Source organism: Pleuronectes platessa, chromosome 12 (genome assembly GCF_947347685.1).
Source record: "Pleuronectes platessa chromosome 12, fPlePla1.1, whole genome shotgun sequence".
Taxonomy (NCBI): domain Eukaryota; kingdom Metazoa; phylum Chordata; class Actinopteri; order Pleuronectiformes; family Pleuronectidae; genus Pleuronectes; species Pleuronectes platessa.
In genome coordinates this window covers 18,083,261-18,138,409 of record NC_070637.1, presented here as the reverse complement: position 1 = coordinate 18,138,409, position 55,149 = coordinate 18,083,261, and the positions used below count along the sequence as shown (strand labels likewise).

Genomic DNA, 55,149 nt, shown 5'->3' with positions numbered 1-55,149 from the left:
TGCATCTCTTTTTTCTTCTTTCTTACATCTATGATTTATCAACTGCAAGCTCAAATAATCACGACAAACACACATCTTACTCTACATCTAGGAACAACAGGCGAGCAAGTGAAGACACAATCACACCCAGTCAGCATCCAAACAAGCTGGATGAGCTACAGGAACCCAAAGCTTAGTTTCCAACCAGTGAGTCTTGTGTGAATGTCGAGATCCTGAGGAAACACATCATGCAGTGAGATGGCCGTATTTCAGTCTTAAACAGCGTTTCAGATTAAATTTACATTGGCTGAAAATCTTGTTATATTTCCGGCACCAAATCTAATATATTATCCATCTTCACTCTCTGACAGAGGGAAACTGCCTCAGTGTTTTGACTTGCAGTTTTTCTGGTTATAGCGGATGGTGACAATATTATATTACAACTCCATGCTGGTAACTCAAAGTTTTGCTTTGCCACTTGATGCTAAATGAAGCAGCTGAGCAGCCGCAGACTGAAAGCCAACGAAAACCAAAGTTAACTATTCAGGTTCTCCTGAAGCAGAAGCTGACAGATTTCACTTGCACCACTAACTAAACTAAATAAATGAAGAAATGAAGATATAAAAGGGATGTCGGGGAACCAAGTGTAATCTAATTTATTTACATAACAGCATCCAGCTGCTCTTACACTCCAGTTGTATTGTTGATGCACAGCTGTGGGTTTATACCAAATATGATAGAAATTGTTGTGGATTGTGTAAAGAACAGGCTCAGCAGTATGAAGAGTTGAACTTGTATAAAGGGGAAAGATAATGTCAAATAATATTTAACAATAATTCCATAAATACCTTTTGTGAGCATGTAAATAAATGGCATTCACTTATTTAAACGTGTGAATTTGGAAATTCAACTTAGTGGATGTGTAATAAAGTTTTCAAACAAAACCATAGATAATGTCTTTTAAATTGAAACATAGAATAAATACATATAATGTGGGTAAACAGTCGTCACAAGAAAGACATATAGAAGTACTAATAATTGTTCAAAAGTGCATTTATTAAATTCTTTCTTTTTGGCACTTCAGCTATCACTGGTCACACAGTTAACATAAAACAAAAGTGAGCACCGCCAGAGTTGTGTCAAATTTACTGCCCAGCAGAAATTCAAAATGTTATTTCGGATTAATAGAGCAGTTCTGAGAAATGTTTTAACTGTTGTGATTTTTTTTAAATCAGTAAAAAATACAATAAAATAGAATAAGTAATAATACAATATTTAGGTAATGAATAAATATGATTTTCAAGGATGTGAGGGGAAAGTTCAATTTTGGATAAAAATGTGTATAAAAAAGACATTTTAAGGATATGAAGTTTCGAGGGAGATTTGAGGATTTTTTTTTCCAATTTAAGAAAAAGGATGTGAAAATCTGAGATGCTCACGAAATGTTTCATTAGGACAATATTAAACAATTAAATGGATAAAATATTTCACATAAAGGTGACATACAGTATAAAGCGATATAAAAAAACATGCAAACAGAGAGCACCAAAATGAGACTAAGCAGCTTTGGCAAAAACTGAGATTTTATGAAAAGGAAGGAGGAGAAAAACAGCTCAAGGCATCGTCAGTATAATGAATCATTTCAAACATGCAATAAGCTTTTAATGCTTAAAAAGTTAAAAAAAAATACATTATAAACTTACAGAGAAAGAGTTTCAAGGAGTGGACACAAAATGGCATCTTATTTCAAGTTAAAGTTAAACTGCTGAAGAATAGCACTTAGTCGATATCTTCTGTTTTCTGTTGTTCTCCTCGTCTGTGTCGCCAAGTCCCATTATACTGCCGCTGATGCAACGTCTCAGGCATCTGTCTCACGTTGACTCATTTTAAGTCACAATTTGATCTGGCTGCTCATTTTGGCAAAAGTACCGGGTAAGATCTCCATCCTTACTTAAAGCCCTTTTCACAAAATAAATGCGTCTCTCTGAGTAGTCTTTACACGAATGTTGAGAGTTCAGCCAGCTCCGCAATGAGCGCTAGGGCTTTTTCTCGAGGTAATTTGAGGGAACCCATCCTTTCCTTGGCTGGCTCTTGTCCAGAATCTTGCAGTACCACCATCCATTGGGGTTCCTATCCAGGACCTCCAGACTCGTCCCCTCGGGAAATCCCATGGTCTCCTCGTCCCCATGGTAATCTGCTATGGAGACATAAACCTCTCTGAGGTTATTGTGGATGATGTGAGGCTTGGGCCTCACCGTGGATACAGGGAGGGCATTCTTCGGAGCGCTGAGGCCGAGGGATTCGGAGCTACCGTTAGCAGATCTGTTCCTGATGGGTAATGCTATGTTGTTTGACCCCAGGCTGCGCGGGACCGTGCCAAAGGAGGCGTTGCGTCGCACCGTGGGGCTGGCACGAGGGTGGTCCGTGGAGTTGAGGGATTCGTTTCTCCTGAGGGAGCCAGAAGGGCTGGGTCCATCCCTGATCGGGGCCGATATGAAGACAGACTGAGGTCTCACAACCTGCTGCTGTTTGGTGTTGTTCTGCTTTCGCGAACCAAACAGGCCGGTGGGTCTGAAGAGGCCACCCGGCGGCTTGGAGGGGATGGGAGGGGTGACCTTCTTCAGGTTTTGGTTGATGTTGTTCAACGCCTGCACCCTCTGTTCGTTCTTCTCCAGGCTGTTGGACTTGCTGAGGCTTCCAGGTTTAGACGGGGTGCCATCAGATTCAGACCCCACAGTGTCATCTTGTTGCCTGACGGGCTCCAGGAAGTAAGTTGGAGCCCAGCCCTCTGCATCTCCCCAGCGGATATACCACCAGCCACTCTCCTGCTTCTCCACCACTTCCACCTCGACTCCAGCGGGGAAGCTGACCTCAGTCTCCTGGACTTTCTCGTAGGGGTCTGTGGTGCGGTACAGGCTGCAGCCTTCCAGGTCAGAGTCTCCGCGGCTGCCTTTAGAGTAGATGGAGGAAAGATCGGATGTGCTCTGAGAAGAGAAGGAGTCCTCAGAGGAGATGACCGAAGCCGTCTCAGAGTCCTCCCCCTTAGTTTTGGTGCCGTTCTTCAGCTGCCCTGTTGGCCGCAGCTGTCTTCTCAAGGTGCTGATGTCCATCTTCTCAGCACTGGAGGCCTTGGATAGTTGTGGTTTCGGCCTCACCACTGGCTTCAGTTTGGTGGAGGACTTGGTGGGAGAGGATGGTTTGCTGTCCTCTTGGTCTTTCTTAGGTCTGGACAGATCTGGGGTGGACTCAGTGGAGGCAGATTTTGGACTGGGTGCCTCCTCAGCCTTGGTCGAAAATGGACTCCCATTCAAGTCGATCTTGAGCCTGTTCCCTGCACGTCTCCATCCACCTGAAGTCGGGTTTGCCGTCTTGCCGGTTTCTGAAAAGACACTTGTCTTGGAGGAATTGGAGTCTTTGCTGCACTGGCGCTCCGGGGTTTCTCTGAAAGGTCGGAAGCCTTCGTTCTCGTAGATGCACTCCTCCTCTCCGTCTGCCTCGGCCTCGTGGCCGTCTTCAAATGACTCCCCCATCCTGAAGGAGGCGCTGTGCAGCGATGAGGCAGGAGAGGGCTTGGAGGAGAGATGGGATCCCTTCTCAGAGGAAGTGTCCTCATTCTTTGCATCCACCAAGGAACCCACTCCTCTCAAAAACTCAAAGTCAGACTCCAGGTCCAGATCACCGATGGCGGGGACATCGTACTCTGGCTCCTCATACGCGGGCCTTCCAGGAGACGAGGGCGACTCTGGAGCTTCAGACCCGGGGCTGCTGGGAGGTGCGGTCTCTGCTGAGTCTTGTTTCTTGACAGGCGGAGCTGGGGGTGGAACCTTAGGGCGGCACAGGGTGCTCGTTCTGCGATTCAGATTGGGCTTTTTGCGTTTATCAATGTAGGAGCAGGGAGCCCAGCCCTCCTTCTCTCCTATCTGGACGTACCACCAGCCACCAGAGTTCTTCTCAATGACCTAAAAGGCAAGTTCAAGAAGGAGTTCAGTCTTTTTATAAAGAGGTTTTCAAACATTGTAATGATTGTTTTAGATTTTATCTTGAAGAAGGCAGAGTTGCTACTCAGCTTTGATGAATACTACATGGTTGCAGCAACAGATGTATGGCTGGTACCTGAGTTTAAGATTTTGTGGTTACTAAAGTTTACATTTAAAGAAGAGTGCTTACATCTGCTTTCTGTCCTCCATTGAATGTGATACCATCAGATATACAGGACTGAAAATCTGCAATGGTGTAATACTCTGCTTCAACTGTAGGAGGCTCTGGTGGGGAGGGCAACTGGAATCCCTGGGAAGAAATGAGAAGGACAAAGTTATAATTACTGTTAAATAGTAAATTATTGGTTTTGAGTGCTCAAACTTAGCTGATTTAAATTCCAATAAATTACTGCTCACTTTCAAATATAACGAGATTCATAATTATACTAGATAGGCACCAAGGTGGGTTAGAGAATACAACCACCAAGGCCACAATATTATGGATTTTTTTTTTTTATTGGATGTATTCCAAATATTACACACTTATAAAATACCTGTTTCTTTTTCATCAAGATCCATCAATTATTCTCTGAGAAATCAACAAAACTGTTAACAAAAAGTGAAAATAAATTCCTTCATTTGACCCTGACCACCAACATTTATGGATTAATCCTTGGGTCATGCAACACTCCTCCACAAAAAATATCATGGAAATCAGTTGATTAGTTTTTGCATCATCCTGTTAACTCACAAACAGAAAACATAACCTCCTTAGTCCAGGAAATAAATGGTAAGAAATCAAACTGCCTCACCAGGGTTGCATCTCTTCGAGGAGGAGGTTTTTGCCGGAGAACTGGGGAACCTGTGAAACCAACACAGAAAGGAATAAGAATAGACATTTATTAGCTGATTTAATTTCCTCAGTTTAAAATTTGATTTGGGATGTACAGTTAGAGATTGACAAAGTTATGACAGAAACTGATATATTGACAGTGACATGACTGACCAATTTCCACCCGCTGAGGGGCGATGCGAGCTATCGCTGGTGAAGCAGGCTCTGCTTTACTTGTTCCTTCCTGTGGGGAACTAACTGGGCTGGAGTCGGCGCAGGGCATTGGCAAGCTGATCTCCTTCCTGGCCACCTGGGGGCTCTCTGGGACACCTTCAGTCTGTGCGTCCTTGTCTCCGGAGGGTTTCTTGTTAAGCAGGTTACTGATCTCCATGATGTTTCCAATTATCTCCACCGGGCCCGTGACGGTCTTCTTGCGGGGAGAGAAATCATCCTTCGCCTTCTTCAGATAAGAAGCCGGAGCCCAGCCCTCTTTGTCCTTGTACCTGAGGAAGAAGATAAACAAGACAACTGATCAAAAATACAGTTTCTGTAATGAAATGAGTAAGAAAACCTTATCTGGAGCAAAGTGATCGGAGTCTTACCTGATAAACCACCAGCCTTCCAGGTTCTTCTGAATCACCTCCACAATCACTCCTTTCTCAAAAGCGATTTCATCCTTGCCTTCGCTGGAATAGGGCTGCACTGTTAAGTACTTCTCTTCTGCCAAAGCCAGAGCAGAGAATGACAACACATCTTAGAACATGAAGGCTGTAAAGTCTCTTCAAACAAGACAATCACTGGAAGGAAAAAGAAAAGGAGAAGGAAATGTATCTTCTATAAATCTTTACTGCGTTTATATGACCTCACTGCAGAATAGAGAGATAAAGGTTAACAGAGCAGAGGTGTATCTTTTCTCTAATACAAACTGGAACTGTTCTGCTGTCTGGCAGTTCGCTCGGCTTCCAGATGTGCGAGTAGATGTGCTCAGCGTGTTAAACTGCTCTTTGGCTCCGGAGATTTGTCTGTAATTTTATTTTGTGAAACTGAGAGAACGTATTAACGCAGCAAATAATAACAGTTATTTAGAAACTAAATATTTGGCCATCTTACCAGTTTGCATTTTGACACAGTGATGCTGTGGTTAGCATTGTCGCATCGGTGGTGATCTGTCTTTCTTAAAATTAATACTCGCAAGACCACATGTGTCCTGTCCATACTGGCCACAAAGAGATCCCCTCCTTAAGCACTGGAGGACAAAACCAATTCCCCATGTCCGACTTCAATGCAAAAATACAACTCAACTTTCAGCCGAAGCTTGTACAAAGTTTCAGTGATGCGAGCTGAACAAATCAAACGGGCGTCTTCTAACATTATAGTATTTTTAGTATGAAATTCCCTCCACCACAGCTCAGGAAACAGTCTGTGGAAACACAAAGAGGAAATTTGGACCGGGAGAGGGAGGTAGAGGGAGAGAGGGAGAGAAGGAGAGAGGGAGAGAGAGGGAGAGAGAGGGAGAGGGAGAGAGGAGCCTAAGTTTTGAGGACACCCGTTTGACTCGTCTGCCTCAGACTCCTTTAAACAGAAGAATGAAACATGGACTGTGGATTTTGCCCCTCAACACTAACAATGAAAACAGGATCTATTTTGTGGCCACAACAACCAAGAGGAGCAAGTAAAAACAATAACGCGTTAATTTGGCATGTGAGGGTTGTTTCGACAGACACAATGTTATTCTTTACAGGCTGGGACCATCTTCAGAGGGAGGAGAAGTCTGATCAAACCAAGCAAAGATAGTTTCCATCAACTTCTTTTTGTTTTTGACAGTCAGCGAGGAGCATAAAACTGATGCCTGAGGAAATACACTGAACAAGTGGAATTCTGGTAGACAACTCGACAAATCCTAACAAACATGAACTGCAACCAGCAGCTTGCAATATCTATGTGCATTGTATTTTGTGTTGAGCTCAAAAGTCCAAAAAGCAGGAAAAATGCTAAGAGTTAGGTTGAGAACCTGGATGGAGCAGAGTGAGCAGCATGAGCCTCCCAGACTAGAGAGGGAGCGTGAGGGGAGTGAACTCTGGGAACACACATGACGCCTTTGGTCGTCACTCATCAGTGTCATTTGCAAATGTCTCAGGTGTTTATTAGTCAGAATATAAAAAACCAGGTTCACCACAGTCTAATCCGTCATCACGCAAATGTCATATTTATAATCAGCTCTGATCGTCCTGGTTTGCATCGCTCACCTTTCTTCAGGTTTTCTGTATGGTCTTAAAAAGTAATTTTATCAAAATTTAGGCCTTAAATATGTTAAAATATTACATACTCGGTCTAAATCAGTCTTAATACATCCGTCACAGTTTGAAATGAGTTTCTTAAGACAGACGTTTTGGCAGCATGCAGAGTTTGTAATAGCTCAAGTTGTGAAACTAAAAACATCTTTCAGAACTCAGTATTCTCTGCTGTGTCTCTGCCTGTAGTTAGAAAGATAATGTCATGTTCGAGGGTCATTCTCTTCTCGGCTTCTAACTCTGGGAATGATATCTGCCTTCATTTCTGTCGCACTTGACACGTGTCTTTAATTTCATTCTTTATGGTCTGAAAAAGCGTTACATTTAACACATCTCCTCGATGCACTACTGATTAGTCCCATTATATCAAACACTCTGTCATCATTGAATTACTTGTATTCACAGAAGGCTCTTCACCGAGGCGAACTCCAGCACAGGGTGCGAGCGAGTGTCCTCAAAACGTCCTTGGCCTTGTGACAGCCAGCAGCTAACTCAGCACATAATGGAGAGCAGAGGCTCCATGCTGATTTATTCAATCCCATGAGGCCAAGAGGCTGAGCAAAGACCCCATTTCCTGTCATTATGGCAATTCCTGTCTAAACACAGACGGCACAAGTAAAAGAGGAGTGTTCAAAAAGTCGAGGACGTAGAAGGACAAACATGAAAAGGCGCTGCACTGTGCGCTGCCCTCTGAGCCGCCGCACCGGAATCAACATTCTGGTGACACATTATTCCATTTTCCTTTTCTCCACCCACTTCCCAGCTTGTGAGCGGCAGCTGAATGGGTGTGGGGTAGTGATTCACCTTACTTGCAGGAACTACACTAGGTTTCACGGGTAGAAAGAATATTTCTGTGCTCTTTATTTTCCTTCTGCCTGCTTCTTCCGGCCTCTTTGTGTCGTGGCTGGGCGAATGTTTTCCAACCTCCTTCAGTCAACATCCAGCGGTGCGACAAAAGGGAAACTCTGAATCAGATGTCATGTTAACCACAACACGCATTGCCTGCATCGGTGTTATAAATGATTTCTGTGGAGTCAGCAAAACTCTCTCTCTCCCTCTTTTTTTTTTTTTTTTTTTTTTTTTAAACGCAAAGCAGAATTTCAGTCCTGGGGTGGAAACAACTCCCGCTCCACTCCAGAGAGCAGCATCCACTGCCAAGCGCAAAGCTTGGGCTGAACTCAATAGCCTATCCTCACTCCTCTGTCAGCCGGCCAAATGCATCTCAGTGAAAATAACATTGGCCTTAGTGGGAAGAACATGTGCAGGTCCGTGATAGAGAACGTGATTCTCCCGCTAACTGCGTGATTAATACCACTCTCTGTTTATCTCGATAATGTTTGTTATCCACACGACAGCAGGACAAATGTTAACGCATACACTCATTAGCAAAGTAAATACACACTTCACTTGCTCATAAAAAAGTAAAACACGGCTCTGAAATGCAGCATAAGGCATTCCAGAGTCTGTTACGCAACTACTTTCAGACGAGCGGGTAGTATACTCCGGAGAAGATTGGTGTTGGCACACGATGTTTAATTATAATGAAAACACTTATTCTGTTATTCTGTGGGATAATTTGAGTTAAGCATCGATGATTGTTGCACATAAAGTTGACTTCACCTTTGCTTTCCAAGCTCATTTCATATTAACATCAGTGGGTTAGTCGTGGAAGGTGGTGGCTGATGATGAATGCATTTAATGGAAGACAACACAGGGACGCAAGGCTGAGCAAATAAGTGCACGTGGAGCGGGACGAGGGGAGCGATGACAAAAGGGGGGGGGGGGAGAGGGAGGGAGGTGCAGATGCAGCGTCTGTCTCAGTTCACCTCGGCTCTGCTGCCTGCTGATGACCCCCCCCAGCGTCCATCTCCGGTCCAGCCTCTTCAGATGAGCCTTGTGTCGCTTAGTAACTGACAGACACACACACACACACACACACACATGGCGACCAGACAGACAAACAAACAATGAGGGGGGAGACGTGAGCAGCGAGCACAAATGTTACACAAAAAACACACAGCACACAAATGACATGGGCTCTGACCATTATTAGCTGCATGGAGAGACATGAAAAAACAAGACCACAAAGCAAAACATGGCGGACAGTTAGAGTGCATGGATGAATGGATGGGGAGGGGTTGTTACAGAGGAAGTGATAAACCAAGAGACATCTTCTCTGTGGCTTGTAATTAGGATGCTGTTAGCGTGGTTCTCTCATCCTGTCGTGTTGGAGCATCTGGCACACACATTGCTGCAGGAATGCCAGCCAATTAATGGAGCAGCTGAGGTGCTGATGGTTGGTTGGAGTCGTGCACCTTGAGAAGGTCTGCATGTGGCTGCTCACATATTTAGATGCTTAAGGGATATTAGGGATCTGTTCCTTAACACATCTGAAGCCATCTGAGCTCTCACCCAAATCTCGTGTTTTGGTGTTGTGAAAGAAAACTCACATGAATTACGACTCTAGTTATTCAGCAACTTTCCTGGTGTCTGTGACAATGCGGTGGCGCAGGCTGCAGAAGACCACAGGACTGACAAAGAGATCTTTTACGAGATTCATGCCATTCCCATGACCGGCCAGTCACATAAACACTAATTACACTGAGAGATTGTCCTCCGAAAACCCCCTGGCAGCAAACTGCAGCTACCTCTGACTGAGCAGAGAGGAGTGCTGGGTGCAGACGTTTGCATTTACTATAGATATGTGTGTCCCTATTTGTGTTTGTGGGTACCCATTCAAATGTTTTGTTAAACATGTACTTTGTTGATCCAAACTGGGAGCAGAAGTCATTTTAACACACTGCACATATTGCAAAAAAACATTTTGGTCTCTCTCCCTCCATAGAACACATACAACACCGAGGGGATCCATGTTCCCATTGTTATAGCGCACAACAATTGTGCTGCAAAAAGATGTTATGGCCCGGGTGCCGGAAAATCTTGATGTTTGTTTGGAAGTGTGATACACAACTTAATTATTCCCGGGCCTCCAGTTTTGTTGGATTTTCTCTAACAAAATGCTTCATATAAATAAAACAGCGTAGCAGCAGTGGCTGCTTCACCCGTCAAAATCGGAATATCTGACACTAATTGAGCTTTATTGCCCCAAGATTAAAATGCTTTCTACAGCAACTTAGAGAATCAGACGGCTTGAGTTGCTCTTAAATGGTTTGATAACAATATCTGACAGGGCTGTCGAGGTGATTGTGAGATTTGGATGCAGATTTCAGCTTCACATGTCGACATTTTAATCTGGCAAAGCAAACTCTACATGGGTGCGTTTCTTATCAGGGTTTTGGATCCGTCTCTGACTCCAGTGAGTTAACAAAACGTTTACACGACAGTCTGCTGTTCTCAGGGTTTCTGAAGGTTCTTACGTAATCCAACAACCTGAATTTTAGGATTAGAAATTATGATTAAATGACGTTTTCTTTTGGTAAACATTTGCTGCATTGAAATTGCAAAACCAACCTGGAACCAACAACCACTATAACACCCAGCTAATGTGTTGCAATGTGGTGCTTGGACTAACACGACGTCTCCTCTCCTTTTGTTAACATTACTTTCATCTAATAGAGAAGTTCTAACTTTAAAGTTCAATGAGATCTAAATCGAGAACAAATTTTAACCGTCACAAAAGTCCGGCCCCGGCTTCTGCAACTCCACAAGTGAAATAGAACATAAATTGAAATAATAATGTTATTGAAAGGTCATAAAAAGACTCAAGTTGAAACTTGTTGAAACCTGCAGAAACCGTAGAACTGAAATATTTCCACAATTAACGCTGAAAAGCAAAGTATACAACATAAATCGTTAACTCTTACTATAACATAAAGAGCACAACTCCTGAAGTTTTCTCATGATGTATTCCTTAATGCCGATGGGAACACACGTCTCTTTCATGAGCTCACTCCACGGAGGTCATTTCACGTCATATTGCTCTGGATCTGTACTGCACAGTGCATTACTGTACAGCTCATCACACTGGCTGTGGTCTGGTGGCTCCTCCTTGCTGTTTGACCAGCCCTGAATCTCCACTCTGTTCGGCCATGCTGATGATGGCAGGCAGACAGAGAGAGGTGTTCACGCCGGCCTGGCGTCAGACGTTAGCGTAGGCCGGCCGCGGTGGAGCAGGAGGGGGGTGGGGGGGGGCGAGTATGCTCCATTTTGATACAGATCAGAGACGAGAGGATTGAGGCCAAAGGTGGCGTCTGTGTGTGGACATTTCATAGTTTGTTTGCTTGTGTTTCTGTGTGTGGTTGTGTTTGAGAGTGTGGGCGGGGCTGGTGGTCGCAGGGACTCAGCAGTGACTTACCTTCTCCAGCTTTAGAGGCGCCGAGCTCCAAGTCGTCCCGTGTGCCACTGTGGGAGTTGAGATAGGTGGCAGGGACCCAACCCTGCTCCTCTGCGGTGCTGACAAACCACCAACCTGTGGGAACATGGAGGGGATGAACACTACCGGCAATAATATGTAGATAAAATAAAATACATTAAGGTGCTTCCTTTAGAGGATGTTAAACAAACTCCTCAAACAATGAGAGTTGTTATAGAATAAATAAGAAACAACACAAAAACAAGGCCATATATGTAAAATGTAAACAAAATATTAAAATGGTATTGCACAAATATGATAATTATATTTGCACAGATGCATTGCCAAAATCCTGCAGGTATGGCTTAAAGTGTGTATGTGAAGAGTATTAGTTATACTATCAAAACTACTACTACCACTATCACTACTTATACTAAACAACTTTATTGATATAGCACATTTTAAAACACAATTTAAGAGCTGAATTTAATTTTGTGATAAGTTTCCTGCAACAAAAAAAAAGCACAAAATAAAACGACATCAAAACCACATCTGATCTGCATCTTTGTTTTAATCATTAAGCCTTGATTTGATAAAATATCTCAAACCACAGGGGACGAGATAAACATCCGGAACTTGACTGTGTTGTCAAGAGAATCTATGACCACAGTGAGATCTAAGGACTTGGGAGGGAAACGCTTCCTGGCTGCAGCTCCACTCATGCGAGGGTCTTCATCAACCTGGGTTTTATCAGGGTCAGTGATGAGTTCAGTGGGCAGGACACTGCTAAACTCCGGTTACGAGCCAGAGCAGTGATTTTGCAGCCGATTTGAGTGCGTTCCTGTGGGGATGACAACATTTCTTTCACATCTGCTTTATGGTAAATGCCTCTGCTGGAGTGTAGCACTGACTCAGCAATGTTTTACTTGAAATTCTGATCCTACGGCCTCATGACAAATGGAACGACCATGACATTTTAAATGTGCAGGAAAAAAAGTCCCCCCCCAAGTTTGTGAGGCCGTGTCAGCTCTCGACAGGAGACCTAAATGACAAAGCTGGCACAGACCCGGTCCTATGGTGCACGTGTGGCCACATTTAGGCTATTTGTTGTGGTAACGGAGATTCAATATGGCTGACAGCTGTCTGAGTGGCCCATAAAAAGGAGTGTTCCATCACAGCTGGTCCTAACCTCAAGTGTACATTTTCCTACAGAAATACTGCGTTATGAGGTAGTTTATTTGAACACAATTAATAAAAAGAAGCATGAAATGTCAGTATGAAATGTTAGACGGGAACAGAAAAAAAACTTGTGTTTCTTAAGTAATGATGTGGTAAAAGCATGAGGTAAAATTATAGGATGATAATATGGAAAATACAACAAAAAGAGTGTAGGTACATATATTTGGCAAGTGTGATTCATCTGCATGTAGTATATAAATAATATTTATGGATGTATGTGTTGAAAATGCCTTGATATATGTAGGAGTTAATGAATAACAGCATGGTGATAGGCTGGAAAATTCATGGATAAGAAAATAGTAAAAGATCTTTGCATGCATAGACTTTAAACATATGTTTTAATTTATAAAGTACTGTATATCCGAATGAAAATAAATATATATCAGACTATATATGTTTACATACTGTATATTTTTCCGGAAAGAAAGGTTTTTATTCGACCCCAGGAGGAGGAGCTGATGCCTGACATTAACTAATGAGGAATTATTGCAATTAAAAGGCCTACGCAGAATATAAGAAGTAGACAAAGGACTGTTTAATCAGTCTTAATGACTTTTTTCATTCTGTTAAGCTGAATTTGTTTCATGTGTCGAGATTGTTTTGTTAAGTCAGAGACCAGTTGATGTCACCCCTGCTGGATAGTGACATCTTATCTCCCAGCTCAATGGAGTGGAGATCCTTGTTGTGCCAAAACTGAACAATGCTTTAACCTGCAGTCATATATAAAGACGTCTTGATTTCACTATTATTTATTGACGTGTGCGAGCACGCCCATAGGATTTGGTATCAGAAAGCTTTTCTCAGCCTGTTTCACGCTGTAATTAAGGTTACAAAAAAAAAATTGTAATGTTGGCAGCCCCCAAAAAACGTTACTGAATCAAATTGATACCCGGTCTTTCCATGAAATTTTACTGGAATCTCGGAGAACCAGAGACATGATGAGAGCCAAAATGTTCGACTCAGAGAAAGAGAAACCATTTCCAGGACTTTTTACTTACAACTGCTATATCTGTGATTCATGTAAGGGGAAGCTTTATGTAATTGATAAAGTTGCTAAGCCAAAATAAAGTCATGAGCAGAACAGCGGGGTTATTTTTCACAGTGAGGGTGGGTGCAGGCTGTTAGTGTCTGGCTCTGAGCATCTTGTTGGCTCAGACTCGGAGATGAAACACACCATGTAATGTGCTCAGTCTTTGCACCGACGCCACGGCTCGAACAAAAGCCTGTGTAAATCAGACAGAGCCCCAAAACACAAAAAACAACCAAAGGATTTAAAAATGTAGCCTTGTGCTTGTTAATTTCACAGACATCCTGATTCTAAACAAACTAATTCTACAAAAACTTGCAATACTTCATGTGGACTTTGAATCTGATGTGTTATGACACATGACCATCAATCAACCTCAACGGTACCTGCATTTAAATTGAACATTACAGAGAGAGGTCAGCTGGGCAGGAGTTAAAAGACCTGTGTTAACTCACTGACGGGGGGAAAAAAAACACCTTACATGTGCAAATTGACATTTTCACACATGCTAGCTGAGTGGGGAGAAATGTCATTTTCGCCTCGGTAAACTGACACTTGCAGAAGTGTAAGCAAATATAAGAATAAGGTGTAGGAATGTGATTTAATTGAGTGCACTTGGCTGTGAGTCCAAATATATACATACGCAGCAAAGACGTGCTGTCCCTCCAGCAGGCCTGAGTAAATATATGCTGTTATTAGTGGCAGGGCCTGACCCGCCTGTATTCTTCAACCATCATCCCATATGGCAGGTGCTTAGGCTGAGTTCACTGAACCTCAGACAAAGCAATAAAAAACATAACGCACACATTGGTAAGTGTTGATTTCCTGGTCACTGCAGGTTTCTAGCAGAAAGGTTGTAATTACCTTGTGTGAAGAAAAATAACACGTCTGAATGAGAAGCTGCTTCGTGTATTTCATCTCGTGCATTAACTCAGTGTGATTAAATGTCGCCCAAAACCAGCTCCTTAGTCCATATGAGAAAACGAGTGTCAAAAAATACAAAAATCACAAAACCTCTGGAGGTTAAGTTAATAAAATGTGTGAAACCGTATAAATACAAGCTTTCACATCAGCTACAGCATTTCCCTGAGCGACATGGCGGCTTGTCCTTTTCAGGAGCCAGATACATCTACCCAATCACAATCGAATCAGTTGGTGAGAGGGTCACATCTTGAAGCAGTAGAAGAAAAACAACTTCCTCCTCAATACAGTCTGATATAAAGTGTATATTTTTTGATTTATTTCATATATTTGTTTAATACCATTGTTCACAATTATGTTCATCTTGCAAACGATAAGATGTAGATGACTTTAAATGTATGCACTGAGCTAGGACTGTTTACAAACACCTTGAACTTCATCAAATGAAAAACTATGATCTTGGTACCAGATGTTTTAGCTTTTCTTCGAACTATCCGGCAGACATCCTGAAATACTGTACGTCCTGAAACGGCTGTGATACAGTTTAAGGTCCTGAACCAATGAAAATCAAGAAGTTCACCAGGTAAAAGCACAAGATCATGTCGCTTGATGTCAATTTAAACCTTCTTTTCAAGACGGATGAATATTTTATCATTATAACTTGTTCGCTATACTGAATCTTGCTTAATGTGAAGTCAGGTATGTTGAAATTTGATATTTTTTGCTGTTCATTTGAGTTGCTGTTGAAGTGGACTTGAGATTTCCACCTATTACTGTCAGATATGGTAATTTATTCTGTATTATATTTCTCAACTAAATTTTTATAGGGTTATCAATGTGAGTCTCCTCACACCATGCCTAACGTTTCTATGAAATCCTGTTGATAAGTCTGCATTGTCTTCTGAAATTTAGGAAAACTTCATCTTACCACTGTGTGACCCTGAGGGCTTCACCCCTGTGGTGTTGGGTTTTAAAATCTCTAGTAAGACATAATTAAATCCAACAGTGATGCTCCTGCGGCGTGAGTGAATCAACTTGTGGATTCAGCCGCATAATGGAAATAAGATTAGTGGAGGAACATGTTCTCTCCTCCTTCGTTTCCGGAAGGCAGGGATTATCTGTGCAGATGTGGGAGGAACAAAGGTGAAGGGAAATGGACCTCATGTCTGGAAATATTCGTACCAGTACACGTGTGTCTGCGCATTTGATTCATTTGCTTCCACCGGCTTGTCTTGGTTCCCACAGCGGCGATCATAGACATACATTACAAAGCTGCACCTGTACATTACCAGCACCTATGTGTCATCTGTCATTGTTGTTTTTTTTTATCTTGGAAAGCTGCTGTTGACTTTCAACCACAAAGAGGCAAAAGTCAACTAAACATTCAGAAAGAAAAATAATCATAGCTAGTTACATCTGGATTTGAGCAAAGTCAAGCTTTGTGTCTCCTTAGCAGTGGTTGCATAAGGCAAGAACCAAACCCCCGACCCTCTAAGGTGGACATCTCAACCTCAAAAGCCTTGGAAAGCAAGAAGCAAAACACTCTGTCTTTAAAACACTGTTGTAATGTGCTACATAATCATGAAAAACTGGATGTTTTAGCTGAGAAGAGATCGAGTGAATGTATGTCTCTGTGGCCCACCTCGGTCAAATCAGGTCAAATATCTGTTTTCTTTCAATTCCGTAATTTGAATTGGGAAGACAATGACGTCAGCTTAATTCAGATGACAGAAAATGTACAGATCCAGATTTAAGCAAGAGTTTGACATGGAAAAGGCACTTATTCACTCTCTGTCCATTACATTTAAGGCCGCGGCCAACAGCCAGTTAACTTAGCTTAAAACTAAGACTGGAAACAGGAGGAAGCAGCGGGTCTGCTCCGTCAAACGGTCATAAAATATGCCAAAAAAACCTCAAGACCACTTTTTGAGCAATGCATTTAAAAAACCAAGAACTTGCTTGGTTAATGAAGAAAAATCAATGTGGGTAATGCAACCTGAGCGTTTTGCAGCCGCGTGGAAATGCGAGATGGAAACAAAGCTACTGTGATAGATATTTCTGCACAGGGAAGATGAGAAATGTAAACAGATTCCCACTCAAGACTTTTATGGAGCTCCACTCAAAACGTACATTTGCAGATACAGTGGATTCACATATGATGAGTGCAAGCAGCATTCTGAGCTGTTTGTCTCTCATACAGTTTCTACCATCTGGAAACTCTATCAGCTTTAAGAGCCGCTCTTCACTCTACTGTAATCAACAGCAGATTCTCAGCTGCAACAAGAAACTGGATTTATGCCTTTCGGGTCACTCAGATAGTGACTGTATAACCTATGAAATAAAACTGCAATCTGCACTTACAGTCAACCAGGTCTGAATCCCAGGCAAAGGCAATGTTGACAGTGTAACATTCATTTTGTCGTTCATTTATCATCAGGACAAAACCAATTCAAAAGCAACCTTGTTTTGGGGCTGTGGAGTCACGATGTAACACTCACACAAGATTTCTACATATCCAGCGTAAATATGAGAACCACCGATTCAGCAGCACGAGGAGGCTTTTCTTTTTTTTTCACGGCCTGAATTGACGAGGAATGCGGTGGCTCAGCAGTCCTTCAGACATTTGACACCACTGTTGAGCAGAGCTGGAGAGAACCCCATTCATTTCCAGCTCCTGTATTTATTAACTGTAGATTGGGAATCAAAGCACAAAGGGGGAAAAGTATCCAGCCCAGTACACACACTTCCAGTTTTCCCACAAAAAAAAAAAGAAAAAGTGGAGGTTTCAATTTACCTGGGTGGCTCTGGTACGTGGGGGGAGGAGGCGTAAAAATGACACAAAACGACTTTCAAGAGCGAATGTTGACCTAAGGATCGACCTTGACTCCCTCCCAGCCCCTGAAAGGATCCCCTCATGGGCTGAACGCAGCTACAGCCCACAGCCTGTGCGCTCTCTATAGGCTCCACTGATTTGGAGACACAGCAGTCCTTGAGTGTCTGAAAGCCCACACCTTAAAACGCTGCTTTGACTCAATGGTCAATTCTTGAGCGAGAGAGGGGAGGGGGGGGGGGGGGGGGGGCACCTTTTTGGCTACACAGGCTGATCTCTGTTCAATATTATTACAACTGTTTGTGCTGGTTAATACTGATCCTGATCACAGTCTTCATTTGCTCTGCCTGTATCAGCAAGATGGAGGAAAACTAAAGACGTTTTAGAGGTCGGAGAAGTGGCACCATCCGAGGTTTCCATCTCTAAAAACACAGGATAAGGTTGATTTCTTGAGATGGTCATTAGTACTTCCTATCTTAAGCTGAAAAACTGAGGAGGACGGGGCTGTGAACGGATAATGTGTCCTCCATCTGTTCTGAGACATTTAACACTTGGCAACTTTTCTGTATCATGGCGTTAGTGGTTCATCGACAAGAATTTTAGGGTTTTTCCTCTTTTACGTAATGAAACGTGTTCTTGCTGAAACTGCACTAATCAGAACTGTAGCTTTGAGAACTAGCTCAACCCTGACCTTGTCTTCAAACCTATTTATTGCATATCAGTGAAAAACATTTGATGGAACTGCTGATGCTAAAATATGCAAAGAAACTGCAGTTTTCTCATAAACTAATCAAGTATTATGGCCACACACCTTTCAGTCAGGGTGCTTTTATTTAGGTACAGATGAACGTCAGCTGTCATGATAACACACTAGTGCCTGTTTGGAATGGGCTGTTTGCTTGGTCTGTGGTAAAACTGGTTCCAGCTTTTTTTCTGAAACTTTAAAAGTGACTTGCAGTGATTGAGCAGCAGAGAGTTAAGACCTGCAGCTGGACTCAGTCTGAAGGAGCCCACACCACAGCTGCTGCACAAAGAGATGTTCACCTGTTCATTAAAAGTTTAGTGAAGCACGACTCGGTGTGCAGAACCCCAAACAGGAGAATTAGTTGGAGAATCCATGGCTAAAACAAAAAGAGACCAATATCGCAATCCTAAGAGCTATGCGTCTAACATAGATTAAAACTACTGAAATAAGCATAAGACATAAACTGTCTAAACTCGAGTAGTTATCTTGATGTTTTCCATTTCAGAAACATATCCTAGTATAATTTTCGAGATGGATAGAGTATCAGTAGGTCTGTGCTCTTGAGCTCCTCTCTCTGAACAGAGAGCTCCTGCTGAGCCCGGAGATCATCTTGATTCCAGCTTGAAGATGGAGAGCAGAGACATTATTGTATTGGTGCAGTTTATTTCCACGTTAAGGTAAAGCAGACATCCTGCACATCCATCATGCCATGCTGAGGGCCAGACCTGCTTATTCTGCCAGGATTTTACTCCAGCAGCGTGCACGGGCTCTCGGCCAGGAAGTCGAAACATCACATGCAGGATGCCCTTGTTAATTTCCAGCTTGTCTTTGGCTCAGATTTGTCAAACTTAAATAATTTGTGTTAATGCGACAAAAAGGGTAGCTTCATACAGATTAGATTACCGTTTTGGAAGGTGACCATTAGGGCTCTTCCCTGTTTAAATAAGCTGTTTGGAACGTTACAGATTCTGGACACCGGTGGAGCCAGGGGGTCTTGGGGAAACCTGGAGGGACTGAAGGATGTGAGCTGGCCTCACCAAAACAAGTCAGAACCCGTTCAGTTGGCAAATTGTAAGGCACAGAGCCTGATCTAGCCTTGGAATTGAGACAAGTTAGACCCTGACTGGTCCATAGAGAGATATTCTACACAGGACTGGGCACATGTCTAACACTGCCCTTGAGGTGCAGACAAAGCGGCTACAGGAAGGCTGCTAAATATTTTTTTCCTTTCATATACACGACTCTGTGAGGGGGGCAAAGTTTAAACCACTGAATACAAAGCATTTGAACTGACCATCACTGCTGCTAGCTTAGCTTTGGCTAACATATCAGTGATATAGTGTAAACTGAGGAGGCATCCTGGAGGATCCATTAAGCCATTATAATGAACCAACCTCTCTGAACCACTAACTTTGGCAGGAAACGGCTTTTTCCATTTTCTGCCTGCGTTTCTTTCTGCTCTACTCTCTCCTCCTGAGCCAGCATCCCCCCTGGCAAACTCTAATAAGATAGACAAATAAAATAGCTAAAGAGGGAGTAAGGACAGAATTATTTATTTGAAAACTAATTCTGATAAGGGCATAATTTAGGACAATACTAGATCGTAACGACTATTTTCATATTGCTCCTTCACATGAGTGCCTTTCATTCGCTTCCATGGCTCTTGGCAAATAGTAACTTGGGAAACTGCTGCAGCAAAACATCAGGCAGTCACTGGTCTGCCCCGGTGACTTCCAACATATTACACCCACCAAACCAGCAATCAATTCAAACTACTGCACCAACGGAAACAAAGGACATAACACCAACTGTATCGTCAAGCCGGGATAACGGAAAATACTGCCTTGGCTCAGGGCGGCAGGCTGGAAAAGTGGAGAAAGCTGAGCTCACTTAGAGGGTCTGACCTAGATTCACTGCTCTGTCAAAAGCAGTGAATATATCTATCAATTATCTAATACAAGGAAAGGAAACGTCGATAACTGTACTGGGCACCACACAGTCTGTGGCACAGTAGCTGTAACAGCAGGAATTCTGCTGAAGGTCAAAGGTATAAAATTATAATTATACAAATGTGCAGTTTTCCATTTCTCCTTGTTAACTAATATTTGCACCTTATGCAAAAAACGTACACAATCTTGATACAAAAATAGACATTAATAGGATTTTCCACTCAAAGCATCCAAAAGCTCTGCAGGGAGGCACACGCTGGTTTAATTGTCCATGGCTTTAAAGGAAAATGTCTAAATACAGTTTGAGGCAAAAACAAATCCATAAAACTCTTTTTTTAAATCATAACAAAGGTAACAGACGGTTTATAGCACTTCTAACTCTGCGTGTTCACCACTTAGGTCCATAATGCACACATCAATCTGTCAGAGTAAAGAGTTTGCACTTATTCTGCAAGGGAATGGATGCTGAATCAAATGAACTCTGAAAATCTTCCCAGCACACACCTGGTCCTGTGTTAGTGTTGGCAAAGGAATGTGGTGTGATGTCGACCGGCCAAATGGAGCAGCCTTCGCCGACTATTGCAGGAGGTGTTAAGATTTCAGTTAACTGCAAGCTGCGCTGCTGGAAACAGTTTCCACAGCAAGATGTAGGGGCGGTGGTATTTACTTCAGATCTCTGAGAAATTGTCCGTTGGTGTATAATAAAACTGTCAAGTCGTCTCAGGGTGTGTTTTCCGAAGCCTAGAGTCGACTGCTCTGCTTTCTAGAAATTCATTTCAAATCGTCTGACTGAATAAACTGAGGCGAACAAAAAAGGGTAGAGAAAAAGATGAAACATAATAACTTGGGAATCAAGCTGCAGTTATACCACGGAAGCCTGGAAATCATAAATCTCATTCTGCATGGGTCATCAACACGCGGACCAACCATTAGAACTCTGCACAGTGGTGAGCTGAGAGGCAAAAGTGAAGGGGGCCTCTACATGAAAGCACAGGACCATGCAGCTTTGAGTTCATGGAGGAAAGCTCTCATATAAGACCCCCGGTAAAAGGACTTCAAGGTGTTGGGATATCCGCCTCGCTGCGGCTCCCCATTGGGTTGAAATCCTACCAGTGCAGGGAGTGAAAACAAATACATGAACCCAGAGGCAGGACACGAGACACTTCAAAGCGATCCGGGTCCACGCATGGACCCTCTTCCATAAGGCCAGTGTGGCGTGGCGTTTCACTCACGCCCATCGTGAAACCCAAGTCCAATTGCCTTCCTGGTCTCAGTTTCCCTGTCCTCCCTCTGAAGAAACACATGAGTCCCATTACTGTTTTACTGTCTCAGCATACCATTAAAGGTGAATGTCCGGCCTTTAACCGGGCCTACACCCCTGCAGTCACTGTTGTGCCATGATAAATTCCCTTTGAAAAAGAAGTCATGCAGGCAGGTGCTCAGACTCATGGGAGTCAGTGATAGTAGATGGTCTTTGTATATGTAACACAGACACATGATTTAATACTAGTGATAATAATGACCAAGCTACAGCACTATCAGCTTTTCTGGTGTCCTTATATTCTCTCTACATTTGTTTCCATTTACAGTAGATTAAAGAAGCTTTACTGCACATTCCTAGAAAGTCATTAATTTATGCTTGATTTCATCCTCCCACTGACTCATTAAATATTCATTATTGTCAAACTGAATCACATATACCTTAACACACGCTCTAGGCCCTATCGGCTCGGTCTTTCCAGAGGTTAAACAGCTGACTAAGGTCTCTGCAGCTGCCATTTTTAAATCTGGCATGTCCTGCCGGCTTTCCATTAAATTGAGGTGGAATAATTAATACGAGTCTAGAAGACATTCCTCCTGCTAGAGGCAACATTCTGGCCTCTAGCCTAAACCAACACTGGGAAAAAACAGGGCTGACTGCGGGCCAAAGCGAGCCTCCAGATGGGGATAAGCAACCGCTAGCAAGCTGCGGACAAAGAAGGTGGGAGGGTTGAGATAGGGAGCAGGGCAGAATGTTTGAGGAAGTGTGGACTGGATCGTGAAAGTGTTTCTGCTTGTGTCTGACGTACACACACAAAACGCCTGTCCCTGCTTAACATGTCATTGTCGTGCATGTGTTTTTATTACTCACCGCTCTCACTCTTTTCAATGACATCGACCACCTCCCCAGCTTGAAGGCCGATTTCTGCCGGCTCTTGTTTCTCGTAATTGGCCACCACCACGTACTGTTCCAGGAGCATGGGGTCCGAAGCATCCAGACCTGGGGTTGATGGGAAAAAACATGCCGTCAGCCAGCTGCCAGCCATAGGCCCACGAGAACGGCTGCTGGGCACACGTTGTGCCATAGGCCACTTTGTCTGTAGAGCTCAGCCAATCACAATATTCACAGGGTTCAGTGCATCTTCCTGAGAGTCTAGCCATAGAGCTGCATCCCCCTCCAGCCCAACATCCAGGGCAATGGAGACACCGAAAGTGTAGAAAAAGAATCCCCCTCCAAAATGTGAATGATCAAGCAGTCAGCTGCAGAGAATCCATTCTGTGTCACTGAAGGGGCCTCATCCTGAATGTCCAACAAAGCTGAGACCGGGTCAGTAGATGCACGTAGACACATTCACAAAGTAGTAAGACAAGCAGCGAAGAGAAAGTAGAAGGAGCAGCAGAAGTGATAGAAAAGTGAGCTAAAGCCAGCTGAGGACAGGACATTAGAGTAGGAGAAAGAAATGGTTTCTCTTGGAAAATAAACCATCTGCTAAAAAGCCTCCTTCTCCTCAGTTGGGGCTGGAGCTGGAGGAAGAGTAGGGGGTTGTGTACACCAATCATAGGAGTTGGGACTAGAGGCCTTAAATAGAACCAGATGAAGGGGCTGGAGCTTTGCTCAGAGGGATGGCCCTCTGTCTCCATGAAACACTAGAGCCCTGACTACAGCGTGTGGCCCAGCCAATGGAAACCTTCCTTTCTCTACTCCGCTCAGTTAACCATATAAGCACCGGCAGTGACATAGTTTTTCACAGTTTGTGCCTGTATCAGAAAATTGATAATATCTAATTAAGTTTGGATCAAAAACTAAAATACGAGAATAACTTCTTAAAGAAGAAAAAACGTGTTTTCATTTGTGACAATGTAAAAAGAACATTTCACTGCCTGATACATTGCAAACACCCACAACATGTTTCCCCTCCACATGAGCATATGATGAAGCCTTAATCATTGAAAATCCTGAAAACAAGCATAGCTGTGTCAACTAAAGCAGATCTAACAAGAGTCATATGGAATCCAGACTCCTTCCCGGCTGACATCCAGCTCACCGATTAGCAATAGCTTCTGATGACCGCTGAGGTCAAAGCTCCGTACACAAAGTACAAGGTACGTTCACACACCAAGATAACATCTGTAAACCTTGTTTCATTGAATCCGTCATACCCTTTAACAACGATTTGGTTCAAGTCAGTCAATAACATCAACAGCTAAACACTGTTATAAGAATGAGCAGCAAAATAGTGGAACTGGAGCAGGAACCATTAATCAGCATTTACAACGGAGTGGCTAAAATAAAAGTAAAGCAAATAGCCTCCAACACCAAACACTCAGATCAGGACTAACAGAGCCAAGTCAAGCTTTGTGCCCACATCCATCTGACCTATTAATAGTTGATCTATGTATTTTAACACCATTAATTATTTATTCAGTACTTTTAAAATTATAAGCTGCATTTAACATTTTTGTTTTTCTCTCTGTAAGCACAAATTAAGTTTCTAAAGGATAAATAAAGTTATTTTAATTTAAAATGAATTATTTGTGTTGCTGATGTACAAAGTACTTTCATGATGTTTTGGGGAAACAGAAATATCCCAAAACAATAACTTGTCTTGGGATAACTAACTTCAATCACTTGCTGGAAAGAGGAAATCTGTTTTATACCGACTTTGGAAAAAAAGAACAATTCAGTCCAGCAGATGGAAGGTTTGGGACTTAGATAAGGAATGATTAAGACAACTTGGATTAAGCTGCAGACCTGGCGTCATTGCTCAAGACTTGGAGATTAACGGGTCTATAAATCAGGATAATATTTTTTCATTTTAATTCGGGAAATAAAGCTTTAAACGTCATTGGGATAATAACTTATGAATTAAGAACCATTGGTATCTGAAATGTTGTTACTGGCAGAGGGACTGACACTGGATTACTGTGGTCGGGTCGGGGTTTATGATGCTTCACGTTATTTGTGCAATATGTTTGGGGAAATCACAAAGTTGGGTGTAGAGACACTGGTAAGAGCATATCTGAAATCTGGGCCTTCTTTTTCTTCGAAGTGTAATATGACAGCAATTAACTGCACTAACAGCAGACAGAGATAATTTTCTTTGAAAATGTGTGGTTCAGAAGTTTGTTTTAACTTACAGATCAACTAACTTCGATTAATAATAATTGGGCATCAAAAGGGACACAAGATGAATGACTCAAACATTGATTGTCTCTTACAGTACTATCACAGATAGGGACCAATAACCAAAATATAGTTAACCAATAATAAAATAGTACCTAAATGTGTTTTTAAGTCAGTAATGTTACTTTTATTACAGTTTGACAGTTTGTATGTAGTTTTTACCCCATACTTTGTTTTAAAAGTCACCAGATATCAAACATTTTAAAAGGCAGCACAGATGACTAAGGTGTAGGATAAAGTCAGTGAATCAGAGTGGGTGTAAATTAAGTTCCCAGTCATTACCTATGGTCTTGGCTTGTCGAGATTTACAGATTAATGTGCATTACCTAAGCACAACTTAAATGAGATACTCATAAGATTTTCATGATCAATAAATTTCCCTCTATTCAACAAATCACCCTGCATAATAAACCACAACCAACATAAACCCAGTGGATATATGTTGTACCTTTGTTTACTTAATGCTGAATTTGAACCTGCAATAAAAATGACCTGACAGGAGCCAAATTACAAATAAATACTATATCTTGGACATTGTGTACCCGCCCCCCCACAAAAAAAACTAAAGAAAACCACAAACTTGCCAGCAATATAATTTCAACACAGATGAACATAAAACTAAAGGCAGGTCATGATCTCATAAAACCAGAATCTATGTCAAATGATGTTTCTGAAACACACGGTTAACTACAGTACAGCTAGCGAACAGTAAATCCGAGACCTGAGGTGAGTGAGTAAAGACTTTGTCAGCAAAGTCAATAGGCCTGAAAAACTGAAGCTAATATTTCAGCCTCGTTCAGGAAATGAAATGTTTTGCAACAGCAGGAGGAGCGAGCCAGAACAAGGGGAACGTGTGAGAAAAAATGAGGTGAAGCAGCCTGGGACGGGATAGCTCTAATTTCAGATATGATGTGTGTGTAAAGACAGCTGAGTATAAAATGAGCTGTGTAAATCTGTGTGTTCAAATCAAGGTTCAAATTAATCAAGCCTGAGAAGTTACGTACTTCGATCAGTTAAACATACACACACACACCATCTGTTAGGACTGTGGAGTGTATCTGACAAACCTGGTTAAGAATGTGTGTTTATATGTGTATTAGAGCATGTGTGCGTGTGTACCACATAGAGCTGATGTATTTTCGAGCGTTCAAATTACATATCTTTCTTTTGGGCTGCGATCAAATAGCCCTATCAGCCATTCTCTGTGTTTACATCTGTCCTTGCTCAGATTTATACATGTGCTTCCTGCTCCTCCACCCTTTCAGTCCCAGGCGTCCAAACTTCATCCAGCCCCCACCCCCATCCTGACTCAGCCGTCATCAGCTCCTTCCAAAGATGATGACAGTTGGGAACTTTGCAATAATTCATCCCTGAGAGGAGGAAACAAGGGAGTGCATCGTCTACCCATTTTCTACCGAGGAATTCTTCTCCACGAGAGACTTTTCAGGATCAGCCGTTTTGGTTGATAGCAGAGTTGGCACAGGCCTCTGTGTCCTGGTGCCATATTCCGAACCCTTGGGTGACTTTACGAGAGCAGAACTTGGTTGAGAAGAGTACAATTTGGCAAAGTGCATCGCCTTTGTATGTCTCATGAGCAGCAGATGTGAAGTTGGATTAGAAAGGGACACAGGACTGCTGTTCAATATAGTACAGATGTACTCGTGTCATTGAATCAGTATGTGGCCCTGAGGGACAGGGGGCAGACCACAAACAAATCGTGCAAAAACGATCCCCCGAATCAACTTATAAGTGAGCGACAGCCTTCACAAAGCTTTTGAAAACTGTTTGATGTTTTCTTCATCTTCACTTAATCATTATCTTCACTTGATCTGTTCCTTTCAGGATTCCAGGTCCAGACAAAAGTGTGAATATCACCGACATTAAGAGACAAGGTACAACAAAGCTCGTCTTATATAGATTTCCAAAGTTTCTTTACAAACAAAGTTGAGTTTACTCCAGGTCACTGTTTCTCACTGAAAAGAATTGTGGGCCTCCTTCCTCGTAAAACATTTGCAGAGCCAAAGTTTGGAGGATTTTTTAATCTTCATTGTGGACATACACGTTTGCTTTCAAGGAGTCTTCCTTCTTGCTCGCTGCAGTACTTGAAATATCACCACCAACAACTGTCGATCAATGGGATTCATTGAATTATCAGTGGACTTTTTAATCATCTATTCTGTGTTTGAGAAGGAAAGAAACTCCACAGGGAAACGCAGGAGCTCTCGTAGCTCTGGGTGTTGAAGATACGAGGGGATAAAAATCACAAAATTAAATAAAATCCATTATCTTTACAGTTTATCCTTTGAGGGTCAGGTGCCTGGAGCCAATCCCAGCTGACATTGGGCAAGCGGCGGAGAACACCCTGGAAAGGTCACCAGCGATTGACATATATAGACAAACAACCATTCACACTCACATTCCCACCTACAGTTAATTTAGAGTCTCTAATGGGAGGAAGCCGGAGTAACTGGAGACATGGGGAGAACACTAACTCCACACAGACAGGCCTTGAACGGTGGGCAGGTTTGAACCTAGAACCTTCAGAGCCACAGAACCACCCAAATCTAAAAACTCAATCAAACCAATGCTGCATTTCATCAAGATTTCCAGTAGAAACGATTTCTAGATCAGATTCTGACCTGGTTATGTAACAGTGGAGCATTGCTTTACTCATGCAAGGCTACTTTAGGGATTTAGGAAAGTTCACCCATTCAAAGTTAGAGATGTGGGGTCCAAAAATGACAGATATTACATTAACTGCTGACAAACTGAAGAAGTGCCCTTGGATGAACAGAGGGTGAATAGGGTGAATACTTTGTTATCTTAAATGAATGTTGTTTATTACATTAGCAGCAGAAAACAACCGTTTACAGAGTTAAGACTCAGGTAATGTGGCTGATGTTCTATGCTACATATTAAAGCTGTATCCATGATATGAGGAAGAATGATCCATTTTGCCAATGTCCTTAAAAAATAGGAACATAAAACATTTGAAACCTGGTGTAACCCACATAATGAATCTTTCAGGTCCTGTGAGGCTCATTGTGCACAAGTCTAGAAGGACTCTGAGCTGTTCATTGAGAAATAAGCTACTGACACAGTGTTTCCTTGTGATTTGGACGTGCTCAGTTGCCCTAATGATTTCCAGTTTAAAATCTTATCCATCTGCAAACACAAACAAACTCACCAACCTCTTGACCCGCCAACTGTTTAAACCCGTGAGCAAATTAACCCTTATTCCTCCTGACCAGCAGCTCAGAGCACACGTGTGCACATACCCACATACAGTGTGTAAAGACTCACACAGGCATAACTTCAGGCACACATGTACACCCTACAGGCCCCCAGAGACCTGCCGCTGAAATGAAGACAGCAAGTCTGCACATATAAACACTGCACTCCCTCGGTCCGTGTGCAACATTGAAATGGTTTCCACTTGCCACGTAAACCTCCTCTCCTCTCCAGCTGCTTTTCACATGCACTACACCCCCGAGTGCTCCCTTTCTTTTCCTCTCCTACTCCATTTCTAACTGTCCTGTGCTCATCTCACTCTCTGTTTGAGTTCAGATAATCACAAATGTTTGGAAGTTGATCTCAAACGCTGATTCCAGTTCCACTCACCTGACAGTGAGTCCTGCTGACAGTCTCAGAATCAGCAGACTTCATCATATGTTCAAGTGAAGATAGTGTGTTGTTCTTTGAAACTTATATTGACAATAGCTTTGCGATGATGCAGAGTCAATCATGTAGAATGCTTCAATCTCACACTGCAGGTCTCGACAAGTGGGACCATGAAAGAAATATGGAGCAGAATCTTACTAGAAACATATGAGAGATGAAATTTCCAAGTAAAAAACAGACTCCCGCTTTAAAACATCTATTTTCACTGGTTTTCCTCATCTTATTCAAGTCCCACAAAAAAGACAAATCACCAATGAAGTGTACTTCAGACAAGTTAGAACAAGACAAATAAGGAAAAACAATCATGAAAGAGATAACAAGGAAGAAACTATCACCATGAAGACCAAGAGCAACAGTGAGCAATCATCTGTGAGTGCCTAGAAGATGCTCCTCTGATTTCTTCTGCCTGCCAGGTAAGAGTTCCTACTCGAACCTCTAATCACTCGCAGTTTTGTGGTGGAGGGCCACATTCTCCTGTTTAGAGCAGGGGCTCAGTAAACTCAAATGTGAGACCCGTACCATGTAATTATGGAAACCATGAGCTGCAGCACCAGCACAAATTCACCACAGACTCGCTGCACTTTATCTGCTGTCCTGCTTTCAAGGAGAGAGATCAATCTTTCTGCTGCTGACCACTAACGTCCAGCATGAGCATGAAATCACGTATGGAGGGACTTTACAGTGTGTGACTCTGATTAGTAAATTATCAGAAGCACCAGTTGTTAAGTGTGTTATTAATGTTTCCACTGGTAGTCTTGAGGGATTTATTGTAAGTAAAATTACGACATTACGATAGTATTTTATATCAAACTAAACCATTGGAACAATGCAAACAACAGACGCTATATGACAAACTTTCCAGGCAGCCAACAGTAATATAACTGAAGGCCAATCTAAAATCTTGCACAGACTGAATGTAGGTTACTTGCTAATCACACACACACACGAAATAAGACTATTTTTCCATTTCACTATGCAGCTGGAATCCCCTGTTACGTAAAGCCTCGATACCATGGAACACATAATGAAATTAGGTTGGGGTCTTATTTCGTTTTGGTGACAACTGTGCCGCAGCTTTTCCTCCGAGTGGAGCGCCCTCAGAAAATTAACTCACAGGTCACCGACTAAGACTTCCATTGCCCCTGCTATGTCATACGCGACTATAGCAGAGTGCAAGACTGATGGCCACAGCGAGTCTGCATCTGATAGCAGGACTAATGTGTAATTAGGTAAAGGGTATTCTGAGCCTACATGCATTCAAGTGCACACCCACACACATACAATACACAACACTTGAACAGCTGTTCACTGATCCCCTCTCATACTCTTCCTGCTGCCTCCTACGCCTGCATCCCCATGCTCAGCTGAGTCACCCAGTCTTTTTTGACTTCAATACTCTCCCTCGCACACACAAAAAAACATGAATCCACCAGCCAACCCTGGAAGTGTAAATACAGAACCAATAGAGGCGGATAGCAGGTGCCCTCTCCCACCCAGCACTGTATTTTTCACCATTTCCTCAGAATGCAGAAGTGTAAAGGTCGCCATTTTTATTTGAAGAACACTAGAGCAGCGCCCGTCATGCTGGGGCTTCACAGTCGAAACTGCATTTCCTCGAGTCCGCAGCAACACACCTGCCAAGAGTGGAGTCGACCGGACGCAGTTGTCGACAAAATCGAAACCAAACTGACAAACGGACGGAGATTCTTCGATTTCAGGATGGATGTGTTCTTCCAAAAATGCACCACCCATTTAGCATCACGCTCCTTTAACATTGGCAGGCTCCGAGTGGACAGTTGTAAAAGAAGAGTAGAAATCAATGCAGGAGAATAGAATAACTAAAAACTGTCTTCATTATTGATAAATTTGGCAATTACTTTTGCCAGTTTCTCATTTAATCAATTTATTGCTTAGTCCCTGATGACTTATTCAAATTTGCTTGTTTTGTCTGACCACAAAACTAACCCGAACAGAACAGCATTTATTTACTTGTTCATTCATATAGAATATTAATACATATTTTCAAAATAGTGGCAGATTAATTTACTGTCAATTGACTTGAATAATCGACTTATCTCTTATGCTCTTCCCCCATTATGTCCAACAATGCAAATCGACCACTGACAGCTCCATTACATTAATAGAAGCAGTAAACTGGCTGCCAGCAAGCAAGCAGAGATTATGAGTGTGTCAGCGAGGTCTGGTGAACTCACTTCTTTACAGCTCTACACCCCACAAGTTTTTAAATGATCAAACTCTTCAGAGAGAGACATCTCACACTCAAATCACAACATAGTTCAAGAAGTAGAATGAGTACAACAAAGACACAATACAGATGGATGGGGCACAGAATACTGGACACAGATTCTACTGGCTATACGACAAAAAGATTTCAGATTCTTACCTGATTTACGTTTCCCAGAACTTCCACAGTCTCTGCAAAAGAAGCAACACCAGAGAAGCATGGTCAGTGTGAGTGGACCACAGGTCAGAGCATTTATATGACTTGATCAGTCTGTGGTTACGGCTGAATCTGTGTCTGGGGCTCTCCTAATGCTGCTGGCACACAAGTACCAGCCAAACCCTCGCTGAGAATGCATGCAGAACTTGACCCACTACCAGAGGGAGGGAGACAGGGTGGGATACATACTGCACGGGTGTGTGGAGGACCACAGTAACTGTGTCAAGGACAGCAACAGAAAATCATCAGATGTTTTAGCAAATACACAGCCATGGTCGATGTGGTGTATACGAGGGTGATGATGCAGCTGCCGGTGGTTAACAGAACAGCATTTATGTACTTTACAACAGTATCATATCCCATTCATGACCCCATTCATGTTTAGATGTGAATGCGTCTTTCAAAGCCCAGACTGTAACAAAACACCGAGCGGACGAGCGTCAGTGTCAATGAACACGCTCTGTGCACGTGTACTGTCCATGTCTGTGTGCTCTGTGCCGCAGCTGAACACACAGACGTTCAAATGTAATTAGAGGAAATATAGGTTTAGTCATTACAAATATACACAATTTAAAGAAAGCAAATTGAATGGAGCAGAAAATTAGCACTGGTGCAGGGTCTATCCAGCCAGAGCAAATACACTGCAATCAGTTTGAAAGAAATTAGTAACAAAGAAGGAAACAGAACAAATGACATATGTAGGATTACTACATTTAAATCCATAATTCAGTGTTGTCAGATCAATTTGAGTTCTCGTGCTTCATTTTGCTGTAAAGCAGTTACACAAATGATGATTACTTTATCCCGTTGACAAGACATCAGTTTTACCTCCGCCAAGGAAGTTATGTATGCGGGCAGTTCCGCTCAAATGGGCACAGCTATAGGATTTTTTAACATTGTGAGAGTGTTTCACTGGTTTCTCTGAGAACAACTTGTGGATCTTGATGAACAAGATCAGAGTGTATGAAATTTGGTGCAGCTTGACTGATTTTAAGGGGACTGTTGGGCCTTGGCAGAGTTAAACGCTCTACTGAACTCCATTCTAGCTTGTTTATTTGCCAGCAGCATTACACAAAAAATATTAGAGTGATGTCCACAAAGCTTGGTGGGAGGATGGGACATGGACCAAGAAAGAACTTGTTAAATGTTGGAGCAGATAGGACTAAAGGAACGGATCCAGGAACTGTTTAATCTCTTTTTTATAATATTATGAGATAGGGACATTTTCACAGATTTCACAGTTTCAGGAAATAATAAAAAAAATGGCATATTTACATTACTGATATGTACGAATGTCTTTGGTTTGGTGTGGTTTGATTGAACCTATCAAGGAGTCATGCACACTATAGTGCTATAATAGTTCGACATTGGAAACATTTCCCAACAAGGCAAAACATCTAAGTCTCTGTATTTGTACATCTAGGTTTTAACTTGGTGCACATTTGAAGAAGCCCTGGCTGAACACTGAGGATAAACTACGGATTGATGAAGATGGGATCGGACACCTGGCTCTCTGGAGAGGTCGGCCTGCAGGACTGAAGAAGTGGCCAGTTATGGATATGAGTAGATGTTTGGATAAACCCCCTCCAACATTTGCGTCCTGTTCATCGATTCTCCGTGCTTCATTGATTCCAGCTAAACAAGAATAGTTTAATTTTGTATATTTCGCAATTTCAGTCTCTGGAGATGATTATTTGACTCGGTGCTACAAAGGAACCATCTCTGGATTTGCTTTTAGAGGACAATAACAAATCAAACAAATAAAGTCAGAGAACGGTACTTTAGTTTCTGGTGAGCGCAATGAAAAGATTACTCGTGTTCAAGCTAAGCAACAGTTTTTGCTTTATAAAAACATTTAGCCCATAACTGTATCCCTCTGTTACTTAAGATAAAGTCATTTTTGGCTCAAGGCTTCTATGTTTCCAGATGTATGAGCAAATCAGTTATGAGACCTTTCCAATCAAACGCATAATAGCTTACAGCTCAGTTCAGCTTCATTAAAAACATAAATTACATACATACTTAACTTTGAACAAATCCAACCGTGAAAACACTATTAAGCTGGATTGTGTCAGAGCAGATGAAATGTTTATATTATCTTCAGCGTTCATACTGTGGGAAAATCATTTCAAGCCTGCTGCCATATGAATTCTATAATTTACTATACGATGTGATGGGCTGAAAACACAACCTGCCAAGCCAACATAAACGGGGTTTAATAAAAGAGAAGCAAATGATGCTCATCACTTGAGACAACTTTAAACTCACAACAGAGGGAATGTCATGGATATTAAAAATCTAAAACAACACACACATCATTGCACAAGTGGATATAGTTGAGGATAAGGATAGAAAAGTGAGCAAGGTGAGTGGCGGAAGCATTGTTTCCCCCAGGTAATGTAAGATCTAGTGGGGCAGAGATAAAACTGAGGGAGCTCTCTGCAGAGTTGGGGAGAAATGAGGGGGATAAAATCGATGCTTGACCTGCCCTGTTCGCTTATGACCCATAGCACGGAGCTGGAATAAAAATTCCTCCCTGGAGGAGACGCAACTCTGGCTCGGTGCACTTTGTGATTGAAGAGAAGAGGGGGAAGTAAGAGGAGCAGAAACCCAGATGAATGTTTCATAATTTGCATCTTTGCTTTCAGGAATAATTATTAACAGGAGAAAGTCGGAAAAGTTATGAGATTTATTATCAATAATGGTCTGGTTTTCTGATGTAGATAAACCTACACATGTGTGCACACTGGGCTGAATGCATCAGTCAAAGTCAGAGTCCATATTAACCACTAGATGAGAATAACCATCTGTTAACACATAACTGCAGTTTACTCTTTGTGGGTGGGCCTATTAGAAGAGGAATTTGTGAGATATGAGTTCTTTGCTCACATTTCCTTTTCACTCAGGATGGGAGGGTCTGCCCTGCCCCACGTGTACATTACACAGACGCTCCAGCCTGACCCCAGATTAACCTCCGCAGGAGTAACCTCCAGCTCAGGGGTCAACGGGTCGACGTCATAGAGCAGGAAATCATTATGATAGAGCAGAGGGCAGCTGGTTTGCACTCAGAGTAGCTGCAGTGGGGGTGTGGATATTCTTCAGAAAAGTAATGATTCAAATCTTTCTAATGAATAACGGTAAAAAAATAAGCTTTTAAGTTTACTCATTACTCACTGTTTTCTGACGACAGCCTTTTAGTGTAAAATTCTTCTTTTTACTCTTTGGAAGCATTTCAGAACAGATCAGAACAGAACTAAGAAGCTGCCTTAAATGGTCAGCTATGCAAATAAATAAACCACACAAACATGTACCCCTCCATGAACAGGTGGTAGTCATTAAGCAGTTCACAATAAAAGTTAGCATAAGAATACAAACATGTTCTAGTTGCAAGATGCCAAATGGCCTTGAATTGACTTCATGTTGGCACAGGAAGCGCAGTCGCTTCACTGATACCTTCAGGTAGATTTCCCTCTGTGGATCAAGGTCTTGATTATTGATTTTTTTGCGTATCTAAGTCAGTAAACAGAATACTTCCTGCTAGGACTCTCAAGTGTAATTTAGAGCTTATGTCTGTTAAATTACAGCATGTGAATCAACCCTCCGACCAACCTTCAAAGAGATGACACATTTAAGTACAAATGCATCTAAGAGATGAACTATATGAGAAGAAGCCCATCAACTTGTCAACAAGACATGACAGGAATAAATAAAAAACGAGCTGGTTTGGTTCAACCTGGGATTCAGCAGCAGTAAAATATTGTTTAGAATGCAGTGGAAAAATTTCCCCACGGGCATTAATAAAGAGCGTATTTTTTAGCGCTCTAAAAATGGAGTGCAAACCAAAGTCACATCGTAGTTGGGGCAGTAAAATACACATTTCAGTGGACAAGCAAATTTAGTGGCATCTCACCGTGAAGTTTTAGATTGAAAAACACTGAATACTCCTCCTCTTTCCAAGTGTGTGGAGATCCTATCATTACCTATAATGCACTTGTCTCTATTGCCAATAGTTTTTCTGCTGAAAACCTTGAAAAGAGGAAATCTTTAGTTGAATTCATTGTTGTACAAATTGAATATTTGTACAATTTCAGTTCATGACAAAAAGATCAGGTATGAGTCTATTGAGGGATCACAAGAAAATATATTTCCTATCCTTTACTAAAGAGCTTCACACAGAGAAACATACTACATCATCTATCATTCTTAATCAATGTATTTATGTTACTTACACACACGTCTGCACCTCCTTCATTGATATAACATGAAACTATACGTCCAGAGCTGTTGCATGACTCCCTCTGGTGATGGAGCAAAATCACATGCATTTTTTAGTCGGTGCAGTAACACCTCAGGACCATTAGATGGCAGTAACAGATGAGGGCTTGGCAAACCCATTGCTGACGTTAACAGTGACTAAAACTAAAAAAGAATTATCCTTCATCTGAGAGAAAACTAAGTTTTTCATGTGATTTGTCTCATAATGTATCACTGTAACAGAGATATGTTGGAGTAATAGTGACAAGTTTAACTGTTTTTACAGCCTGCATTCAAGAGAATATGTTTAATATCATCAGAGCACAAAAACAAGCTCTTATTCTCAATGCTCTTTTTGAATTATCCTTCCTAATTGTCCCCTAAATCAGATTACATTTTGTTTTAGTTGTTTTCCCAGTCCACTCTAAACACTGAACATTTAAATGATGAATGTTACTTCACCATACCTCACACAGTGTCATCTCATGGCATCACGGGATTACCTCCTCGGTCTTCTTACGAGCTTGTGACACACAATAACACCATAAAAGTCGTTTTTGAAATGGTCCAGATCACCCAGTAGTGAGCGGAGCACCTGGGTGGCACGGCTCTTAGACATCAACGTCTCAATTTAAGCTGTGCTGGACTGTCTGCGAGGCCCGGAGGAGGATCACACTTTGAAGTGGGATTAGCATGTGTGGGTTTGGGGAGGGGGGAGGGGGGGGGGGGGGGGTTAGAGGTGGTGGTCGTGGTGGTTGTGGGGAGACCACTCAAGAGGTTACTCCACCACATCTGTCTCCTCAAGCTGGGAAGTGCACAAAGCAACATGTGACGGGTTCAAATTTAAATCTTAGCTCGAAAAATACGATCCGAGACATATTTCAGTTGAGCGTGAGGCAAAAGGAGAGAACAGCATTTAAACAAAAGTAATCTAGCAGCCACTCCCACACTGACTTTGAACTGAGTATGACAGATGACTAGCCTGAGAGCCTCATCTGCTCCGAGACTTGAACCCAGCCGCACTCATGACAAGATCATGACACCACTGATCCTCAGGCATTTGTCCTGGGATCAGGTGTCACCTCCTCGAAAACATTATTAATAAAACTCAGTCCCCCTCTCAGCCAGGAGCAATCAATCATCTCTGACACACTGCAAAGCCTGCGGATCAGGACGGGTCAACCCGGGTCGAGAGGGGTCTGTCCCAACTGCTGAATAACACAAACACTCAGTCTGCTGCTTTATTCACTACCCACCAGAGGGCAATGTTTGGTATCTAACAGCTCATGTAGATGGTATTGTGCTAATGCTCAGCGTCTGATTTACTAAAGAGAATAGCTACTCACTCTGGTGGAGGGTTGAGGTCGTCAGATGTGGTCTCAAAGAACGTCAGGACCTCATCACTTTGGGAAAGGTTGGAGGGAAGCTTCATCAGAGCCTGTTGGAGAGGAGGCGGATAGTGGTTGAAACAAAAAACAGGTGTTTAAAATGGTTAAATGGCAATGAGTGTTCAGTTTATAACACTTATAACTATGCTGTCATTGTACAGTCAGTAAGCAGGAGAAGCACAGGAGGCAATATCGAGGGCGTGGAGAGGAAGGAAGAGGGCTCTGAGCTGAGAGAGAGGGTTAAAACAAAGGAAAACACACCGAGGTGATGAATCAGAACCACCTGCACAGATATTTAAGAAATGAGATACTTCAGCCCACTTAAACACATCCTTATAGGAACAATATTGAAAATAAATCTACTTTTGTTGTCTTTAAGCTTCTTGCCTTCATTGCAAAATCTTGTTCAGTTCCTCTAAATGAAAACTGCTGCCACACTTGGCAACACACCTGCCCCACATTCCCATCTCTGACCTCGTGAGCGTACGAGGGCCAGCGAGCCGCCTGCCTTCACTGCTAACACGTTAACTCAGCTGATTCCTTCCCCCGGATTCTGTCTTACTCCTCTGTGCCCCCGTTTCCCTCGTTTCCTTCATAGGCTGCCTATTTACATTGGTGACAGGAAATGACCAGCACAGATAGAGCAGTTGCTTTCCTGTCGAGGCTGCTGGAGGAGATAAATGCTGAGGCTTGCCTTGAAAATAGAGCAGCCAATGTTCAGGGAGTAGAGCATGAGGTGTTGGAGCTTGGACACAAAATAGGAGATGATGAGACAGAGTCTTACTTTGCAGTAATTATCAAGGTGCTTCAGTCTTTTGACGGCCACATCTCGGATGTGACTTCGGCGAAACAAGACTTTACCTGAAGGAAAACAGGGCACTGTCACACATACGGTACACCTCCAAAAAATATTGAATAGTAAAATATCAGATCATCAAACAGAAGAAAAGATGTATGATATTCACGAATAAACTTTATTAATATTCAAAGACACCAGCATGTCCGGCCAAATCCCTCACTTTTCCCATAAGACAGTCCTGATGATAGGAAGTAAATGTCAATGTATTAATAACTCAGATTGGATGAAGGGTATCATCAATGTGTCACTGATAGAGAAGATCATGATATAATGTTAAAAAACAAACGTGTAAATTATTCATTGAAGTGTATTAGTAACTGGTCATGGCTCTGTAGAAACGATTTCCCTTCTTTTGCCATCAAATACAACAATTTTAGGTAGAATAAAATTAATTCATGCTTCAAAGAATCATTTCTTAATGATACAAGATTGATTATAAAACTTCCTATGACTTCCTTAAATTAATGAGAGCACGATTCCTCACTTTCTATCTCTGACTGCCATTACTGTGTCAAAAGGCATGGAAGTCACACCACCAGTAAAATGGTGCAGATATTCAAGCAGCACAGCTTATCTAACAAAGGCTCTGTTCACTGCTCTCCTCTGCTCTGGCTCACACAGACTTCACCAGAATAGTCCTTCTCTGCTTCCCTCCTACCTACATGGCAAACCACAAATTGATTTGGCCTGGATGGAGTCCAGTCTAATACAAGAATGCACAGCAGTAGGTTTACTAACAATCATCTGTTGTCCTCTTGTGAATAAATCTAAAATGGATGTGACACTCTGTCGTAGTTGCTGTGTGTGTATCACCTGGCAAAAAGGGAATAATCCTCTTTTTGGGGTCCTTCTGTCCTCCCTCGATCGGGAACTTGTCGAGGATTCGCATCTGCAAGAGTGAGGGAGGAAGTAAAGACACAGAAGCATGAATCGTGCAACAAAAGTATAAAACATGCCTTTTTGTTCTACACATGCCTTTATAAGTGGGCTTGCATCTGGATTAACGGCGATTTATGAGTAGTAAACAATCCCTGTCTTCTCACTGCTTCTCTCTGCCACATCTAAGCTACCACAAGTTTATCAATCAAAAGTTGAAAGTGGGGGAATCATAGATAAAAATAGAAACAAAAAGAAAAGGTCGATATCTCTCCACGAACAGTTGACCTCCTTGTTACAGTACATGATCTCAACACAGGGTGTAATTACATCTCGCCTGTAAAGCTTCTGTGTCGTGACACTGCCAACAGATTCACTTTGATCGCTGAGGAGAAGAGATGAGGTTACTTCACCCGCACTTATCTTTTAAAAAAAAAAAGTTCCACTTGCGGATCTTAGGAGGCCATCAGAAGAGATAACGAAGACTCTGATGTTAACATGTGATTCGTGTCCATTAACAGGAATGATCCATTCAGAGATACAGAGCAGATAACTGGACAGAGATCATGGAAATAAAGCGTGCTCTGTCAAGTCTTTAATGATGACAGCATTATTTCCAGTGTGCAACAGTGTGTAACTGTTTCAGCACGTGTCAACTTATGGATTTATGCATCTGTCCTGTCTACAGGAAACGTCCTGAGTTGTATATGATGTTAAGGAAAGCTTTAATCAGAGTTGATGAAAAACTGGAATGCAAATGTGTTAAACAGTGTCTGTACTAAATCATGGACGAGAGATTCTAGTATCCTCTTTGAATAAATCATGGCAATAGCATAATTGCACATACAAATAAAGCACACACAATCACGCACACACACAGGGCATCCTACAGTAACAGCACGCTCATCATCCAGATTAAGTCCTGCCTCGTTCCAGATGTGCTCCACTAAACAGTGAAGAGTGCGAGGTGAAGCGCACTCGACTGGGAGGAGGAGGCCCGGGAAACTAGTCTTGGTCTCGCCTGAGCCAAAAAGAACCAGGTGGACAAACAGAAAGGAGCTCGGAGGGTAATGTTGGATCCACACTGTCTGGGCCTTTAGGAGTTGTTTGTAGAAACGCTCCAGTAAGAGGTGGTTGGGTTTCTCTTCTTGTGGTTCTTTCTTTTCGGCACTCGTTTTGCTGCCTTTGCGAAAACCTCTATGTTTGCCTCGGGGCACGGCGTTCCCCCTCCACCGAAACACAGACAGCAAACGAGAAAACATGTCTTTTTTAAGGGAATAGCAGTCTTTGTTGTGTTTTAGGGTCAGAGCAAAAAGGGCTGAGTGTTAAGAAAAGCCCTGGTTAACCACACCTGCACATTAACATGTCGTGGTAAGATCCGATCTAAGAGTTTAACGCTGCTAAAACTCAACATAAACCAGACAGCTTTTCTTTAGAACCCCACGGCAAAGATACAATTTTACAACAAAGACTGTAATTTCCAAACATCTCAGTTATTGCAACATCATGTTTGCGACTTCAGCCTTTGTCTGACGCACTAATTTGCCCACTAATCATGTTATCAGGCTCCCAGTTGAACGAGCTACTCCCTGCAAGACGTGAGCGTTCACTCATCGCCTTCGGAAACCCGCCGCGGCTGAAGATGGTGACATCACCACCGGGGACCTGCCTGGATACTCTCACGGCTCCGCGGGACAGGTGTGGAGGCCGTTACTGGAGCAACAGCCCCAAACTTGGGGCCAAACATTGCTCGTGTTTCATGCACCTTAAAATTCGGAGGCTTCAGGGACCAGAGATGCTGTGTTTTCTCTGTGCTGCTCACTTTAATTCTGCCCAGGATACTTCAGCGTATTGAGCCGCGGCTTCAGCCAACTGTTCCCACTGGGAAAATGAACATGTCGGCGTGGCGGCAGGTGCTATGATGTCATCCCATTTCCCTGCCTCTTTCCACACGCTCTTGATAATCAGTGTAGGGAAATAAATGCCAGAGAAAGAGAGAACACTCAACCCTCATTCACCAAACACATCTTTATTCTAGCGTCGGGACATTGCGGACATGAATTATGGTGACGGGCGAAACCCAAACAGCTCCTGAAAAACTGTAATGACAATAATCTGGAGTGTTTAAACTTGATTGCACTCGCAGGCGTGTGGAGGGAGGAACAGACAATGAGACACTGCACTGTGCAGCGGACAAAGAAACTGCTTGCAGAGGAATCTCAGGCCGGGGGAGTTTTGGGAGGAATGCTTGAGTGGGAAAACCATCTGACTCCATCTCTGGGTTGTGTTTTCATATTGACTTGACAGTTGTTTACCGCAGAGGGATTATGGTGAAACAGCCCATTTGTTTTCAGTCGTTTTCAAAAGGTGCATTGTCATCATTTTACAGAAAACATGTATAAGAACTCACATGTTGTGTCACATTAAGTCTTCATCTCTGCAGCCCATGGGCTAATTTGACTCTTATAGATTGCCTCAAGTGATGTGTCCTGATTCAGGCTCAGTTGGGGATGAAAACAATGAGAACTGAGATTTTGGGGTCTGAATTTAGAAAGAAACATGTTTAGCAGACTTCTGCAGCTCGCTCCTCATCTCATGAAGGACAAGGGAGCTTGTGCCTGCATCAGCCTCTGCTACCACAACCCACTCGAAATGTAAGTGGTTGAGTTGCATCATATATTATGTAGGCTAGGCATCATGCCTCAACAAATCAAGACAAGTCGGATTTAGCAGGTTAAAATATGTATGGTATTGATAAAAGGATAAGGAGTACAATAACAAAAGAGAAGACTGTGTGGAAAAGAAAAACATGTTAGGAGACACATAGAAGATAAGTAAATAAGACATAGATTAAGTAAAACAATGATAGGCATCAACAGATTCATCAAACAGACTCCAGCTGCAGAAAGTGAGACTCTCAGAGATCAGGAGGGAAAAAATGCTTAGAATTAAAAAGATTATATTTCTGGTTCTGAATTAGTTTGGATCAGACAACTATTAGTCAATTCATCAAACTATCCCCCAAAACTATTTAGATGCATCATTACTTTGCAGTTTTTAATGTGACAATTCACCACTTTTCATGTTATATTTGATAGTAAATTGAATATTTGGGGTTTATAGTGTTAAAGATTTTATGTCACATTGAGCAAGATATTGTGATCGGATGTTTGATTGATAAAATAATTATTACATTAATAACTATTGAAACTAATCATCTGCTGCTGCATTCATACATGTTTTGAGAACAGGGAAAATATAGTTGCAGGGTTGTAAACCATAAATCGAGTCGTCTTTATTGTAATATAAAACCTTCAGTGCATTCTTATCCAGTTGTTTGTCTTCCTTAATGCGCCTGCAGAGCAGCCCTTGATCAACAACAGCTTTTTTGAGAAACATGACCTAGTTAAAGTTCCATGTTATATTAGGAATGTAGGCCAGACTAAGTTTAATGTGGACAGGGTAGAGCTGAACTTACTCCGACTCCCCGATCCAAACATAATGACAGCTACAGAATATTTAGAAAAACTTTGTGTCCAGAAGGAAACCAGGCCAGATTGCACACTCCACAATCTCCCTGAGGAATGCTCTGGCCCATGTGCTCTGTCCGCTGTGGCTAAAGGGGGAGAAGGGGGGGGTGCTGACTTCCCTCTGTCTGACGGTAAACTCCGTATGAGACGGTGACCAATTCTGTCTACGTCAAACATGTGTGTGGGTCAGAAACATTTACCTTCGACACCAGAAACAGCGTTGGGAGGATTTCAGGCTCAGCAGTTGTCAGCATGAAAACAATTGTCTCTGAACCAAGGAATCAATGTACTTAACTCTGCACATGCATTACAAAGAGCACACCTTCACTTCAAGTCAGCAGGAGAGACTAAGAGAGAGGGAAACAGATAAAGAGGAGAAGGAATCCCGATAATTTATGATAATGGCTTCCCAGTGGAGCTGTTAAGAGTTTTGTTTAGTGCACTGGAGCGGTTTGGAACATTACTGATGAGTGCCCTCCTGGACGTCCATTTGGCAACGTATATGGCTACTTCACCTTAAAAAGACAAGACACACAAAGCTGCCAGATTTTGACGAGGAGTTTTATATGACCAGTTGTACGGCGCCGTCTGACGCTCGACATAACCCGAGCGAGTGGCCACCGCTTAGAAGGCGTTTCTTGTTCTGCGACCTTACTTAACTTTCCATTCTGAATTAATTTTTATCAGATGAGATCATGGTCACATTTGTCAGGCCAAGGGTGTAAAATGCCTCTTTTATTCTTTCCCTCCGCCAGTGCCGAGTGAACATAAAACACGCAATTGTGCTGTGAAGACATTGAGTTATGCTGAGTGTGGAAACAGATTGTAGGTGTCAGTTGGCAGACACACAAACACAAGCTTGTCTGCGCCTGATGAGACGTCAGACGTTTTCATTTTCAGTTTACTCCCCATTATTGAAAGCATAAGGAGATGTATAGAAACAGATGTTTTTTTCTGTAGTCCCAAAGGAAAGCATCCTCCTGTCATTCTTTGAATTCAAGAATGCCAAAACCTTTCCTGACCACAAGTTTCTCTTTAATTCCATGAGTGCATTGGGGAATTTGTGCTGGTGTTACGGACACTACCTTCCCCTTCTATGTATATTGATTTCCACAAAAAAGATAGTTAAGCACCTGATCACATGTGGTCTCATCTAGTAGTGAGACGATGCGTTTGTGTGTTTTTTTTAACCATATCTCATCTATATGGCTATGTTCACCTATATGTTCATATAAGGAGAAATAACACACACTAACCGAGCCCATTCTGTATAGACAGCTGTGGACTGTTGTTCTCTGTGGATTAGCATGGCCAGACAAACACACCCTGGCAGTGGGGATCTGTGGACAAGACAAATGTTTACAGAGACAGGAGAGGAGCTCTATTTCCATCAAATAGACCAGGGCAGACTTTTCCTGGCTATTAGCAAGAGACCAGAGAACAAAGGGTTTCCTCTACTGCCTTCAACCGAGGCCGGCCCACCACAGCCGCAGCACTGTAAAGTGCACTCTGGCAGGGAGCTCAATCAGAGCAGAGCTGAAGACAGTACAAGGGAATGCTTGATAAGGTATACTGATTTAAGTGCAAACCCTCACACTGGTGTTCCGGCTGTTGAGTTGACTAGGTTTGTTATCTTCCTAGAAAATAAACCGTTTTATGGACAAATTCAACTCTGTGAGATTGAATTTTAATCTTGAGTCACTGACATAAATGCTAAAATTTCCTAAAGGCTACAGGATCCCTCACAAAAACCTTTGGCATATCCATGCGGCATTCTGCATGCTCACTGAGGTCATGTCTTTTTCCTGCGTCTCTGGCTGGATTTCCCCCGTTTCCCTTTTTCTGAGCGAGCTCCTGGAGGCTTAAATGAGACCTTTCACTAAGCCGCCCTCCAGCGGACGAACAAAAGGTCAAACTGACCTTTCAGATTAACAGTTTGATATGAAGATTCATGTTAAGCTCATTCTTAACACACTATTTAAAGCTTGACTGCCTTTTGAGCAACTTCTAATAAGTCAAAGCGATAAGTGCGTGTGGTTGTGTCGCTTGTGCACTGTACCTGCAGTTCAAAGAATTTGCTGTATCTCCTGTAGATGACATGGGAAGTGGTGTCGGAGTAAGTGACGTTGATGAGGTACACCTAGGGAGAGAAGCACAAACAAGAGAGGCTCATTAGGAACAATGACACTTTGTCAAAAGACAACACCGCTTTCGGTCGACCTGTCCTAATGACACAAAGTGCATTCCCTACTGACTTAACTTCAACAGGTCACCGGGGGTCAAATAAACTCATTAAGATGGTGAGTCTACGTCACACATTGGAAAACAATCAGATGGTCAATAGGAGGTTCAAAAGATTTCAAGTATGCTGTCATTTATATGAAGTAAATACAATGGATTGAATTTGCTTGAGTGCAGTTGATAAAATGTGGGTGGTTCAAATATATAATTTAATTCTACAGGTTTAATAACAAGAAGCTGTGGTGCTGTCATTCGACATGATGCATTTCACACCTTTGCATTTTTCTTTTACAACTTCTGGTGGAAACAAATGACGCTCTCCCGTTCCAGCACTTCTATCTATCACCATGAATAATGACAGGGAAGAAGTGTTTACCCATACAGGAGCTGAGATGGGAATATCTTTACCTTGGCAGACATCAGTCATTTATAGAACAAAACGCTGCTGCCAGATGTTTTCCGTAAATAAATCCTTTATTCGCCACTGCAATAAAGGGCCCGCTAAACAATCGTGCACGCCCCGAGGTTCAAAAAACAGATGGCTGCTCCTCATGCATTTCCATCTCGGTGCATGGCACAAGAGTGTTTACAAAAGCCCTATTTACACATATGGTGGCAATCTGCAAGGACATCAGTTACTTGTTTGAAATGCAGTCCTCAGTCGGCGCACAGTTCATTACGGGGAGAGTGTGCACCGAGGCAGAACCAGTCCTACGGCAGCTTGCTAATTAGGAGCAGGCAGCCGGACCAAATTCTGTGGATTCAGGCAACAGCACGGCTTAGAGCGAGGGTGTGTGAGGTCAAGGTACATCCCAGGCAAACCCTGAGCCACGTTTATATGTTTGAATGTGACAGTACAACTTATGCAGCAAGAAAAAAAAAACTTCAAATAAAGCTAATATTTCAGTAACACTTATGGCAACAGCATACATTTTTTGTGATGTTTGGAACCAATTGGGAACTCATGAACTCACTGCAATAAAAGCTAACTAATTACACTTTTTACGACGGATTAAAAAAAAAAAAAGTAAACACCACGGATGATTGAACGTATATGAGAGTGTGTGGGGCCCATCTGCCTGAAATTACCATTTGTGATCATATACAGCTGACAACCACATTTTTACTCTAAATGCTAAAGTTTGTATTTGACAGCGAGTAAATTGCACAAACCCTCTCTTTTGAAACTATCCCCTCTTATAATGTATGTAAACAGGGACTAGTTGCCATGCACTCTTTGGGAGTCCCCGGGAGGAAGTCACACTTTGACATTGGGTACAAAAGACAAAGGGCTGCTTCTTTCCTCTCTGACACCGGATAAGCATTTTCAGTTGCTTAGCTCATAGATAATGAGATTGGATTTTTTTCCCTTCTCGTCCTTCTTCTTCTTCCCTCGAGGGGACTTCCCAGTCGACCCTCACCTCCGGCTTCCGTCCCGAGGGAAAGTCTGAGCCCTGCGTTTACTGGCCTCTGGGAGCCTCCCCTCCAGCAGGAGATGGATGATGCAATTGATCCCAACTCTCAGGTTGATTAATCCAATTGTACCTGATGGACTGATTGATTTTTTGCAGTTCCGCTGAGACGTGTCTCGTGGCTCAAGGGGTCTGATTAGTCAGGTCACTAAGATAATGCCAAGACCAGACTGTGCAGTCACACGCCTACAGCCATGCTATAGCAGCTGGACTCTGTGAGGCTGTATTCACTGGCACAGCGATGCTTTGTGCTCATGGCTAACATTAGAAAGAAAATATGCTCACAATGGCAATGCTCACATGTGGATCGCTTGTCAAATCTTACATATCCAGCTTTAAACTGCCATGGCTCCCAGATGGATCCCTGTTGACTGAATCGATCCCCTGATTTTTCAGTTTTCCATGAAATGTCAGCAACTCACAATCCAAGAAAAAAGGTTCCGACAATCTTGTGTGAATTCAGTGAGCATTTCACATCCTAGCTGTGAGTTACACAATGGACACTGGTTGATACTACTACAGTGAACCAATATTAATACATTATGACAGAGGTATTTATTGCAAATGCTTTTTTGTTTCTGACCAAGGCCTCATGTGATCAGTGAAATGAAGTCTGTCATCAGCAAGCAGGAAATCAGAAGTGAGACATTGTTATCATAACACTACAGAACCCAGCAGGCCTGACTCCTACCAATGATCAATGTGTGTATCTATTAAACATGACAGCAAACTAAGCATTTAGTTTTGAGCAGATGCCAAGACTTTTGAGCTATTTTAATTTCTGAGTTATCATCCAGATCATTAAAAATACTAAGCTCCCTCACAACTCGTCTGACTCCGACGTGTTGATGAGAGATTTGTTTTGTTTCTTTCACGACAGTTAAGAACCTTCAACTGTCTTGCTGTTGGGAGCGTTTTTTTGTGGTTGTTTATCTCTGTCAGGATTTCATTGACCACAAAACCATGCGCCTCCGAAAAAGATGTGAGAAAGTCAAACAAAGCCACTCGCATGCACGTCGACAACATCTGCCAGCTGCCAACATCTCAGGCAACACTTTTTCTACTTCAGTCGCTGTTGTCATTTCCCCATGCTACTGGACCTCCCTGACGAAATGTGGCTTGGCAGACAAATCTACAGACATCTTCCATCTGCTTGTCATTTAAAGTTCCTCCTGTGAAATGAGAGAGGTCGTAAAAAATTCTAAACTAAAGTGAGATGGATTTAAAGTATCTTCATCTTTGGATGCTGGTTTAGAGAAAGAAAGTATAAACAAGCTCCTCAAACTGGAGCAACAAGATGTTGACATTATCCAACAGGAGAACGTCATGTTCTTCAAAGTATTATTTTTCAACCCCACCTTGAAATAGATAGTTTTCCTCCACTGGATGATAATAAACTATCTGCATGCGTGTTTCCTGAATCAAGCCCCTCTTTACTGGCCACCTGATCACATATGCTACACCCGACTGATAGTGTGGGAGCAAGTATTATATTGAGTTCCTGGGGCCTCCTCCTGTACGTCTATACAGCTTTGTTCATATATAACATATCCCAGGCCATTACTATTGTTCCCATTGATGATATTTGCATGTGTCCGGTCTGGTCAGAGCAAAACTAGTGCCTTGTTCTCATACGGGTGTAAAGAAACCAGGATGGTACATTCCCTGCAGCAAATTAGATAAGTATGACCCATGCTATTTTAAAAGAACTGCGAGAGAGATTCCATCCAGCTAATATAATGTAACTGACAGGTGATAAAAAAGCTTTTAACCGATAACACCATGACCTTCTTTGTGTTTTATGCCACTCTTCTCTGTCAAAGTTCTTTTTCATGTATTTTTGTGGCGGGGGGGTGGCCATACTCGGTTACCTACAACATGTTAGTTTCTGAACAGGATCGATGATCACAGATAGCGTCAGTGTAAGAAAGAGACTTTTTCTGTAATGCTGACACGTGGATTGTGGGATAGAACATGTTGCGTTCTACATTTTTACATAACTGTTTTAAGGCTTGGTGCTTTGCCCGGGGCTAAATACTGATCTGCAGAACTTTCTGACCACAGACTGCAGCTCATAGTCTCAACAAAATTTTAGGTCAAACCGAAATTATTTTTTTTCCTCTGGTCCAGCCAACACATCTCCTGGGTTGTCCTGTTAAAACAGCGTTTTATCATTTACCTGCAATTATCACTTTGGTCTGTTTAGATGAGGTTATGCCACATACTCCTTTACGTCACTGGGCTGTAAGCTACTGCCTGAGTTTGTTTACTTCTTCTCTCTCTCTCTCTCCTGACAGGGCTCCAGCTGCTGAGAAATGTCTGAGATTTCCCCAAAGACACTTCCTTCCTATTTCTTAATTAGAAAAAAATACTGTTTCCAAACAATAACAATATTTGTGACTGCAAGGGGGGGTCGATTAAATAGGAATTTAGCTGTCGGGGATCAGCTGTCGGGGATCTGTGGAGCTTGTGCTTATGTTTAGTGCTAACACGATAACAACAACAATGCTGAGCTAAGATGGTGAGCATGATAAACACATTGGTAAACATCCCAAACTGCTAAACATTAGAATGTTAGCATTTGGCAACAACAAAAACAGCCTCTTTAAGCAGAAGCTCAACAAGTAGAGCTGTAAACTCCACTTAACATGCTAACTTGCTGATGTTCAGCAGGTGTGATATTTACTTGTGTGTTTACCATAATCGTTATCTTAGCTTAGCATTTGAGCATGCTAACATGTGCCAATGAGCACAAACCACAGATGAGCATGATAGAAAAGTTATCGTCTCTCCTGGTGTAGCCTTAAGGGGGAATCTGACACAAAAAATTAACTTTTGAACTTCGGATGTTTAGTTACATATACAAAGTCAACAATCTTTCCACAATTCACTCAAAGACATGAACCTGTTGTGCAGCTAGAGTTTTGGAAACTAAAAATAAAAGCTTCAGGTGGTATATTATGATGCATTCAGAGTATTGTTCAAGTTTCCATTGACAGATAAGTTCAAGCCATGTTTGTGATGAGCCATGTACACAACTTTCATGCTCTGCTGAAGGATATCAAGCATGTATTCATAATTTGATTAATTGACTGTGATCATCAGCCTGAGACGACAATGGACCTATGAGTGTGAAATAAAGCCAAACTGTGGTATATATTTTGAATAAATCACATTATAACATGTTTTTATTTTAATATCCATGATTTTATCTATATTGTATTTAAAGGATGCATTTCTTGTATGAAAGCTGCTATACAAATAAAGTTTATTATTATCCTTAACTGTAAAGTTTAGCTCTATCTTAAAAACCCTGGAGTCAATGGGGGTTCATCCTCTAGGCACCAAGACACAAACTTCCATAGAGCTGTTAGCAAGGCAGCAATTGCAGTGTAGGTGGTAAATATACAGTCTGGAGACTACATTTGTAAGTAAGTAGGTTAGAAAATGAGTAGGAAGGTAAAAAGTAAGTGAGTAAGAAGAAATCGTAGATAAATGAGTAAATAAAGAAAAGAAAAGTTGCACAGCCATGATATGAGAGAGACAGAATAAAAGAAAAGCACAACTTACATAATGTTTGGATGGGTTCCTTCTCTTCTGCACATCCACAACATTCACGTCCAGGACCGTGCGGAGCTGCATCTTGACCAAACACGAGTTGCACCGAGGATTTCTACAACAAACGAAGACGTTCACCCATGAAAACGACGCGAGGAGTCAGAAAGCATGAGGGAGCAGTTCCCCGTGAGGACATCCAGCGGAGAGGCGAGGCCGGTGGAAGGTGGAGGCTCCTCGGACTGTCGGTGTCAGGCGGTGCGGGCGCTTCTGAGCTCCTGATGGAACATGGCAGTAGCCCTGGCGCTGAGTCGCACCTCCCCTCCCTCTGGGCTGGACCCTCAGCCCCGGTGCAGTACGGAAGCAGAGCCGGGGCATGTGGGCGCGTACATGGGGCGGTCCCGCCTCAGCTGGCCGGACACCACAGCCCAGGAGCCCCTTGGAGACGTGAATCACCCCCTGACCTGGGTCTTTGTCTCTCACGTGTGGGAACTGAACCAAACTCATACATTCAAAGCTCAGGGGGTTCAGAACACATTTTAGACAGGCTACTTGTTGACTGCTCGGTTTGTTTCTGCACAGAAAGTAAATGGAAAAGAGAGCGGTGCTGCGTTCAAGTGTTCCCCCTGCTGCCCACAATAGGCTGTACCAAACTAAATATATGTATTTATTAATCAACACTTATCTATATGAATATTGGCAAGTATAGCCCCTAAAAATAACAGCTACATATACAGATAAAGTTTGTCTATGTAGTTAAAACTTGGAAGGAACTTTAGAGTTTCCCACAGCACCTAAACACGCATGGAGCTGATACAGTGTATGATTGAAACATGTGGTGAATGGCTTTGCCCCCTCCTAGTGGACGAGCATGGAATAACATTTAGGTTAATCTCCCCACACGGGAGCGCTCACAACACAATTCGTTTAATAGTGAATGTTATGATTGGTTATGTGGGGGCTCCTGGTACAGGCGACATAGACGGTTGCCAAATGCAGAGAGGGCGGCACAAGAGACTGATTCATCATGACGTGACACATGCAATGTAAAACAATACAGTAAGTAAAACCAGCTTTGTAACTTTACTTTCACAATTCGATCTTCAAACACATTTCACGCAGTCTTTTTCGTTTGTTTTATTTGTATTCATTTATCAACCAACAATTTGCAGGCACTTTTCAAAAGCACAACTGAATTAAACAATATGTCTCATCTTCCTGGGGATAACGGTGCATATTTTCAAATGATAGCAGTCTTAAAAAGTAATTCAGTTTACAGTTTACCAAAAAAAAAATATATATATAAATAAAATTAAAAAAAATACAATTAAATACAATTAAATAAAATTATATAAAATTAAATAAATTTAATAAAATGTTATAAAATAAAATATGAAGAATTAAATTAAATTAAGTTAAAGTAATATAAATTAAATATAAAAAAACTAAATTAAATGGGAAAAAAATACTATAAAAACAAGAAACCCATTGCGCACATCCTGCGCAGAACCGAACTGCGCACATCCTGCGCATGAGCCCAAAGCGCCACTCTACCGACTAGGCCATACAGCCTGCTGATTTCCATCAGGAACTAAGACACACTAGAAGATGGCCAAATTATCTTGTGTGTGTCGATGTCATTATATATACTGCTTTTGATTCACACTTCAGAGAAACTTATTTCTACTTTTTTACATATGTTTGACAGCCTTAGTTAAAAGTTACTTTATATTTTTGGATTTTAGATACTGGATGATTTAACATGCTTTAAAAACAAATTTAAAACAAAGAAATATGTATAATAACAAATAGCCAATTAATTTGCCTGGAAAAAAAAAATAGTAATAGCCAGGATTGCTCAACCCTTGAAAGTACCAACTATAAAATACAATTTCTAAAATTTCTAGGGGGTCTACATGGGGTTAAAATGTGAAACTTGAATAATTTTTTCCTCCTCATGACGACAAGTAGCATGCGTACTAGAGTCAAGGGGCTGAGCCAGCGAGCCGAGCAGAGCCCATCATGAGGCGGAGAGGAGATCCAGGAAACAGATCCGTTAACCAACCCTGTCAAGCTCACCACTGACAGACCAGCCCGAAGAGGAAATACAAACCTTTAGTTACCAAAGTTAAAGCATCCCATGTCTATTTCTTAAAATTGCATCTGAAACATATAATAATAATAATATTGATAACAAGATTAAGAATAATAAGACTACATTTTCCGTTCATTTGCTCCGTGCTAGATGTGGATTTTACGACTGTGTTGTCATCGTTGCGTTCATGATGATGTAGCTCTACAGTTGTGTTCTTGCATTCATGATGTGGCTTTTATTGTTGTGTTGTCACTTTTATAATCGTATTGTGGCTGTTGTGCTTGTGTGAGACGTCTCGGCACTTCAGGTTTCAATTATATTTCAGTGATAACTTATTCAGCAGTAACTTATTCATACACACTCCATACATACATAAAGTTGTTACCACATTTGCAACGAATGTCACACTGTATTTTACTTTTGTGTAATAGTAAGCTCCTTCTACCTTACTTTTATCTTAATTGAATGGTCTCACTGCTGAGCTGAACTGTTTCTCCTCGTCCAACACCTCTCATGTATTAACTCAAAGTCAAAGTCAACTTTATTTGTCAATTCTGCCATATGCAAAGGACATAGACGGGATTGAAATGCTGTTTCTCTCTGATCCGCGGTGTAAACATAAAAGTAGACAGAACATAGAAGTACGCAGCATAATAGGTTCTCAAAATGTAGATCACAGTACGCCATAGTATGCAGTCATAAGGCTCACGGTGGATAAGATGAGAGTAGTACAAACTGTAACAGTGCACAGCTTGCACATGACAAATGCAACTTGAGCAACCACTCCCCCTGGATCCAGTGTTACAGGAAACCACCATCATCAGTGAGCGGTTTTATTTTGAAGGTGTTTTTCAACGGAAGTCCTTGCAGCCATGCTAGCCAGCTTGTCGCCGCTTCGCTAACTTCTGTGGGTTCAGCCAACCGAAGCGCGAGGTGTGTTCTCGGTCTTCTCGGTAACGTTAAACGATACAAACATGTCCCGTGGTTTGTGATGCTACTGTAAATATTTACCGTTTCATTTGCTATCAGCGGGTTTGATCGGAAACAGGAGCTAACTCTTCACCTCCTCCTCCTCCTCCTCCACCTCCTCCTGCTCCTCCGGGCTTTGAAACGCCGCTAGCTGCGATGTGATTGTGCGGAGCTGCCGTCGAGGGAAGTTATAATTGACATTATCGCAGCTGAATGGACACAACACCCGCTCGTCCGGCTTCGTTTCACGCGTGAATGCGGCTCTTCTCCACAGTTGAGCCCCGCGTCGGGAGGAGGAAGAACCGCTAGACTCGTATTTTCTTCCCGTGGTGGCGGAAATAACCGAAGTAGAAGAAGAAGAAGAAGAAGAGACCGCATCCCCACACAGACACAAACATGTCCTTCTTCAATTTTCGGAAGATGTTCAAGTTGGGGCCCGACAGGAAGAAGAAGCAGTACGAGCATGTCCACAGGGACGTGAACCCGGAGGACATCTGGGAGATGATCGGGGAGCTGGGGGACGGAGCGTTTGGGAAAGTGTACAAGGTAATAACACAGTTTCACATCCGTCCTTAAGGGGGTTCGAAAAGACATTGAAGCGTCCATTGTGTGTCACGTTGATGCAGATGAGAGAGGATGCGACGTTAAACATGACAGCAGCACTCCTCCTCCTCCTCCAGGCCACATCCGTTAGACTTCGTGTGTTTTCATGTGATCACCCTGTTCTGAACACTGCACCTTCACTTACCAGGAAACACAAAACAAACCAGAAACCTGCAGGAGCTGCTGGTGTCACCTTAACCTCAACCTCACCAACACATATGACTGCATCCCCCCCACACCCACACACACTCACACACACACACACACTTTTACTTTGAAGGGTTAAGGTCTAGGCCTCTACAGTCTATGGTCCAGGCCCTGTTTATAAACATGACTTTGCCATGTCATTGAGTTGCACTTGGCTGCAGGCAAAGTGGTGAAGGTGTGGTCCCACTTCCACAGAATAAACACGGCCTCACAAATGTCAGACTGGATTGTTTTTTTTGTTTTGTTTTTTTCAATCCGAGTCTGCTGTGAGAAACCAGCAGGTAGCCTTACAAAAACAAACGTGTCACTCCCACATGTGCACCATTGTTAGTGTGACGGCTGAACATGTGTGTCTGCAGATTTTAATAGTTAATTCTTTTATTTACAAACTGACTGACACATACTGTACATTATACATTAGGACCGTGGCTAAAAATATCACTATCACTCTTCAAATCACTCAGTTTCTATGATGGTCACGATTAACGTTACATTATTGTTTCTCCTGAGTTTAAAGACAGGTTTTTTGCTCCTGAGTGAAGGTTCTGGTTCAGTAGTTTTCTCTATGGCAAAACATTTAACAAATCCCAGGTAGAACATTAAAACCATTTATGTATTAACTTCCTCACCATGCTTGCTTAATGAATAAGTAATATATTGATAGATACATATATTTAATATTTACTACATGGCTATTGATGAAAACGTTATTGTTACTGTTTTACTGCCGGACCCTTTTTTGTATATTGCGGCCACAATAGCCACAATATCATTAAATAGCTTCAAATGAATGCTTCCTTTTATGGAGATTCAGTTTTGGTAGAGTTAGACAAACAGCCGAGATATTTCCTCCCACTGAGACTGTAGTTTTCAGTGTAGTATTGCAATATCCCACAAAGTATTCATGTATTTGTGTCCAACACCGGTAATCTCTGTCAACTCTCCAGGTCATCTTTGTGTGGATTTGTTTTACATTGTGAACTGGTCAGCAATATAAGAAACACTTTGCTGTTTTCACAAATGTGATTTCACTGAAATTCTTTGAAGGACTTCCCCCTCGGTGTTTTGTCACTTCCTGGATCTGTTATGGTCAAATAATGCAGCTCACAGCCAAAACAAAAGAAATCAGTCACAAGTTTCCAAGTCCTATGAGCTGATTAGCTAACTGTGATGAAAGCACAGGGGCCTTTCATGCCCTGTCAGACTAGATTTATTGATGAAAACCTCACAATGTTCCCACACATAAAGGGGTGAGGAAACTCGGGGTCAGGTCACATTAGTGCCAACGCAGACGACGCATTTCATCAGTTATTTCACAGGCTTCTGCCGATGGCCTCATTTGGGTGGGGTGACAAAGAACAGCAAAGTGTGAATCAGCTTTCTGTGGGAGTCAATAAGAGGAAGTCCAGATCTCACGTAGAATTCAGACTGGCTTTTAATTTGCTAGAAACTCCTGACATCATTAATTTTAATTATTTCTATGTTAAACAGGGTTTCAGCAGGGCCTTAAAAAGTCTAACAAAGTGTCATATTCAGTCGTCTGAATGTTTGGCCGCATAAAGTCTGATATACGTAAAAATGTACATACAGTGTCTTAAATCCGTCGTAAACCTAAAATGTTCATTAAAGGCTACTTCAACGCGCTTTCAAGTTTTTTTTATGTGTTATAGTTCTTTCTCAATGATACCAATTTAAGCATGCTGTAATAAAACTAGACACAACATAGAACTGATGACTGAGTCTTTTAAAAGCCCGGTCAGAATTTATCTCAGTACATTCGACTTGGCTGTGGGAAGGACCATGGATACCTCAGGCAGTTTGCCTGTAGGTTGTCACGTTTCCAGGGGTTATTGTCTTGTAGGTCTCTTCACTTTATCCCCAACTATGGGGACGTGGTAGTACATCTATGACTCCAATATTACTTCATATCTGTCGTAGTCTCAATTACGACAGATATGAAGTAATATTGGAGTCATAGTTTTAAATTTCATTCTTTATGGACTTGAAAAGGTCTTAAAAAGGTCATAAATTGAACTGATATCCTGTTGTAATATGAGAGACACAAGGTGAAGCCCCCTGCTAGGTGGTTGTGTGAGATTTATCATGTAACAATTTATTTCATATCAAATAGGTCATATTATTTGCCCGATCTAAAAGATTATCGAACCCCATGCATGCGGCCTCGGTTGTTTATAAGGATTGTGTTTCTCATTTTTACATTGTTACGACACCCACGAACTGATTTTATATTTTAAAACAGAACAGTAAAATAGTAACTAGTGTAAAATGTCATGTACATAACGACAAAGGCCAGACACACCACGACACACGAATAATCACTTCACTTTCCATCATGACGCTTATACTGAATCTGTGTGTCAGCGGGGGCTCATGTTAGACGAGTGTCAGCCA

The 55,149-nt window shown here is 42.1% G+C and overlaps 2 protein-coding genes across 7 annotated transcripts in view; one reads left to right on the top strand and one right to left on the bottom strand.

Annotated features, from left to right (window-relative positions):
* Nucleotides 1-1,014: 1,014 nt before the first annotated feature.
* sh3pxd2ab (SH3 and PX domains 2Ab) lies at nt 1,015-49,168 on the bottom strand. 4 transcript variants are annotated; one of them, XM_053436511.1, is made up of 14 exons: nt 48,879-49,168; nt 43,655-43,735; nt 38,003-38,078; nt 37,115-37,191; nt 36,289-36,380; nt 30,632-30,663; nt 22,234-22,362; nt 11,395-11,508; nt 8,906-8,989; nt 5,391-5,508; nt 4,963-5,291; nt 4,769-4,818; nt 4,147-4,266; nt 1,015-3,938 (listed from the first exon to the last, which is right to left on the bottom strand). In XM_053436511.1, exons 1-14 carry the CDS (start codon nt 48,948-48,950, stop codon nt 2,016-2,018), a joined length of 3,297 nt encoding a protein of 1,098 aa, XP_053292486.1. In that variant the 5' UTR covers nt 48,951-49,168; the 3' UTR covers nt 1,015-2,015. The 4 variants fall into 4 exon arrangements, with proteins under 4 accessions (XP_053292486.1, XP_053292487.1, XP_053292489.1 ...); XM_053436512.1 differs by lacking the exon at nt 8,906-8,989 and having other exon boundaries at nt 48,879-49,167; XM_053436514.1 differs by lacking the exons at nt 37,115-37,191; nt 38,003-38,078; nt 43,655-43,735; nt 48,879-49,168 and adding an exon at nt 36,781-37,085.
* Nucleotides 49,169-51,829: 2,661 nt separating this feature from the next.
* The window catches only part of slka (STE20-like kinase a), a 21,348-nt gene continuing 18,028 nt past the window's right edge, over nt 51,830-55,149 (top strand). For 2 of the 3 annotated variants that reach the window (XM_053435883.1, XM_053435882.1), the window contains exon 1: nt 51,830-52,473. In XM_053435883.1, the coding sequence (XP_053291858.1) occupies nt 52,324-52,473 (150 nt within the window). In that variant the 5' untranslated portion in view covers nt 51,830-52,323. The remainder of the gene's footprint in view (nt 52,474-55,149) is intronic. The other variant, XM_053435886.1, reaches the window with a different exon arrangement.

Coding starts and splice junctions, on each gene's coding strand:
- sh3pxd2ab (XM_053436511.1), bottom strand. CDS start 48,950: ATGCAGCTCCGCACGGTCCTGGACGTGAATGTTGTGGATGTGCAGAAG. Junction 11,509..22,233: donor CATTGAAAAGAGTGAGAGCG/GTGAGTAATAAA, acceptor ATGTTCCCACAG/GTTGGTGGTTTGTCAGCACC. Junction 5,509..8,905: donor CAGCAGGCAGCAGAGCCGAG/GTGAACTGAGAC, acceptor TGGCTTTGGCAG/AAGAGAAGTACTTAACAGTG.